Raw genomic sequence first — 72,089 nt, 5'->3', positions numbered from 1 at the left:
CATAGTTTATTATTTTGTTATTTGAAAGTAATTTTATTTTATACATGAGGGAGTGATATTTTAAATATAATATGATAAAGTTTATTGATTATTTTCTTTTAGGGAGGTAAATTACATAGTATATATCAGTATTATAAAAGGCGGTTTTGGGACTCGCCCCGAGGCGGGGCACAGGCAAATCGCATCGGGGCTTACGTGTGAGGCTTACGCCCTAAACGCTTAATTATACGCCCTAAACACGCCTAACGCCCAACACTCGGGGCTCGCCTAACAGTTCTTGTACAAATTGTGTCAAATTCCCCGGTTAAAACTTTTGACCCTCATAATTCTTTAATAAAATGATGCTTAATGGTTTTTCTCATATATAGAAATAAGAAGATTAAGAATAACTCAAATAACAAGTCGTAGAATTGCATACTTACTAATTGAGAACACCGTGAGGGTGAATAGCAATCGATATTTATTTTATAAATAGATACCCGAATTTTACATCTTCACTTATCATTGCCTTCATATTTTTGTCATATGTCTCAAAATTATCATATTTTTACTATTTCTCCATTTGAAAGTAATTTTGCTTTTAATCATGAAGAAGTGATGTTTTAATTTTAATACAAATAGAGTTTATTGATTATTTTCTTCGAGGGAGGTAAATTGCATGTGTGATAGTAATGTATTTTAAAAAAATGTGATTTTTTAATTGTTTGAAGTAAGATGTTAGAGTTGATTTGCATCTGATTATAGTTTTATATCATTGCATTATTTATACTTATAAAATCATGTTAGAAGTTTCATTTTCTATGAGTTTCTTTAAACACTTTTTAATATTTCTTTAAACTATTAATGCATTTTTTTATATATATAATATTTGTGTTATCGTAGCATTTTACTATATTATAAATTAAAAATTACAAGATTCATGGGGCTTACGTCCCATGCTTCGGGGCTTAAGTCTCGCCCTCTAATAAATAAAATGCCTCCGCCTTTTAAAACACTAGTGCATAATTTACTTTGAAAGTAATGCTAAAATTGGAAGGTATATGATTTGAGTATAAAAACGAGAAAAAGGATAATGTCACTTTGATCCCTCAATGTTTGGTAAGTTGTAGTTTTAAACGTGTTATACCTTAGATTATTTTTTGAATTATATTACCTTACCTTAAATATAAAGTAATAGTAAGAATATTAATTTATCGTAATACATGAACAATTAAATGATTTAAAAAAAAAGGTACATTTCAAAGTTAAAGGTTAAACAATTAATATTAAGAGACACGGAAAAAAAACAAAAAACTAAAACTTATCATAATTTCAGGGATTACAAATAATTAATAACTAAAACACTCAAAAAAAAAAAAAACTAAAACCTATCGTAATTTCAGGAATGAACAGCACAAATATCCGCAAAAAGAAGAAAAATTGGAACCATCCAGGTTCAAAGCTCCAAAACTTCAGTAAACGAAGGCCACGTTCCACCCCTTTGTCTTTTCCTCTAATAAACAAAGAATAAATAAATAAATAAATTTCCCTTTTGTAAAGTATAAGATAACTAGAAAACCACTGGCAGCATAACTGTCCAAAGCACACAGTTTGCTAGAGAGACATTGGTTTATCACTCTCCAACAACCTCCTCAAATTTCTCATCTCTCAATACATTCCTATAAATTCAGCTTTTGCCTCAAACCCCAAACATCATATTCAAAATCATCAAATTGACTAGCAATCAAAAGACCACATAACCAATTCATACATCAAAACCAAAGCAGAAAAAAAAAAGAGTTAATTTTAGAAGAAATTAAATCAAAATGAGTTCAAGCAGGAGAGCGTGGATAGTGGCAGCCAGTGTTGGAGCAGTTGAAGCCTTAAAAGATCAAGTTGGATTGTGTAGATGGAATTACCCATTGAGGTCTTTGGCACAACACACAAAGAATAATTTGAGATCTTACTCTCAAGCTAAGAAACTTTCTTCTTCTTCACTTATTGCAAGGAGCGACAAGGCAAAACAATCTGAAGAGTCTTTGAGGACAGTTATGTACTTGAGCTGTTGGGGTCCCAATTGAAGTTTCTTTGCAGAATCTTACTGTAATTTTTGTAGAGCTGGAGAGAAAAAGAGAGAAAAATAATGTAGGGCTATGATTGTAAATAGAATATTGAATGGCATTCCACCTCAAGAGAGCCATGTATTTCGATATCTTTGACAAACTATGACCTATGAAATACTGTTGATATGTTGATGAATACTGAGTACTATTTATTTTATGATCCGAAACATATAAATGGTATATCATTCAGCAAATTGAAGGAGCATTTATTCTCTGATGGTTACCCTTCTCTTGCTGTAACATAAAAGATCAAGTTAAATCAAATTGAGAACTTGAAAAAAAAAAGTTCGATACGATATACTATAGAGTTAAACTTTACAAGTTCTAAATGGGCAAAAAATTAATTAGCCCCGGTCTAGGACACGTCCAAGAAGTATGTATGTCAAGCACAAATCTGTAAAACGTGCTTTCCTTTTGATGGCTCCCTCAAAAAACTCCAGTTTCATTCAATTGGATCAAAATTAGAATTTAGGATTTACTTTATCGCAATGTTAACAGTATCTATGTAGTCGTTTAATTGTATAAGGTAACATTAGTACATTACTTTGCTCTTTTTGAAATTATTCTACCTTGTGCAGAGATTTGCTGTTTCAATTATGTGAATGTCTAATTTCCCACCAACGAATCTACGATCTTTGTTCTTCTCCCATAGACCTGCATTTGTAATTAGACTTTTAGTTACGGATTGGATGAAATACAAATCTAAAATTCATAAACACAAACGGTATATTAATTCCATTTAAGTGAAAAATAAAATATTCCATTTAAGTGCTTTGAGAAACAAGATAAGATTTGTATAGACAACTCTATTATGTTCGACCGTGTGACACTGGAAAGCACGCCAGTCCAAAATATATGTAGTTTCATTTTCAAGATCCTTTCCCATGGTTTGGGCGCAAGTGGGTTTTCTTTTATCTTGCCAATCCCTGTGCATCTTTGTTACATATTGTATTATTTATTAACTTTACACATCACCCCATGTCACTCTATGAATAGATAACCTAAAAGTTATCTAATTACTGCTCCCTCCATCCCATAATAAATATCACTTTAGCAAAAAAATAATTATCATATAATATGTGTTATCTTAGAAAATCAAGACATAAATTGACAAGTTTTTTTCAATTTTAACCTTAGACAAAAAGATAAGTTAAAGTAACATCAAAATGATGATTAAAAAAATCACATAGTAACTTGGTATTGTTGGATTCTCAATGTCAAAAGGTTCACTACTTGTGCATGCTCTAATCAGGAGGAAAAATAATGTGTTTTTATTTATATAGAGGTAATTTGATAAACTTCACATAGTATTATTGGTTTCTTAATATGCACGTTTTTTGCTAAGGTAACACTTATTATGAGACGGAAAAAGTATTATTTAGTATCACAAAATTCACTACACTATTTTCTTTTAGTAACTACTCCCACCGTTTCAATTTATGTGAACCTTTTCCGAATATGAGAGTCAAATTTTATAACTTTGACCTTTGGACATAAATTTTTTAAGTTTATAAAGATAAAATTTATATATTTAGAAACTACATTAAAAGTACTATAAGTTATGATAATTTACAATTAAGATAATTTAGAAAAAGTGTAGGCAAAATGTGGTAAAAAAACACCTAATAGATTTTTCAAATAGTAAAAGGTTCACATAAATTAAAACAGATGGAGTATGTGATTTCAACATAAGATCAAGTGAATTTCTTAGAACCATCCAGGTTCAGAGCGCCTAAACTTTAGTAAGAGCCTATTTGGATGAGCTTAAAATAAGCAGCTTATAAGCTTTTTTTTTTTTTTAATAAAAGTCCACTAGGCTTTTGGCCTAGGGCTAATTTTATAAATTTTATCAAAAAATCCAGAAGTTTGTACAACTCTAGCCAAAAGGCTAATGAAAATACAAAATTTAAACTAATGATCAAATTAAGACTTATAACTTGTCTTAATTTGATATTACAAATTGTTAAAAAATTACTAATAGAATGAAATTTGAAATAATTGCTCCATAAAGAACTTCTGTTTCTATATCTCACATGCTCTATATTTGGCCCTCTATATGCACCAAGGCAGTACATTTTCTAACTAATGACCAGTTCTCAGTAGGATGAGCATCCCGGGGTGCTAATACCACCAACTAAGAAACAACCACTAAATAGAAACTGTATGCCCATGTGTACTCAAGAGGTCTGTTGTGTTCCATGTGCTCAATCATTTGGAGCAGTAATTCCACTTCATGTCATTTGTCAAAAGTGCCTCCAACCAATTGCAATTTATGCTGGTAAAACTTCTCAACATCCTGATTACACTGTGTTTCGCTGCTTGTTGGTATTCCTTCAGTGTGGTTGTTCTGTGGTACCTGTTGAATTAAAATCCTCCATTTATGTTAGTTTGTGTACCTGCAACCATTAGCAAACAGTTAGTGTAAACCAAATCCTTCACATTCTCCTCCCAAAGGATTTGAGTGTGAGGATCTCCCTTTCTCCCACCTTCCCCCTATATTCAGCCTCCTTAACATGATCTAATTCTTATACAGGGCAGCTGTAATTTGTCACTGTTCACAATTCTTTTACAGTGGCTCTCCATGTCATGAAAGGAATTGAATTGTATGTCCCCTGTGTCCAAAGCTAAATTAGCCAAGTGATCTGCTAATTTGTTTCCTTCCCTATAAATATGCTCTATCACCACCACTTTTTCCTCACTTATTCTCCAAATTTCTTCCACCATAGTAATGATTTGCCAAGGAATTTCCCATGTCCTTTGAATAGAGTTCTTCAGCAAAAGTGAATCTGTCTCTATCCTTATTTGATCCCATTGACTGTCTTTTAAATACCTGAGAGCCTGTAAAATGGCTAGGGCCTCTGCCTCGGTGTTGGTGCTTTGAAGATCATCTATTTCTCTGGCCTGTGCTTGTATCACATCTCCCCTTTCATCCCTTACACAAAAGGCCCATGAACTCCTACCCGGGTTTCCTCTTGAGGCTCCATCAGTATTGACTTTTATCCATCCAATATCTGGAGTTCTCCAAGTCACTGGTGTTACTCTTATCTTTGGAGAATATCTCTGTAATGCCTCAACAATCACACTCCAATTATATGGTGCATACCTAAAATTTCTCCTTCTCACCTTCATGAATTGAATCAAAGTATGCATCACCTGGTAAATGAGTTTTGTGATTGACACCTTCCCTTCATGTCTCATAGTGTTTCTCCTCTTCCAGAGTTCCCAAATAATAATAGCAGGGACAGCTTGGTTGATGCATTTGGCATGTAGTCTACTAGGCATATCCCACCATCTGTTAATTATTTGGGTAACTTGCAAATTCTCAGTATTTATTCCCACTGGTCCACAAAAATACTTCCAGATGGCTTGAGCTGTTGGTGAGTGTAAAAAGACATGGGAGGTATCTTCCACTTTTGGATGTTGACAACAATAGCATCTGGAAGGGAATTGGTGTCCCCATTTCTTCAACTTATCATCCAATGGTAGCTTGAACTTCCAAAATCTCCACATAAAAAAAGATATCTTTATTGGTAGTCCTTTGATCCACATCTGCTTATACAAATTACTGGGGTCTTTTCTTTGTCTGAGCAATTGAAATGCAGACCCAACTGTGAATTTCCCCCTCGAATCTAATTTCCAGAAAGCCTTATCTGCTTGGCCATTTTCATTTGGTGGATTAATGTGCTGCACAATATGGTCTGCTAGATCCTCAGGAAGGATTCTTCTTAGCAACTGTTCATCCCATTTCCCCACTTCTGCAGTTTCTTTTACAAGGATGATTGTGGGATCACACTCAAAATCTGGTGGAGTAATATGGTATAGGGCTCCCAGTCCTGTCCAATTATCAGACCAAAAATAAGAATTACCTTGTTGAAGCTTCCACCATATCTCATGTTCCATCTCATCTCGGTATTTAATCATCTTCTTCCACACATAAGTACCTGATCCGCTAGGGGCTATCACAGCATGAAACTTCTTTAAGTACTTATTACTCATGAAAGTTCTCCATAAGGATTGTTTGGTTCTCATGTTCCACCACAGTTTAGCAAAGAGGGCTTTAGATATATCTTGTAGGCTTCTAAACCCCATGCCACCTTCTTCTTATGGGTGACATAAGGTTGTCCAAGTTGCCCAGTGCTTACTTGAATTTCCCACAGAGTTGCTCCAAACGAACTTAGCAAACAATCTATGAATCTGAGCAAGTATAGCACTAGGAGGGTCACAAGCGGATAGTAGGTGTATAGGCATGCACTGTAAAACATGTTTAATCAGTGTTGTCCTTCTTCCAATAGATAACAGCTTACCAGTCCATGAGCTCAGTCTATTCTGAATCTTTTCTATTATCTCCTTGTAGTGAATGTTCCTTCTTCTCCCATAGTAGATTGGTACACCCAAATATGTGAATGGAAAATCCTTTTTAAGAATCTGGGTGACAGAAAATACCAGCTCCTTAATGTTATGAGATGTCAAATGATGCATATAAACAACACTTTTCTGCTTGTTGATCTTCTGACCACTCACCTTCTCATAATTACTCAAAGTCTTCATCACTAATCTCATAGACTGTTCATTAGCAGAGGTGAAAATGATAGTATCATCTGCATATGCCAAATGATTGACATATGGACTCCATTTTGGCATCCCATATTCCTTGTACTCATCCTCAGTATGCAGTGTATTGAGAGCCCTAGACAAACATTCTGCAGCCAAAATGAATAAAGTAGGGGACAGTGGATCTCTTTGCTTTACTCCTCTAGATGATTTGAAGAATCCATGAGGTTGCCCATTAATCAGAATGGAATACCAATTATTTGAGATAACTCTAAACACCAGATCAATAGTAAATTCACCGAACCCCATTCTCCTCAGGACTTTAGTTAGAAATAACCATGATACTCTGTCATAAGCCTTTTCCATGTCAAGCTTAATGACAACATTTGCAGGCTTTCCTCTAATCCTAATATCATGTACAATTTCCTGAGCCAACAGAATGTTTTCTACAATACTCCTGCCTTTAACAAATCCTGATTGCTGAGGTGAAATGATCTCAGGTAGCAGATATATCAGTCTTTCATGAATGATTCTTGAAATAACTTTGCTAGTGATGTTACTCAAGCTGATTGGCCTCATATCAGAAAATGTATTAATTTCTTTCTTCTTTGGTATCAAAACCAAATTGGTACAAGTTACATACCTTGGGAGTTCATGCCCACAGAAGAATGATCTCACCATGGTCACCAAGTCATTTGCAATAATTTCCCAACAAGCTTGGAAAAATCTTCCTGTGAAACCATCAGGACCCCCTGCACTGTCTCCATTTAAACCAAAAACTGCTCTTTTCACCTCTGCTTCATCTGGCATTTCATAGAGTTGTTGATTTTGTTCTTCTGTAACCATTTTAGGAATCTTATCAAGCATAGAGAAATCTGTAGGGATATTTTCCTCTTTGAATTGGTCTGAGAAAAATCTGATTGCTTCCTGTGCAATCTCCTTTTCAGTAGCAGCTTATAAGCTGGAAGCAGCTTATAGGCTAAAAAAAAATAAGTTGAGGTAGGCTAGCTTATTTTTTTTTTGGCTTATAAGCTGTTTTCAACTTATAAGCTGCTTTAGAGCCTGTTTGGATGAGCTTAAAATAAGCAGCTTATAAGCCATAAAAAAAATATTAAAAAAAAAGTTGGTGTAGGCTAACTTATTTTTTTTTGGCTTATAAGCTACTTTAGATAAGCTAAACCAAACGGGCCCAATTATTTTTTTAGGTTTATTTTATGCACAAAGTGGCTTTAAGCTGGTCAGCCAAACACTCAAAAAAACTGAAAACACCTTATAAGCCAATCCAAACGGGCTCTTAGATAAGCTAAGCCAAACAGATTCAATTATTTTTTTAGGCTTATTTTTTACACAAAATAACTTTAAGCTGGCCAACTAAACACTTAAAAAAATTAAAAATAGCTTATAAGCAATTTATAAGTCAATCCAAACTGGCTCGTGCAATTAAACAACTGGAGTAGTAACAAAGAGTGCCGGGTAGTCCAACTCCTGTCTTCTTCTAAGAAAAAAAATCACAAGCAATAAATAATAAAATGTCTTCTTTATTCCAAGGATAACTAGAAAACCATTGACTGTAGAGCCCACAGTAGCCCAAAAACCGCTGGCTCATCACTCAGCTACTCTAAAGCCTCCTTTCAGTGCCTATATATTCAGCCTTAGCCCCAAATTCCAAACATCATCTCCAAAATCATTAAAATATACAGGCAATCAAAAATCAGAGAACCATAAACAAGATTCATATACAAAACCAAAGCAGAAAAAGAGAGTTATCTTTAGAAGAAAATCAAAATGAGTTCAAGCAGGAGAGCATGGATAGTTGCAGCTAGTGTTGGAGCAGTTGAAGCCTTAAAAGATCAAGTTGGATTGTGTAGATGGAATTACCCATTGAGGTCTTTGGCACAACACACAAAGAATAACTTGAGATCTTACTCTCAAGCTAAGAAACTTTCTTCTTCTTCACTGATTGCAAGGAGTGAGAAGGCAAAGCAATCTGAAGAGTCATTGAGGAAAGTTATGTACTTGAGCTGTTGGGGTCCCAATTGATCATTTTTAATTTCTAGATATCTTCATGATCATTTTTGCAGACCTGAATATTTTTCAAGCGGAAAAGCCATAATATAGGAAATGTAGTACAGTATTATGATTTGTAAATATAGGGCCCTTGTATTTCGAAATCTTTCGAAAATTATATGAAACTGCAATATAGTGTTGATATTTCGATGACTTGATGTTCTGACAGATCAGCTACTCCAATAATTTGCATCACTTCCAGCATGGTTGCGACTTGCAAGTAATAATGAATATGCACTGTTTTAAAATCTGAAATACATAGATGAAGTAGCGTCTTTCATAAAGGATAAGTCATCTCTGTTAATTGTCGCCCTGATCTTGATGTAAAATCAAGATGACATTAAATAATAATGACGATCAGCGGAAGAAAAAGAAAAAAGTACAAAATCAAAAATGGGTCAAAACTTTTAAGCACCCATATGTTTTCTTAACAAGAACTTGTTGTACAAAACTTTTGACCTTTCGGCGATTCCTTGTTAACAGCTTTATCATCTAAAACAAAGTAAATCGCGAAGTGAAGACCATAATCGCAAGAACCACGGCTTGCTAAGCAGACAGCTTTGATCAAAATATCACTATTTCATTTTTAAGCCTCCTTAGGCATGACAAATTTTGTGGATTTAACATAAATTTATTACTCTCTCTGTCCATTTTTACTTGTATTGATTTGTAATATTCTTTAAGGAGCCATAAACTAGAATGACAATTTTACTCTATCACTTTCAATTATTATTAAATCATCTAATGATTGAAATTAATTATTTTTATCAATTAAAAATATTTTAGAAGTTTTGCAACCAATAAGAATTTTTTAAACCTTTAACTCAATAATTAATAATAAATATAAAATAATAAATTATCTCTTAATTTTTTAAATTGAACATGTTGAAATAGTCCACTAATTTTAATATACAGATCAGGTAAAAACAGACGGACGAAGTAACATTTTTCCGGGATAAGATAAGATTTTTAATGCTCATACAATTACATTTACGTTCAATCGTGTGACACTGGGATTTGTGGAAAGCACGTCAGTCCAAAATATATGTAGTTTCATTTTCAAGATCCTTTCCCATGGTTTGGGCGCAAGTGGGTTTTTCTTTAATCGCACGTCAGTCCAAAATATATGTAGTTTCATTTTCAAGATCCTTTCCCATGGTTTGGGCGCAAGTGGGTTTTTCTTTAATCTCTCCAATCCGTGTGCATCTTCGTTAAAATTTTCTTTATTTATTTGCTTATTTATTTTGTCCTAATGCACATCAGAACATGTCACTCCAAAAATCAGTGGGCTCCTTCCAATCAATCCTCCACTCTCCAATCAATCCTCCACTCTCCAAGTGTATAGTAGTAATAAATAATTGGAGTGCCAACTTCACCTTCATAATTAACATGGCGAAAAAGTATATGAAAGGGGTAGAAACGTACATTCATAAACGCACACCTCACTCCAAAATTGGAAAACCATGTTCCAAAACCACAAGCAGCACAGCCAAAGCCTCTAGTTTTATTGAGCACTTACCTATATATAACAATAGATGCGATCATCCATCCTAAGTAATTCAACCAACATAAAAACCAAGTCTTTGTAAAAGCATTAGCCTTCTTAAGCAAATTAAACCTTCACAAACTTAGCCTAAAAGTTTAAAGAATCAAGATTGAAAAATGAGTTCAACAAGCAGGGCATGGGTTACAGCAGTGAGCTTGGGAGTAGTAGAGGCACTAAAAGATCAAGGAGTTTGTAGGTGGAACCACACCATCAGAGCCGTACATCAACACGCCAAGAACAATTTACGGTCATATTCACAAGCCAAGAAGCTCTCTTCTCAATCTTCTTCATTGGTTTCTACAAACAAATTAGAATTGAAGGAGAAGGTGGAGAAATCTGAAGAGTCTCTTAGGAAAGTTATGTATTTGAGCTGTTGGGGTCCCAATTGAATTCCAACAATTAAATTTTCTGCTATTTTTATGTACATAAATATAATTCCTTGAGAATTGAGGACATGAAAGGCCAACCGGATGTATGATTGAAGAAGTAACTTCTAGAACTTGAGGCTCAATTGCCTTGTCAATATTAATAGAACTTTTTCTAGTCCACATTTCTTGACTCACTTCTCTGATGAACTATGCGAAATTTGCAGTTTTGACGCTTTCCATCAATTTACCATGTTTAACTTCGTTTCGTATATTTTGGACCTGTTTGGCCACGAGAATGATTTACTTTTTCTCGTTCGGAATAGTTTTTCAATTTATTTTAAAATTATTGTTCGGTCATTGAATTTGTTGGATTTCAAGTTTGAAAAAATGCTCCATGCATGAATCTTCTTCATAAATTTTAAATAAAGTGCTATATTTTCTTTCTTTTTAACAAAAGTATAACCAAACACACAGCTTCATTTTAACTTCATAAATTTTAAATAAAATAAAAAAATATTTAAAATCTATGGCCATTAAATTTTCAATTTTTGACCTTTACAGGCAAATGTACAAATGTAATAATGACTAACGAGGGGCTTGATTTCATTGGTTTGGTACGTAGCCTCTTAGTGTAAGTTTGCTCTTACATCAAAATTAGGGGTGTTCATGGTTCGGTTTGGGTCGGTTATTGATTAAAACCATAACCAAATCAATTTAGTCAGTTTTTAAATGTCTAAAACCATAACCAAACCAAATAAAATAATAACCACCGGTTTGGTTATTGTCGGTTTGATTGGATTTTTCGGTTTATGACTAGTAGCCATGAGACTTATCAGTAAAACATTAAAAAGTTGAAAAAGACATGTGTTTTTTTTTTGTTCAAACGATAACTTTTATTTATCGTTTAAGGTGGAACATCCATCATAGAAATATTTTCACTATTAGTGATAGTGTCATACTCAAATTACCCAAAGTTACTAAACTATTACATATAGAGCTAAAAACTAACTAAGTAGTGGCTGCACCATTTTTGTCATCTTAATACACATACCTGGAAATAAAGTAGAGCATAAGAGCTTTTAGTTGTTGTTACAAACATACATATTAATTAAACATAAAGACTACCTAAAATGAAAATGAAAATATATGAAATAAAAAAACTTTGTGTAATGATCCCAAACTTTGGGGCAATACTTGCATTTTGTCCTTAATTCTCCCATTTTATTAAAAACATTTTGTGTAATGATCCTATACTTCAGATGTTTTTCTATCATTATCTCCTGGGCTAGGGTCTCGACTACAAAGAGTTGTTTTTTTCTGTCTTTTAGGAGGATTACCTACGGAAGAAGTATTAGGGCATTACCATGTGCTTGAGTTATAGCAAATGTTGATGTTACTGAAGTATCTTCTATAGGAACCTCCAAATCTACAACCTCTGTCCTTTTCACATGAAAAATATTAGAAGTTTAGGACCCATTCAGACAAGAAAAAAGAAGAAATAACCTAAAATCAAATGGCTGACAAAGAAAGGCTAAAAATTTAAGTTAAAGACATTAGACTCTAACGTGAGCTTCTGTTAGTAGGTTTACACTTAACACTTAAAAGAGTTAAAAAGACTTAAAGACATGGGCTTGGACATATTCTTAAAAACATGGGCCTTAAACAATCATGTGAAATAAGTAGACCAAAAATCAAATTAATGATTAAAAGGTATAAAATATTTATAATTATTTATGAAAAACTAATATTATACATATAAATAATTATAAAATTTATGTATATAATTTATCGGTTTGGTTCGGTTATTTATTCAGTTATTTTTTAATATAACCATAACCAAACCAAATATTATCGGTTTTTAAAATTTAAAACCAAACCAAACCAAATGTCGGTTTTTTTATTCGGTTTGGTTAAATTTTCGGTTTGGTTTTGGTTTTAACCAAAACTGTGAACAGCCCTAATCAAAATTTGCTACTTAATTTTTTTTTATTGTATATTTATTAATCAATCATTTAAACAATCTTTGTAACCCAGCTCAAAAGATTAATAGAATTTAAATTGTTCTGCTTTTGATATCCTTTTTCTATGTTCATTTATACTCAACGGTATTAATTAAGGAATTTGATACATAATTTACATAGAAGCGAGCTCTAAACATACAGAGGCAGAAGCTTTAAACGTATAGGGCGGAACTAAGATTTGAAGTTTATGAATTCTGAATTTTACTCTTAATTTTTAAATTAATATTTGCATGTATTTAATAAATTTTTAAGAGAAACATTAAGTTTGAACCAAAAATAGTGAGCTCAATCAAGCCCGTAACTAATACTGTAACGCTCTCCTTTTTTTTCAAACAATTTTTTTATCATGTATTAATCAAGTCAAACGCGAGTACATCGGTAATGAGAGATGGAGGAATGGTATTCCACTCCATCGAACCAGACATAGAAGCAGATGCTCTAGCAAGATAATGAGCAACCTAATTCGCTGATTTGTAGCTCTTTGAGAAGAGTTTTACAATCAAACACTAAAGCATCAAAATAAGAGTAATTCACCAAATTTTCTTTTAGAGCTTGCTTCACGAGTAGACTATCAGTTTTCACAATAAGCCTCGTTGTACCGAATCGTTCCTTTAACCAAGTAAGAGCCTCCCACACTCCTATGATCTCAGCTAACAAGGGCCGAGCAACGCGACCAATGAATATAGTTTTTTCTGCAATAAATTATCCTACGTGATCGCGTAGTACCATGCCTATTGCAACCAAACCTGTATGTAACGCTGACTTATAGACAGAGGTGCGTGTAAAAGTTATGTATATGAGCCCATTTGGATTGACTTATAAGTTGTTTTCAGCATTTTTAAGTGTTTGACTGACCAGCTTAAAGTCATTTTGTGCTTAAAATAAGCTCAAAAAAATAATTGGGTCAGTTTGACTTAGCTTATCTAAAGTAGCTTATAAGCTGAAAACAGCTTATAAGCCATAAAAAATAAGTTGGGCTACCCCAGCTTATTTTTTTTTAGCTTATAAATTATTTGCAGCTTATAAGCTGCTTAAAATAAGTCCATCTAAACAGACTCTATGTATGGATAAAAGATTTGGGGCTTACTATGGTACGGGCTTATTGAATTTCAATGATTTATGTTGTACTTGTCTTGTGAATTAGAAAAACAATGCATGTAGGCCTAGAGGCTTCACCACTTGTGCTCTATTTTGTTTCCTTATGAAACCATTGATTTATGAAGAAACCAGCGGTTCTAGTCCTCAGATTTGTTTAACCATTCATTCCCAATAATACACTCCATGCTTTATCACAATCACTTATGCATATGATTATCTAAAAGAAAATATTAAAGCAGCTGAATCTCCATGAAATTTGAATATCAGCACATGAGTAGAGGCTAAATAGTAAGGAGCCGTTTGGACATGATTTGAAACCATAATTTGAAATTATATTTGGACAATCAATTTGGATTTCTTAAGTTGTATTTTTTTTATAGACATAGAAACCTCACAAGTTGTGAAAAATATTAAATATTCTCAATTCTTATAAAATTTTACCAAATGAGCAAGTCATAGTTCATAACAAAATTAATACGCTACTAGAAGGCCTTTTTAAAAAATACAACATCAATTGATCAAACTTTTGTTCACTAATTTTTTTTTTACGTGAATAATAATGTAACTACTCTTTAATATAATTCTCCCACATGATAGACATAAATAAAGGTTGGTAAATGCTTAGTGGGAGTAATTACTAAAAATATCTACCAACTTATGGGGTTTTTTTTTTATAAATATAAACTTATGGGTCAAATTTTATATTTAAAATTTTTGAAACCATGGTTAAACCCCAAATCACGTTTTTTTTGGATGATTTGGGATTTCAAACCATGAGATGAAATGCATGTCCAAACGTTGATTTCACCTCATGGTTTCAAATATAAGTAGGCGTTTGGACATGCGATTTGAAACCAAGGTTTGAAAACATGAGATGAAATCAGTGTTTGGACATGCATTTCATCTCATGGTATCAAATCATGGTTTGAAATCCCAAATCATCCAAAAAGGCATGATTTGGGGTTTCAAATCATGATTTCAAAATTTTTAAATATAAAATCCATAAGTTTATATTTTGTTAAAAAAATCATAAGTTAGTAGATATTTTTAATAATTACTCCCACCAACTATTTATCAACCTTAATTTATGTTTACCATGTGGGAGAATTATATTAAAGAGTAGTTACATACTATTCATGTTAAAATTTCTTTTTTACTAAGCTAAAGTTTGATCAATTGATGTTGTATTTTTTAGAAAGGCCTTCTAGTAGTGTATTAATATTATTATGAACTATGACTTGCTCATTTGGTAAGACTATATAAGAACTGAGAATATTTTGATAGTTTTCACAACTTGTGGGGTTTTTATGTCTATAAGAAAAAGTACAACTTAAGAAATTCAAATTGCATGTCCAAACATAATTTCAAATCATGATTTCAAACCATGTCCAAACGGCTCTTAAGTTTAAATTTTACTTGGCAATTGTGCAATTATTATAACACGAGATCAATGAAATCTTAGGACCCTCCAGATTTAATGGAGGAAATGAGATATCTTGCCCTTTCTAAATTTGAATACAAAAAATGATCTTTTCAGATCTCTTATGTATTTCTTTTTTAAAAAATTACGTGTAAAAAATAAAGATCTCTAAAAAAAATCATAAAATTAAAATAAAATTCGTAGAGAACTAAAAAATCACTTCTTCCTGGTCGATGCTCCTAAACATTGTAGTCCAATTAAAAGAAAAAACAATAAGAGTACAGGTGGCCATAACCGGACCGCTTCTGTCACGACCCGACTAGGGGCCGTGACGAGTACCCAGTACTTGTACCGAGCACCCCTTATCTTGTCTCATATCCTTATTACTAAGTGGGCCGTATGACCTATACCATTTTTTTTTCTTTGTTACTTAACATTAACATTAGTAGCATAGTTATGAACATAGGCGAACAACCTTTACTAACACATTATACATCGACTAGGACTGCTAAAAGTACAAAACATTTAACTTTACACATCTGTCTACGAGCCTCTAGACATAATACACATATACACAAGAAGGGCGGAGCACTGTCACGCCCGAATATATATATACATAAAAGTAGTACCAATAAACAGTGGCTCCGGAACAACTGGAGCACTCTCTATGAACCGCTGGTGGAGCTTCTAAGAACCGGACCCGTCTACCTGCTTACCTGCGCGGCATGAAACGCAGCGTCCACAAGAAGGGACGTCAGTACGAATAGTGTACCGAGCATGTAAGGCATGAAAAATAGTAAAGAGAGGAATATAAATTGCAACCCATAACATAATGAAATCATAGGACATATAGAGCGATAATAGAGCAACATGTACATGTATGTGCCACCCAGGGCAGATGCCATGCATGCTAAGCTGTCTTTAAAAAAAAACATTTCGTGTTCATATATGAATATAAAACATAATGTATTGCCGAGGCGTCGGCAGCCGATCCATTTAGCCATGAATGTGTGTAAATATCCCGCGTCCGGGACGATATCAAGTCAAATACGGCTACATGTACCGTATGTATATCCCAGCGTCTATAGCGCTCTGCCCTGCTCCCTTCTTCCCCGTATACATATACATATATACATATATATCATAGCATGCAAGGGAGCCCAAAGAGAAGCTATAACGTTATCGGAGTGACGTAAGGTCGGTAGCCTCCGATTACATTATGAAATCGTCATGGTCGTCAGGTCTCACCTTGAAGGAACAATAATTATAAGGCGAGACTATCAATAAAGAATAACATCACGAAAGAACATATAACAGGATCATAAGGTATCGTTTCATGTACTATGGAATCCTTAATCATGAAATCATCATTGTCATATTCATTATGTAAACATTTTTTTTCCTGACATCATCCATGTCATTGTAGAACATACTCATCGTCATTGACAAAAAAACTTACTTTGCCATAACCTTTGTTTTGAGAAAATGCGGGCGTTTGGAAAACATTTACGAGCTATTGGGGAGAAGATCATACCTTAGGATCAATAGATTAGTTAAACAACTATTGTTTAGTAGTCGGAATAGTAACTAAAAGTTTCCCTTAATTATAGTACGGAAATAAGCTAAATAGAACAATAGGAGGGAATTTGGGAATAGTGGGCCCACCTCGGGTCGACTGGGGTGGCGTACCCAAATTGCATATAGTAAGTTTCATGGAGTCACTTATGAAGGTTTTGTTATAATCCGGTTTCATTTGGCAAGTTATAGAAGTAGGAGTCATTGTTTCAACAAGATATGAAAAATTTAAGTCAATTCTATTGAATGAAAAAGGGTTAATTTCAATCTCGGATTTCTAGGAATAGGATCATCCCCGAAGTTTGTATTCAACCCTATTACGTCTAAGACATGCCGAAGAAGGAAAGTGAGACTTTACATACCTCTTTCCGCTCCTTTGGCTATCCCGAATTCAACTCGCAAATCCGCCAAAATCTACAAATTGGTCAAGTTTACCAAACATGATTAGTGCCTTTAGAATTGAATTCTTAAAATGATACTTGGCTACCGAAATTTCGGCAGCACTTCCCCTGTAAACTACTCCATCCCACCAAGTTCAACTTGGTCAATTTCAATCAACAACAATCCGGGAATTCGACCCGGCCAAACCAACAACACAATATCAACGACCATACTAAAAATTTCCATATTCATTCCAAGTTACATTGTAACAACTCAATCAATATACTATTTCCTTCAAAACCTTCCAACTCCAATAAGAACATTAACAACATTATAATTCATATACCAACAACACCACACTAATAACATTATCTTCCATACATGCAAGAACATAGCATTCAATTTTAAATACTCCAACCGCAAGTCTCCAACTTCTTCAACTTCACAAGATTATTATGCATTCATCAACAACATAGTATCCGCAACACAATGACAACCAAAACACTAAATAAAATTGGCTCATCTTCTTTCACTACTTAACACATATATACGGCTATACATATAATACACTACACGGCCACCACCCTACATACACAACTACAACCTTTCCAAAATCATTCAACTTCCATTATCCACATAACATTCACAACAACAACAACCAAATACTAAACAAAATAATTACAACATAATTTCTACACACACATATATATCACACGGCCACACACACCCACTTCCATATTCTTCCCAATTTCACTTATTTTTGTACACTACAACATGCAAAATCTTCCATAACATATAAGAAAGATTTAAACCTTACCTTTTTCTTCAATTCTTCACTTGGCTATATGTTGGTAGCTTGAAAGAATATAAGTTTTTCTTGCTCCAAAACCACTTCACCTTGCTAATCACCCTTCAATGGATTTCTTAGGTAGAAGAAAATAATTTTTTTTTAAAGAAAATTTATCCAAGATTTTGTTGGTCTTTCTCCATGGCCGAATGGCTTGGAGTTTTTCTCCTTCTTGTCTTGCTTCTTATCTTCTTGAAATTTCTAGAGGATTTAATGAATAAGATGACTAATTAAGTCATCTTATGGTCTTATAAATTTTGTGCTCATATGGGCTTTGGCCCATTTACTATAGGTGGCCCAAATGGCCCCTTTTTCTTCCAAGCCCATATTTTTTTTTTGTGCACTTCATGAAAAATTATTATTATTTTTTCACATTCCAAATTTGCCCTTCGCCTTCCTCCATATTTCCACGAGTCATGTTGCCAATTTACCTTTTTGCCTCTAGCCTTTCTTAATATTCCCACTTCAAAATTTTCATAAACAACTTGTATGCCAATCAAGATCAAAATTATAGTGTTGCTCTTAACCTTCCGCCATTATCTTAAATTATCCAAATACGCGAAAATGCGGGATGTAACAGGTTCAAACCGGAACCGTTGGACCGGTTAACGGTCTACCAGTGTTTTAATACCGGTCCCATTTTCATTTTTTGGGACCGGTTAATGGTCAATTTTTTTTTTTAAATCTTCTCGTTGCCTGCGTGAACTGGACCGTTGGGCAACGGTCCATTTTGCAAAAATGGCCATTGCCAACAGCTCCAAATGCCCCTTTTGGCCCCCCAAACCCCCCAAACTTTTTTTTTTTAACACTTTAACCCATTCCCCACTCCTATATAAACCCCTCTCCATTTTCAATTTTAATCCACACCAATTCACTCTTCTCTTTCTTTCAATTTCTCTCAATTATAGCTACTTTGCAACAATTAGCTACTTTAAATTTCTCTCAATTAAAAATTATAGAGTTTTATTCTAGTTTCAATTATTAATTTTGAAATTATAAAAAAATTGTTGGTGGAGTTGGTAATTTTGCAACAATCCGAAGTAGCTCCAAAGCTTTGGTGGATTTGCAATTCTAGTCGCCTTCACTTTGGTGAAAATTAGTCCGGCAATTTGGTACCTTCGTTCCAACTCTATCTTTATTTTCCGCTATTTAATTTACGCAATTTAATTTGTTGCAATTTATTTTCTTGTGATTTATTTGAGTGTGATTTAAATTAATTCTATTTAATAATGTCGAAGAGATTGAGACATGGTGACGGTAGTAGTGGTATTGTCAGGGGTGGGTTTAATGAGGAAACATTTGTGAACGAAACGCCTAATTTAGGTATTGATATTGGTGGAAATAATCCACTTCTAGATCATGAGGTAATGCAACAACACTATTCCGGCACTTTTAATGAAATTGATGATGATGAAACACAAGCCCCGAAAATTCCATAGGAGATACAGGTCCTGCCCAATCACATATACAAGACAAACCGTTAAGAACTCGTAGGCCTACTGCTAGAATTTGGAAATTTATGACTAATGATAAGGAAAGACAAACAACCACATGTAATTTACGTAAACAAAAATTTGCTTTTAGGTAACAAACTAGTAAGGATGGTGGAACGAGTTCACTATGTTTGAGGAGAGAAAACGGGTTCAAATGTAGGGGGTATTCAACAAACAATAGACCTACGAACCGGTAGAAATTTTAGCTATGACAAGAAAAAAGAGCGTGTATAAATAGCTAAAATAGTTGCTTTTGATGCTCTACCATTTTCCTTTCCTTCGGGTTTGGGGTTTGTTACTTATATTCAACGTTGTTATAATCCGTTATTTGAGGGTATTCGTAGAAGTACTTGTAGAGCGAATATTATAGATTTATATAAAAAATATAGATTGTATTTGCGCCATGTATTTAATTCTTTAAATTGTAGTGTTTCTCTTACCTCCGATTTGGGTCTTAGTCTTAACAAGTTAGATTTTTTTTGCTATTACATGTCCTTGGGTTGATGATAATTGGGTGATGCAAAAAAGAATTATAGCTTTTTTATATGATGAAGGAAAAGGTCGTCATGACGGAAATTTTTTAGCGGATTCAATGACAACTATTATGAAATTTTTTAACATTTATAGAAAAACATTTTGTATTTCTTTAGATAATGCTTCTAGTAATACAAAAGCGGTTGGTCTTTTAAAAAGGGAATTAAATCCTCCGCTAAAATATTTTTCATGTGAGATATAGTTGTCACATTTTAAGCTTGATTGTTAGAGATAGTCTTGACTATTTTGAAGATTCTATTTAAAAAGTTAGAAATGAGGTTGTTTTTCTTTTTTGTAATGCTAATAAGCAAAAAATGAGAGATTTTAAGAATTCTTGTGTGCAAAATGGCCTTAGACCTAGGAAATTCAAGTAGAAGTTGACACTAGGTGGACTACACTTACATTATGTTACAACAAGCATATGATTATAGGATTCCTATACGACAAATTCACAATCATTTTAATACGGATAGTGATGATTGGTTAAATATTACTGATTGGGAAGATGTTAAGGAATGTATTGAACTATTACAAAAAATTTATAATGCAACTTTTGCTTTTTCTAGACAATTTTATCCCACGGTAATCGAAATTTTAGCCTACTTAGCGGAAGTAGCTAGAGTTTCATATGAGTATAAAGATAAATCCGGTTATCAAGCGGCTATTTTTACTATGACAACAAAATTTAAGAAGTATTTTTTTCCCATCCCAACTTTATTTATATTGGATTCTCTTTTAAATCCTTGTTTTAAAATGTCTTATACTAGAGCATTGGTTGGTCAAATTTATAGCTATTTAGAAATTGACGAGGAAGTTGAACAATCTTTACATGACGCCGAGCTTTCGATTGATTCCGAGTTTAGAAAATATTTTAGTCATTATTCTACTTGGGAAGAAAGTGTTATACCAGTTGCTCCACGCCCTACTACTTCTCAAAGTAGCAAAAATGGCTTAAAGGGTTTGTCGAATTTAAAAGTTTTACATTCACAACCAACTCCTTCTAATAATGCAAACTTTGATTAATATCACCTTTATTTGATGCAACCAAATGTGGATATCAACCAACTAGATGATTTGGACGTCTTAGCATGGTGAAAGAAATACAAGATGAGCCATCTGATACTTTCAAGAATAGCTCGAGATATCCTTACGATTCAAATATCAACCGTGGCTTTGGAAAGTGCATTTAGCCAAGGAAGACAACAATTGGAGACCATAGGACTCATTATCCGGATTTAGCTTGCAAGTACTAGTTTGCATTTGCGATTGGATTAGATTGGAGCGACGCAACCAAAACTCAGAAGCGGTGGAAGGCAAAGAGGAAGAGATTGAAGATTTGATAGCAAGTGGAATAGACCAAATGGAAGACTTTGAAGATATCTCATTGACCGAATATGATATGGCGGATATTAGCCGAATGATTGACACTTTTTTATTTTATTAATCTACTACTTTTTACAACTAATGTATTATTCGTAAGTTAAAAAAACTACAACTTGCAAATAAATGTTATCCATGAATGAATAAAATATATGGCTCATTGAGCTTTCTCCTATTTACTTGTGTTCATATTTTTACTTATATTAAGTTAGGAATATACCTAAAATATACTAAGAATATACTTATAATATACATCTACTTAAATTAAAAAATAGAAAGTTATATACTTGGAAAATAACTAAAATATACTAATAATATACTTATAATATAAATATACTTAAGTTATAAAGTAGGAATCTATAAATTTAGAAAAAAGTTAAGTTATAAATAACTTAAGTTATAATACATATAACTTAAACATATATATATATATATATATATATATATATATATATATATATATATATAAGTATATATAGTATATTCTTAGTATATTTTAGGTATATCTAGTATAACTTAAGCATATAACTTAATATATATATATATATACCTACAATATACTAAGAAATAATATAGTATACATATACAATACAAAAAACAAAAACAAAAAAAAGTTTTTTTTTTTAAGTATAGAATCGGCCGGTTCCGGTTTCCAATTTTGGAATTGGTTAACCGGCAACCAGTGGCCGGTTCTGGTTTTCTGATCGGGTTTTCTAACCGGTTGCCGGTCCGGTCCGGTTCAGACCGGTTAACGGGCTTAGTGGCCATCTCTGCCGTCTTCTAAAATATCAGAAGCAGTGAATAAATCTGTAAAATATGTGTATAGTCTCCTTTTTTTCCAATATATGTGTAGTCTCCTTGTTTCTCAAGGATAAAATCTATATTATATTAAGAGCATGAACTCCTAAACTTAAAAGTCAAATTACTAATATACCTTTCTTAGTAATTTGAAGACCTTTTTCCTTCTAACTTAAATGCCTTACTAATTAAATAATAAATAAATTACCAAATTTAATCGAACGGGTGTAATCAGATTAGTCATCAATAAAAGTACCTATTCTACTTTCAATATGACTTTCAACCGTTGCTTGGGGTGTTAAGTGAAAAACTAACTTACAACCAATTAATTAATACAACAATCAATATTAAAAAAGAATTTGAGAGGGTTCAGATTTGCACACAGAAATCCTCCAAACTAAGTGGATTATTTGCATGATTCGAGGTCTAGCTTTTTTCCAATCTCGAAGAGAAACAAACATATATGGATCATCCTATTTCCTTTTACCATTTTAGATCATCTAAAAAGATATGTAAATGGTGTAAAAATTTAAGACGTTTTCCTCATGTTTACTTTTGCAATAGTATTTATTTATATTTTTTTCCATGTACATTATTTTTTAAGCATTAAAGTAAAAGGAAAAAGTTTCAGACAATCCATAATTCATATTCACGTTTATCTAAATTAAAGTATTTTCATCATGTTTACTTTTGCAGTATTATCGTATGCTTTTGATGAAAATATACATTATCTTTAAAGTTTAGAGTAATAGGAAAGAATTTTAACAATATTATAGTTCTTATTCAGTATTTATTTTGATATTAAATTTTAATATTCAATTTTGATATACACCAGCAAGTCTTCCATCAAATTCAAGTTTTTGGATCATCAAATTAAGTGATCGCTATTTTCATAAATTTATGTAATAACTATTATTTTTAACAATTTTTAATATGAAGTAGGGTACTTTTTAATTTAAACAAGAGGTCACCCAAACTACAAAGACTAATAACTATTACTTTTTGTCCTTTTGAGTTTTGAACACTTTTAATTTTATCAATGGGTTACATCATTTTATTTATGCAGGGCAAGAAAACACTGTATATGATATCTGGATCATGGAATAATATGTTTCATCTAGTGTAGAAAAATTAAACATGGCAAATCATGACAAATACATACACGAAATAGCAGGTAGTCCCAGAAAAGTTATTTGTCATCAGTGTTCGCAATTAACAACATCATCATATAATAAATTTGATAGGAAACAAACAGAAATTAATTGCAATATTAGAAATATTTGATATATATGTCAATATTGCTATAAAGCCAAGTAGATCATCAAGGTAAATAAAAATCACCTACACATAATTATATATATATATAATTATGTGTATATTTGTTTATAAAGTTTCTCCATCACAAATAATTACTGCATTTTGCAGGCGTACACCATGAAATTGATAATCAGGTACTTATTAGGGTTTTGCCCTGATTTTCTTATCATATTTGAGTTTTACTTTTCTCTTAAAGGAAAGTCAAAGTATAACCATAATCATTTTATTTTTCTTTAAAGGAAAATATAATTCTCTTCCATAGTTGGCTATTCCTTGTCTTAGAGGAAAAGTTTTGGACATTATAAATTGAAGACCTCCTTCCCACAACTAGAACAATAGCATCCATAATGTAGTCATTAAAGAGTTTGTTTAGGAGGAGATTTTCTCTCTACAATTTTTATAGTTTTTTATATTAGTTTTTCGATATGTAGGTCACTCGATCAAATTATATTATAATATTATATCCTTTTAGTATATTTTCGTTGTTGTCTAATTTATCGTCATTCAAGACTTGCAATTGTAAGCTTTCGCATGACGCTCTGTTATTTCGATCCCAACAGTATTAGCTATTCTAAGGAAGATATATGTTGATCAAATTTCCTTACTACTTCTATAAAATACTATTTTTATTTGCCAACAACTTCTTGATATGTATGCGACAGTAAATAGAAGAAGGCTACAATTTCTTAACGACAAGATATAAATTTTAAAACGAGAAACATTTTCAATCATAGTCGTTGTTCCTCATCTTCACATTTAAATTATTGTTTCCCAAATATCAAAAAATTTCAATCATAGCCGAACATTACTTTGTTGCATTGAGTTTTATCGTTAACAGATAACAATAATACGCACACACAATAATGCAAATGATAAACTAAGAAGTGAATTTTAACTAAATGAGAAAAGTTGATACCAACTGAGTTGATTGTGTTCCACTATAAACTATTATGGTGACTAGAGTAGAAAACAACACTACTAAGAAAACATCTTTTTCTTCCGGAATAAAAATTTTGATCATTCATTTTCATAGGTTCAGCTGTACCCAAACATTTGATCTCGACAAATAAGTTACCATATGAAAGTTTTGTTCTAATAAATAATGTTATTATTATTTTATAATATTGCATATTACCAAATTTGGTATACACGTGCAATACGCTTAACTAGTAACACTAAAACCATGGGCTTTGGAGCACACGGTAGACGTAAAACCACTGGTTTTTCACTCTCTAGAGTCTTCATCCCGTTAACTCCTTGCTTCATTTCATCACTGCCTATATATTCAGCATTAGCCCCAAACTCCAAACATCATATTCCAAATCATCATATCTACTAGCAATCAAAAGATCAGACGATCAATACATATATCAAAACCAAAGCAGAAAAGAGAGTTAAAAGTTTACAAGAAAATCAAAATGAGTTCAAGCAGGAGAGCGTGGATAGTTGCAGCCAGTGTTGGAGCAGTTGAAGCCTTAAAAGATCAAGTTGGATTGTGTAGATGGAATTACCCATTGAGGTCTTTGGCACAACACACAAAGAATAACATCAGATCTTACTCTCAAGCTAAGAAACTTTCTTCTTCTTCTTCTTCACTTGTTGCAAGGAGCGACAAGGCAAAACAATCTGAAGAGTCTTTGAGGACAGTTATGTACTTGAGCTGTTGGGGTCCAAACTGAAGACCTGAAGAAGGAGATAGAAATGTATTAGGCTATGATTGTAAATAGTAAATACTTAATGGCATGCCATTTCAACGATAAGAATGTTTTCCGAAATCTTTCGAACAATTATATGTGAAAATATAAATATTGCTGATATTCCCATGACATGTTGCATCACTTCCAAGTTACAGCATGCTTGCAAGTAATAATGAATGGTTTTAAAATCTGAAATACACAAATGACCCTGGTGTGAAACCGATGAAGAGCATCTCCAACGATTAAGTGTAGCAAATCAAATAAAGACTATAGGAAGAAAGAGTAAAATCAGAAAATGGGTACGTCTGAAAAAAATTGTTGTTTCTTTTGGACATATAGGTGAAGCACGCATCTGTGTTAAGACAGTACAAAAAAAATTGCCTTTTAATTAAGGTCCCGTTTCATCAGCCTTGCGTTTAGCTGAAACAACGCCTTCTCCTTTTGGATGTTCCCTCTAATGCTCCAATTTCATTAAATTGGATCCTACTCCTTTGATATGATTTTGAATATGTTACGTATCTAACTAGGCGATTTAGCAGATATCAAAATATAGTTAACAGAATTAGACATAATTTTTGCCAATTCTGCCAGGATATCAAAATTGTTCGCATCATATATTTGTAGCTAGCATACCCAACATTGTAATCTCCTTTCCCATTTTTCTTTTCCCTACTCCCTATGTAATAAAATAAATTAAAAAAAAATCATGAAATATAATCTAACGTTAATTTAGTAACTTGAATTATTATGGGAAAGAAACTGATCATGCAAATCAAACCACGAAGGCAAATGAATGAAGTGGCCAAGACTAATAGTAACTATTTTGGATACGCTTACCCATCTGACAAAAGATTGAGGAAAATAAATATATTTCTCTAAGAACATATAAATTTGAATTCTAATTACTAATTCACTTAGCATTTTGTCTAAAGGGATGAACTTTATTTTTAAAGTATTAATCACATGAAATGAGCTGGAATTTTAACCAGAGTCAAGCTGGTCTTGATTTCCAAAACAACCTAATCAATTACTCGAGTTAAAATATGATCACGCCAGGTCAAAATATGATCACGCCAGGTCGGATCGAGCCTGAATAATTTTTAAATACACTCCATTCGTCTCAAATTATTTGTTATTTTAGAAATTCAAGGCATAATTAATTTTTTTCCCATATTACCTTAAAATAATTTTGTCATTAATGAGAGCTGACACATAAAGGTAATAAACATTTAATGAAGAGAAATTATAACTTAAACATAAATAAAGGTAAAGTTAGTCAAATATCTCTTATAATTAATATTTTTTAAAAGACATGTAAAATAAAAAAAATGATAAATAATTCGAGACGGGGAGTATACATATAACAACGTTACGTTTTTCAACCGTGCTTTGAAACAGGTAACTCCAAAATTTATGTGGTTTCATTTTCAAGATTTCTCCCTTGGTTTAGGCTCTAGTGGGTTTTCTTTAATTTAACGGAAAAGGGCCAAAATTACCCCTGAACTTTGAAAAATAGTTCATCCATGCCCTTCGTTATGCTTTAGGGCCAATTATACCCTTACCGTTATACTTTGGGCCAAATATACCCTTGAGTATAACGGCGTGCCACGTGTCAAAATCTCAGTGGCCAACTTATTTTCCCTCTTTTATTTTTCATCCGGATGCCTACTCCTTCAGATCCGACCCAATTAATTTATTACCCAACCCGTAAAATAACCCAAATAAGCCAAACCTAACCCGTATAACATATCTATAGCCTGCCTCTCTCTCTCTCTAAAAAAAAAAAACGCAGATCATCTTCAACCTCTTCAAATGGAAGCTGCAATTGTGATTTAGTGGGTTTTATTGTTACCTTTTTGCTTGGTGATTTAGTGGTTTTTCTGCATACCCTTTTGCTTATTTTGTGATTTGGATTTTGAGTTTTCATATTTTTTGTTTTGGGATGCAGATCGTCTTCAGATGGGTGAAGTAGTTTCCACTATTCCAAGTAGGTTTTTTTTTTTTTTTTTTTTTTTTGTTGTTTCAATATTTTAGTGAAGTGAATAATTACTTGTGTGTTGAAAAACAAAATGATTACTTGTGTCACTCTTCCTCTAGATTTATTTGTTCCCTTTGTTAAATCTTACCAAATTTTCAAACTAAACCAAATATACCTATTCTACTTAAAAAGAAATAAGATGTTCAAATTGACATAGAGTTAGTATAACTGGCAATTTTTCGTATACCAATGACCATAGATCTGTCTTTAAATCTGTTTTTTTATCTGTTTTTAAATCTGTTTTTTAAATCTGTTTTTTTTAAATCTGTTTTTTAAATCTGTTTTTTTTTTATCTATTTTTAAATCTGTTTTTTTATCTGTTTTTAAATCTGTTTTTTAAATCTATTTTTTTAAATCTATTTTTTTTATCTGTTTTTAAATCTGTTTTGTAAATCTGTTTTTTTAAATCTGTTTTGTATCTGTTTTTAAATCTGTTTTGTAAATCTGTTTGTTTTTTTAAATCTGTTTTTAAAATCTATTTTTTTTATCTTTTTTGTAGATCTGTTTTTTTTTTAAATCTGTGTAAATATTGAGCATTATTTTTTTTTAAACCTGATTTTCAGTGAAGTCTTACAATGTCCGAAATTAGTTGTAATTCAACGAAAAAGTGTCACTGTGGTGAAATTGCTCGTTGTTTCAATTCGAAAACACCTTCAAATCCTGGTAGGATATTCTATAAGTCTCCTAAACTTAAGGTAAGTGTTATTATTGAATTATTTGTCCAGAGTCTTATTTTTGTTGTTTCATTAAAGTGTTGATCATTTTTTCGTATTTTATTGGTTTGGACAGGCTGAAAATTGTGGTTTTTGGGAGTGGCAAGATAATTTTCTAGACAATGCTTTATTGGAAATAAGTGATTTGAAGGGTAAATTGGAAGTGGCTACGACGAAGATGAACAATTTAAGAGAGTCGTTGAATGCGGTTAAGCTCGAAAGAGACAACTTGAAGAAAAAGGTGCATAACTTGGAGGCTATAAATAACTCTCAAGTGAGAAAATCAAGGGAATTGGAAGAGAAGATGTTGAAGTTGAAGATGTTTATGATTTCATTGTCCGTATTAGTTGGATTTTTTTGTCGCTAATTTGGAATGAATTATGCTTGGTCTAGTAATAGAAGTGAAAGGCTTGTTTTGGTAGATGACGATGTGTAGGAGTAGAAGTGTTTGTTTAGGAGTTGAAGTCTTGATATGTAAGCTAGTTTGTTGTTGTTATTGTATGTGTAAACTTGCTAATTTAGTGTTGCTAATAAGAAATCCATTTTCTCTTTGTTGGACACATGGGGCTATTAATCTTTCTGTGTAACAAAGGTATAGTCTTGATATGTAAGCTAGTTAGTCCATTTTTTCATTTATATTAGATTCTAAAATGTTTGCAGGTACTTAGAACATATTTGCTGATTGTTGGACTTGATAAAGAGTGAATGGTATTGGTATAGTAAAGTCCATGCTAAAATGATTGGTTTGAAATTCATCATTTCTGCAGCAGTCTCAAAGAGCATTTGATCTTTTCAGAAGTACTGATACTGCCATGTTTCCTTGACTCGAATGTCCCAAACTGGAAAAGAAAATCACCTACTTAGAAAATATCAAAGACAATTCAGTTTTTAGTGAACACTAAGTCCTACGCTTCTTGTCAATTATATAGTTTTATGGTGAAATGAAGGTTGTATTTAGCTGCAAACTTATATGATGTACATTTCAACACAGTTTTGCACATCTCAATTCACTACACTTCATACACATTTCAGTCAAACTAAACATAATCCAATTCGACAAAACAACTGGACATTTCAAACACCATAAATATGCTATAGAAACTGTCAACCACAGCACAAAATAAGCCAATAGTTGTATGGATGCCACACTATAACCCCAAAAACTAATACATCCCAAGTCATAATGTGACATCCATTTAGTTTGACCATTACATAATTAGCAAATTAAGAGTACTGTCTTAAGCAGTAAATACATCACCATAATTCACAAAAAACAATAACATTTCATAAAGCTAAATCAATTGTTAGGTCCGCTTCTTGGATTCAACTTCCCAATCCTCTCTTGAGCTGTAGCCTCCAACTGGCTGGTAGTAACTGCATCATTCCCTTGCCAAGTTAAGCTTGTTAATGAGACTGGTAGTAACTGCAATTTCACCACAGTGACACTTCTTCGTTGAATTACAACTAATTTCGGACATTGTAAGGCTTCACTGAAAATCAGATTTAAAAAAAAAATAATGCTCAATATTTACACAGATTTAAAAAAAAAAACAGATCTACAAAAAAGATAAAAAAAAAATAGATTTAAAAAACAGATTTAAAAAAACAAACAGATTTACAAAACAGATTTAAAAACAGATACAAAACAGATTTACAAAACAAATTTAAAAACAGATACAAAACAGATTTAAAAACAGATAAAAAAACAGATTTAAAAAAAATAGATTTAAAAAACAGATACAAAACAGATTTAAAAACAGATAAAAAAACAGATTTAAAAAAAATTAGATTTAAAAAACAGATTTAAAAAAAACAGATTTAAAAACAGATAAAAAAAATAGATTTAAAAAACAGATTTAAAAAAAACAGATTTAAAAAACAGATTTAAAAACAGATAAAAAAACAGATTTAAAAAACAGATTTAAAGACAGATCTATGGCCATTGGTATACGAAAAATTGCCAGTTATACTAACTCTATGTCAATTTGAACATCTTATTTCTTTTGAAGTAGAATAGGTATATTTGATTTAGTTTGAAAATTTGGTAAGATTTAACAAAGGGAACAAATAAATCTAGAGGAAGAGTGACACAAGTAATCATTTTGTTTTTCAACACACAAGTAATTATTCACTTCACTAAAATATTGAAACAAAAAAAAAAAGGAAATAAAGAAGAGAACCTACTTGGAATAGTGGAAACTACTTCACCCATCTGAAGACGATCTGCATCCCAAAATAAAAAATATGAAAACTCAAAATCCAAATCACAAAATAAGCAAAAGGGTATGCAGAAAAACCACTAAATCACCAAGCAAAAGGGTAACAATAAAACCCACTAAATCATAATTGCAGCTTCCATTTGAAGAGGTTGAAGATGATCTGCGTTTTTTTTTAGAGAGAGAGAGAGAGGCAGGCTATAGATATGTTATACGGGTTAGGTTTGGCTTATTTGGGTTATTTTACGGGTTGAGTAATAAATTAATTGGGTCGGATCTGAAGGAGTAGGCATCCGGATGAAAAATAAAAGAGGGAAAATAAGTTGGCCACTGAGATTTTGACACGTGGCACGCCGTTATGCTCAAGGGTATATTTGGCCCAAAGTATAACGGTAAGGGTATAATTGGTCCTAAAGTATAACGAAGGGCATGAATGAACTATTTTTCAAAGTTCATGAGTAATTTTGGCCCTTTTCCGTTAATTTAAACGCAATCAGTGTGCATCTATCATATTGTTCATGTATTTTGGCATTAGCTAGGCACATCAAAACACATCATTATTCTGCTCGTCTCCAATAATTCAAACACTATTCTAATTCAATATGCTCCTTTAACTAGCCGACTCTCCTCCACTATCAAGTTGTAATACCAACTACACCCTCTAAATTTTCCTCACGAAAAGTCATATGCAAGGGCAGAAACTGAAAATTATCAAATCAAATCATTGAACCAAAATCAAAGGGAAACGACCTTTCAACCGACAAACAACAAGTTATTCCCGCAAATTTCTTATCTTTAACCTCACTCTCTCTTCCTCATCATTATTATTCTTAAATATAAAGCAAAACCCACTTTAAGAAAGCTATCAGATTGGCATTCTTGAATAGATATTTCAAAAAAAAAAAAAAAAAAATGGGTGTTTTTTCTGGTCATTGGCCTTCTCAATCAGAGTTGGATAACATACGGAAGAGAGTGGCTGAATTGTCTGGTAGAGATGCTCAGGAGGTCAGGGTGGTTGTTTCACCTTACAGGATTTGTCCATTGGGCGCTCACATTGATCATCAGGGTGGAACTGTTTCAGCTATGACAATCAATAAGGGTATACTACTTGGTTTTGCTCCCTCTGATGACACCCAGGTTACATTGCAATCTGGACAATTTAAAGGAGAAGTCCGGTTCAGAGTAGATGAAGTTCAGCTTCCTAAGCATATGACCAATACAAATGGTTTAAATGAACAAATGGAGTTATCCAAACCTCTGGAAGAATGTAAATGGGGTAACTATGCTAGAGGAGCATTATACGCCCTGCAAAGCAGAAGAAATCACCTGGAAAAGGGTATCACTGGATTTATCTGTGGTTCTGAAGGTCTTGACAGTTCAGGTCTCAGCTCTTCTGCCGCTGTTGGTATAGCATATCTTTTGGCTTTTGAAAGTGCGAATGGTCTTGTAGTGTGCCCGACAGAAAATATTGAATATGATAGACTGATTGAGAACGTATATTTAGGTCTGAAAAATGGGATATTGGATCAGTCTGCAATATTGTTATCAAGCTATGGCTGTTTGACCTGCATGAATTGCAAGACCATAAATCACAAACTGATACCGTCTCCAAAGGTGCAAAATAATCACGAAGGAGAGTTAGGTAATGCATTCAAGATATTGCTGGCCTTTTCAGGTCTGAAACAGGCATTGACAACAAATCCCGGATATAATAGGCGAGTTGCGGAGTGTCAAGAGGCTGCACAAATTCTGCTGCAAGCTTCGGGGAATGACGAGGAGGAACCTGTTCTATCAAACGTTAAACCAGAAGTTTTTGAAGCCCATAAGAGCAAATTAGAACCCAACCTTGCTAAACGAGCAGAGCATTATTTCTCTGAAAATGAGAGAGTTCAGAAAGGACTTGAGGCTTGGGCTTCCGGAAACCTTAAAGAATTCGGAGAGCTTATTACAGCATCTGGTCTAAGTTCTATTCAAAACTATGAATGTGGTTGTGAACCACTTATACAGCTATATGAGGTTCTTCTAAAGGCTCCTGGTGTACTAGGGGCACGGTTCAGTGGTGCGGGATTCCGAGGTTGCTGTCTTGCATTTGTAGATGCAGATAGAGCAGAAGAAGCCGCAACTTTTGTCAAGGACGAGTACTGTAAGCTCCAGCCTGAGTTGGCAAGCCATCTCAACCAAGGACCGGCTGTATTGATATGCGATGCAGGTGACTCTGCATGCGTGATCAGCAACACTTTGAGTTAGCTAAACGAGTAAACGTATGCAGGTTCATATTTGTAGCTCCACGATATTCCATTTTTTGAATCTATTCTTTTCAGATGATTTGTATTGTTGTACCATGTTGGTTCCCTAGTATTTCATTTTCCACATTGAGTTCTTGTATATTAATTTGGACGCTGGAGAAGGATTCCATCAATAAATTGTATTGGTTTCCAAAAAAAAAAAAAAAAAAAAAGGGCAGAAACTGAAATTTCAGAAAACCATGCTCCAAACCACAGGAAATAAAACCAAAAGCCTCTAATTTTATTTAGCCACTTACCTATATATTCAGAAGCAGCAAATTCCTGCGAATTCAATTCAACCAACACAACATTCAGGTCTTTGCAAAAGCACTAGCCTTCTTAAAGCAAATTAAACCTTCATAAAAAACAGCCACGATTTTTCAGAATCAAGATCATATTAGAAAAAAAATGAGTTCAACAAGCAGGGCATGGGTTACAGCACTGAGCTTGGGAGTGGTAGAAGCACTAAAAGATCAAGGAATATGTAGGTGGAACCACACAATCAGAGCCGTACATCAACACGCCAAGAACAATCTACGGTCATATTCACAGGCCAAGAAACTCTCTTCTCAGTCTTCTTCTTTGGTTTCTGCAAACAAAGAATTGAAGGAGAAAGTGAAGCAATCTGAAGAGTCTTTAAGGAAAGTCATGTACTTGAGCTGTTGGGGTCCCAATTAAATCCTAACAGTTAATATTAGTGTTATTACTGTAACTTTATCTTTAGGCTAAATTGCCTAGTACATAGTATATAAATTAATGGAAAGAAATATTAGTGTAATTCTGATATCTTGAGTCAATTCTTCGATGAATCTGTGTGAATTTTGTTATTGCCATTTTGCTCAACATCATTTAGTTCGTATTGGTTTAACAAATTTGAGGCGGATTTGCAAGTGAATATATCAATGGAACACTCGTTTAAGCTCCCAAATACATAAATTGCCATTCAGCAAATGGATTCTTTCTTGAACGGACACGTCCCTAATTTGGCGCTTTGATGTTACTGTAAAACCAGGAATAAGTTAATCTAAACAGTAAGTTGAGGGGAAACAGACGATATTTGATGATGAGTTAGTGGAGCAAAACTATACCACAATCACATAACCTAAAGGTTAAGGGGATAAAGTGACATTTACAGTAAAAGGTTTTGTGAGTACAAAGTTACTAAGTAAATATATCACTCAAGTCGGAACAAGTAATAACTTTGAAAGCTGGAGCATATGAACTTATTCAGGGAGGTAGATGCTCTGGCTAAGATGGGAGGTGAAATGCAGAACCTTTTTAGGATTAGGCTAGCTAAAAATTAATGTCCCTTTTAGTAATATGCTTAAGATGGTGACTAACTTTTGCGTCAAAAGCATCTTTATACTGTTTACTGTATATTTTTGCTTACTGTCCTAGCAGCAGGACTTAATTTGAACAGTATCATGTATTGGAATCCCCATTTTTGATGTTGAAACGGGTAGCTTATCCAAACTCAATTGATGTAACTCGAAAAGTTTAGGCACTATATCAACCTGTTCTATAATTTTTGCCTTTTTAATTTTAAATATACAGATTTGGATCTTTGCTTTAACCCCCTGCCACAGTGGTGGACTATTAGTGTTAAAAAGATGACTATTTTAAAAATATTAAAGCATTTGAATCTCCATGATAATTGAATATCTAAAACAGAGCAATTCTTTCGATTGCAAATGAATCGGTGTAGAGGTTCAATATCCAAAGTACATAAAATTTACTTGGCAGTTGTGCGATTTCAATAAGAGATACAATATTTTCTTAGAACCATCCAGGTTCAATGCTCCTAAACTTTATACTGCAATTAAACAAATAAAAAAGAGTGCCAGGGGTCCATTTCTTGCTTCTAAGAAATAACAAGAAAATAGATAAAATGTAAATATGTACGGAAAACAATTAACTAAAAAACCATAGGCTGGAGAGCCCACAATAGCCCAAAAACCCCTGGTACTGTTCATCACTCTTTAGCTCCTCTAAAGTCTCTTTCTACAAATCTTTCTTCACTTTTTTCAGGCCCTATATGTTCAGCCTTAGCCCCAAACTCCAAACATCATCTTCAATGCCAACAAATCTACTTACATCAACAGATCACACAAACAATTATATGTGAGACAATGAAATATTGTTGATACTTCGATGACTTGATGCTCTATAATTTGATATGTTACATCACTTCTAATTAAGTTCCAGACGAGTAGTAATGAACATGGTCTTAAAATTTGAAATACACAAGTGACCTTAATGTGAAATCAGGATTGAAGAGCACCTGCAATGACCAAGTATAGTAAATCAAATAAAGAAGAGTATATGAAGAAAAAGTAAAATTGCAAAATGGGTCAAAATACTACGTCTGGAAAAAGTTGTTGCATAGTTTGGACATCTGTATCACTATCTTAACATGACCTTAACAAAAACCTGCCTTTTTATCAGCCTTACGTTTAGCTGAAACAAAGTGTTCTCCTTTGGATTGCTCCCTCTAACTCTTAATTGTTATTCAATTGGATCATACTCCATATATATGATTTTGGATATGATACGTATCTAACTAGGCCATTTAGCAAATCTCAAAACATAGTTAACAAAACTAGATTTGATTTTCGCCAATTTAGCCATATGGAAGAATATCAAAATACATAAAATGAGCTAGGTTTGTTGAGCTTTAATTTAATTTCCAAAACAACCTGATCAATCACTCAAGTTAAAATATGATCAAGCCATGTCAGATCAAGCCTGAATATGTTTAAAAAATATACATACAACGAAGTTAAATTTTTTAACCATGTGAGTTTCACGTGATACTTTGAAGCAAGTAACTCCAACATTTATGTCGTTTCATTTTCAAAATCTTTTCCCATTGTTTATGCTCAAGTGGGCTTTCATTAATCTAGTGAATCCGTGTGCATCCATCTTTATTGTTCATGTATTTTGGCATTTTGCATAACAGCACACATCATCATTCTACTCTCCAATAATAATCCAAACAGTAATTCCAAAATTCTGTGTGCGGCACTACTTCAACCAGCCGACTCTCCGTACAATCAAAAGCATTTATACTTGAAATACCAACTACACCCTCAAAGTTTTCCTCAAAAAAATATATGCAAGGGCAGAAGTGTACATCCACAGCCACACTCGTAAGTCGTAACTGAAACTTTAGTAACTGAAATTTTAGAAAACCATGTCCCAAAACCACAAGAATTCACAGCTAAAAGCCTCTAGTTTTCTTGAGTCACTTACCTATATATTCAGAAGCATCAAGTCCCTTACAAAAGCACTAGCCTTCTTAAGGAAATTTAAACTTCATAAACATAGCCAAGAGTTTCAAGAAATCAAGATTAAATTAGAAAATGAGTTCAACAAGCAGTGCATGGCTTGCAGCAGTAAGCGTGGGAGTGGCAGAGGCACTCAAAGATCAAGGACTTTGTAGGTGGAATTACACCATCAAAGCCATAAATCAGCACACCAAGAACAACTTGAGGTCATACTTACAGGCCAAGAAGTTCTCTTCTCAATCTTCTTCTTTGGTTTCTGCTAACAGTAAAGTGAAGCAATCTGAAGAGTCTCTGAGGAAAGTCATGTACTTGAGCTGTTGGGGTCCTAATTGAATGTTACAGTTAGTGTTGTATTTATGTAATTTTAGCTTGAGGCTAAATTGCCTAGTACATAAATTAATGGACAGAAATATTTATGCAATCCTAGTATATTTTACTTTGCATCATTTCGCTCGTAATTTACAGGTAAATCCGTAAATATATGAATTTGAACACTCGATTAAGCTCCCAAGTACGTACATCGCCATTCAGCAAATGGGATCTTTCTTGAAGAATGGATACGTCCTTAATTTGGGTGCCTTGATGTTACTGTAAAATCAGGAATATATAAAACAAAATGGGAAGTTAAAGGAAAAACCGTTGGAAAGAAAGAAGCAAAACTAAATTGCACGATGAGGTAACAACAGAAGAAATACTCAAGTTGAAATTTCTCACACTATTTGAACTAAGAGAATGACAATAAACACTAGCACAAATGGAAATTCAGGCAACAGCTATACCAACAATAAAATAGCAAAGCAAGCAAAAATAAATCGAATGGAAGAGACACCAAGTTTACATGGTAAAACCCCTTCAAGGTGAAGAGGAAACATCCACGGGACCTCCGGCCAACAAAAGCTCCACTATAATCAACAAGAGTTACAACAATGTTCTCCAAATGGCTACAACAACAAAGCCAAACACGGAGCAACAATACATAAAAGATAGCATCAAAACTAGCGAAGAAAGGAGATAAATTACCCCCAAAAATGAGTTACTGTTCGTACTCAAAAACTGGAGCTACAGACCACAAAATTCGATCCCACCGTTGAAATTCGATCCATATTCTTTGAGTCAAGCTCTTCTTCTTCACAATTTTGAATAATATAATGAAAGCATAAGTTTTTGCCTAATAGCTGATTAAGAGCCTGTTTGGATGGGCTTATGCCTATAAGCTAAAATAAATAAATTCGAATAGTCTAACTTATTTTTTTTTGCTTATAAGCTGAAACAACTTATAAGCTGCTTTAGATAAGCTAAGTCAAATGAACCCAATTATTTTTTTGAACTTATTTTAAGCACAAAATGACTTTAAGCTGACCAGCCAAACACTAAAAAAAATTGAAAACAGCTTATAAATAACTTATAAGCCGATCCAAACGGGCTCTAAAAGTTTGAAACAAGTACGGCTGCTGCTATGCCTTTTTTACCAAATATGGAGATCTTTTTTTACTTTTTAGTTTCCTTTTATTGTCCTCTATAGCTACATCCTAATTAGGAAGAATATTAGACTTTTAATGCTACCTTTTTTATAATCTATATTATATTAAAAGAAGGTAGTCTACCTTGTTATTAAGTCAAGTGGCGTAATTTGATGATTGTGAATATTAGTCACGTCGAATCGAGCCTCAATATGTTTAAAAAATATACATACAACAAAGTTAAATTGTTCAACGGTGTGAGTTTCACGTGATACTTTGAAGCAAGTAACTCTAACATTTATGTGGTTTTATTTTCAAAATAATTTCCCATTGTTATACTCATCAAGTGGGCTTTTCATTAATCTAAGCCAATCCATGTGCATCGATCTTTATTGTTCAAGTAATTTGGCATTAAGCACATCAGCACACAATCATTCTTCTCGTCTCCAATAATAATCCAAACACTAGTCCTAAAGTCTGTGTGCTGCACTACTTCAACCAGCCGACTCTCCGTACAATCTCAAGCAGTAATACTTGAAATACCAACTACACCCTCTAAATTTTCCTCATGAAAAATTATATGTGAGGGCAAAAATGTACATCCACAGCCACACTCGTAACTGAAATTATTAGTGACTGAAATATTAGAAAACCTTGCTCCAAAACCACAAGAATTCAAAACCAAAAGACTCTAGTTTTGTCGAGTCACTTACCTATATATACAGAAGCATCAAATCCCTGAGAATTCAACCAACACAACATCAAAGTTGATGGAATACAGGCATACGCAGCGAAAGCAAATAGTTAGGATCGAACTTGCATGTAATATAGACAACACATAATCAAGATATTAATTAAACATAAAATTGATACTTATCTCTTGAAGCGTGACTACGACCAAGAATCGAATCTTCAACCACGAGCACACACCATCCAGCTGATCGTCATCCTTCAGTTCCACAGTCTTCTGTTATATAAACCGAATAATATTAGAATTTGTGAAATTAGTGTGGGTGAATTTCTATGAAAAAAGAGTAGAAACTGTTATACCCCATTTTAACCGGAGTCAAAATGATTTACAACATTTCGGTAATTCCGGGGTTAATTAAAGTTAGGGAGTCACCACCTAATTATTTATGGTGAATTAGGACACCTAAAGTTCATTAAAGTTGTTTTCTAAAGTTAACTCCGTTTTAAGGTCTGCGAAACCAAAAGATCTAGGTAAGGGTTCAACTAATTTAAAGGGAAGGTGTTAGGCATCCTTTAAAATCCATTAACAATGGTTAACCGACCGGACTTAAATTAATTAAAAGGCTATATCTGAAAAATGGATTTGTTAATATCCGAGTAGTTCAAAATAGCGACTGTTTACCCCGAATTTGGATAATCAATTAAATTTGTGAGTGGGTATAGGATATGTGGTTAAGCCTCAATCTTTTTGGCGGAAAAAAGATATATATGATATGATATGAAGGGAGCAATAATGACCAGAGATTTGCTATAGATTTAGGCGTATACTAATATATGAGTAGTACTCGATTGAACAAACTTAAGAGACCAACAATATTCTTCCCTTTCCTCGATTCGAGCACTTCTCCTATCTAGAAAGCAAATCTCCATACCCGTGTTGATCTCTTTCTACCCTCGGTCACCGGCCTCACCGACCTAACATATATTCGATTTTTACCGTATACAGATAGTCCCCACACTTCCCGGACCGCAGATTTATCGGAGTAACGGGAAGTGGATGAATAAAAAACCGGTGGTTCTGAATGCCCGTTCTTATCTTCTCATTTTGGCGGGAATAGTTGCGTCACGTCTCGTCTGTCGTCAACTACGTGTCTCATCCCGGGGGGTTAGCTCTGACAACCGCCGCAACGCACGTCGCTTCAAGTCGTTTCTCATTAATTATGGGACACGTGGCGCTCCCCGGTTGGCTGGGAATTATAACCGCCCAGATTTCATGCCTATATAACGTCTTTTATCCCCCCATTCGAACATTTTAACCTCTTCAATTCATTCCTCTATTTTCCAGTTCTTCACTTCCTCTCCATTTCACTTCTTCACTTGCCTTTCAACTCACATTTCTTGTCGATTCGCTGCCTATATTACGTAAAAAGGAACGATTCTGCCAACTTCTCTACTTTAACCATTTTTGCTGAGTAGGCTGCCGCTTCTTTCTCTCGTTTTCTGCCATTTTTGAGTTCTCTGTCTGTTCTCTTACTTCACCTTTTAGCTTCTCTTTTGAATTTTGCCAAATCTTTCCTCATAATCTCCAAATGTCTGCTAACACTAAAACCACTTCCCATGATATTCCCTCGGTTTCGTCTCAAGCAACCGAGCCAACTTCTCCACCTAAGGCAATAAGCACTTTCGAGCCCACTGCCTCGGACATTATACCGGCTAAACCTAATTTCAACAAAGATTTTGAGGTCGAAAAACCTTCTCGGGTATCCGATAGAGGGTTTGATGTGAGACGATATCCCTCATCCATTACCGAGGGAAAGCTCGACTTAGTCCGGGATGATTGCAGGTGGGACACCCGTTTGCCCCCGGGCCAAGCGAATTACTCACTACCATCGGGAAGGTTTTTTATACATTTATACTTACCCTTTCACTCTCAAGCTTGACCCCCCGGTCGACCCGGTCATCTTAGACATGTGCCGGACCTATAACGTAACCTTGGCACAGATTGGTCCGATTGTTTGGAGGGTCGTGGCCTGCCTCCGGCTGTTGGCCAATAATACCGGGAAGGAGCTCACGCTGGCCCACTTGATACGCTTATATTCCCCGAGGTTATTTCGGGGTGGCGTGATAAAACTCGCAAAGCGTAGCCGGAATCCATTTTTCTCAAAAATGGACGAAGATAGGGACAGGGGCTGGTTGGAGCGATATGTTCGGGTGCGAACCTCGGACATTATCCCGGACAACTACATGCCTTTTCCGGAAAGGTGGAATAATAATCGTAAGTCTGAATTCTTTTAATAATTGCTTGTGTGTTTTGTCGAACTTTAGTTTATCCACCTTCTCACTACCCTTCTTATCTACGTTAGCCGTGGGTTGGATTTCTCCGGTCGTCCGGGATCTCCACGAATGGGTTGCTGCTCTCCTCAGCCAACATGTCCATGACGATCAGACGTGGGGACACCTGTCACGTGGCCGATGGGTCGCCCAGAACCACGGTAATACTCGGCTTATATCCGTATTCATTGCATCTTCTACCCTTCTGTAACACCTTCGATTTTCAGGTTTACCTAAGGGCTCGGTGGATCCAAGGCCGGAGTCAGCAGTAGAACCAGCAACGTCGACACCCGAGTTCGATTCAGTGGGTGCCTCTCGTATCCTTGCTGCCGCCGCCAAGAGAAAAAGGCCCTCAGACAGAGGGCAGAAACCAAAAAAACGGGCGAGGAGCGTCGTTAGGACTTTAAGGGATGAAGCAGAGCCCGAGCTCCTCGTTCGAAGCATCAGTACGACCCCTTCTGCGGTTGCCATCCCGGAGGAGGGTATCACCGTTTCACCCCTTCCTTCAGCCGGGGAAAGACCCTTGGTTCCGGCATTACACACAGGTGCGGAAGAAATTCTTTACCCGACTCCTCTAAGGTCGATTGAATTCGTCGATATTTCAGGTGAAGCTTCTTCTGAGGAAACCCCCCTTCAAAGGACAAGAAGATCCTGGGGGGGGGGGGGGGGGCAGCTGCTGTCGAAGCTGGTCAAAGAATTGAGTCGGTCCCGGAGACGAAGTCCCCACAGATGTGGGTCCGCTGCCCGACTACGGGACTGCCGCACCTTCGGAGATCCCTGTCTTTGCCGAAGCTGCTGAGGTCCCTCCAAGTTCTCCAACTCCGGCTTCAAGGTCGGATATGTTCTCGGGCACTCCTCCCGCTACCGGCGAAGCTGCTGGATTCGGACATCTCCCGATCCCTCGGGCCACGAGGGCGGCTAGTCGGACCACCGAATCTGGTGCCAGGGACAGCTTGGTGCGCATCTTTCCAGCCCCAAGCGTGGAACCGAGGAGGACAAGATCGGCTACGATCACCGTTCCCGAGGATTGCAGCTTTCTTTCTCGCCCGGTGGGCGTGGCAAGCTACCTGAGGCCCCTTGTCTCAGACTCGGACAAGCGAAAGATGAACGGGGTCCCTTGGCAGTGTCACGACCTGACCCCGTGGGCCATGACTAGTGCCCGAGCTGGACACTCGTATACATACCTGTTAGATATAGTCAACTGAATCTAAGAACAATATGGAAACTTGCAAAAGAACCCCAAAAGTTCATAACACCATCATACGTATATATCCAGATAACCTGTCTCCTGAGGAGTCACAACTGATCAAAACACAATATGATACGCAAGCCGACAAGGCTACCACTACATGTCAATATGATACGCAAGCCGACAAGGCTGCCGCAATATATCAATATCATACGCAAGTCGACAAGGCTGCCAGAACATATCAATATCCATAGCACATCGTATAGACACAGCTGGACAAACTTATACACAACCCACACATATGTCTACAGACCTCTAAGAGTATCGATAGCAAAATATAACGGGACAGGGCCCCGCCGTACCCCTGGATAAAATATATATATATATATATATACATCATAAGATCTGTACCAAAAATCTAGGCTCCGGAACAATGGAGCTCTCCAAGATAGCTGAGTAGAAGTCCTATGCTGAAGGGTCACCAAACCGACTATCTGTACCTGCGGGCATGAAACGCAGCCCCCCAAGAAAGGGGGTCAGTACGAAATATGTACTGAGTATATAAAGCATGAAATACAATAAAGAGGATCATCACTGAAATAGAGATTACAGGAGACAAGTATGTCAATCAGAGATACCATTACACTTGCCTTATGAGATGTAAATCATGCATGTCAATATCATATATTATACCCGGCCCATTATGAGACTCGGTGAATAAATTCTTCATATGCCATCCTTGGTGCCATAATCACATCATCATATCATCATCTCATCATATCATCATATCATATATATATATATATATATATATATATATATACCGTACCCGACCCTCTAGTGAGGGACTCGGTGAACAATGCAGTGAAACTGTGCACGATAACATACCCGGCCCGGGACTCGGTGAAAGACATATTGAGGCATGCACGAGCAGAGTAGTGAGAAACCATATACAAACTAAGTCATATCTGAGACTCAATAGAATAATCAAAACGAACTATCATTTGAAAATCAAGACAATAGTCATATCAAGTACCTTTCGAATGTCCCTATGGGTTATATCAAAATAGAACTTCTGGAATCATATACACGTATCAAGACATAATGAAATAGCTTCTGGAAATCAAGAACATTAGCCATCCTAGTGGCTCTAAGAATAGGAACTCCTTTGGAATCATATACACGTCGTCTGTTTATTTCATAAAGATCATGCCAAAAATAATGAAGGGTTAGCTTTACATACCTGTTATAGGTTAACCGTAACCAAGTTCGCTTCGTCGCCCCTTTAGCCTATTTAATATAAAAGTAACGCTATCGTTAGTAAACTATACTTTCTAGCTTATAAATCTACAACCAATCACTTATAGGAATCATTCTTTAGTTCATACTTTCTTGATTAGGATTTTGGTTAGTTAAGAACTTAACGGAAATCAGGCAGCATTTCCCCTATATAACTCGCCTAACCCGAACTTCCAATTAATCTCCTGTTATCACAGCAATACCAACAACGACAGTAATAGAAATATTCATATCAAATCCTTACAATCCAGCCCATAAACAACTCAAACAACCTAATAACCTTTCTTAATCCTTTTCCAATCCAAATCATTAACATTTAAGATTATAAACCAAACAGACCAACATACGCTTTGTATACGATACGTTATACACTTCTTTCTTCCAAACTTAGAAGCCATATCAACGACAACTCGACAACAACACAAACAACAACATATGAACATAAAACCACACTTTTAATCTTTCAACTCAACAATTTCATATAACAACCACACCTTCTAATATCAACGAATTCATGCAATTTCTTACTTCCAATTTCATCTAATACAATTTTAATCTTTCCATACAACACCATTAATCCAATTATACCATAAAATGAGAAAATCTTACCTTAATTTAATCGGAGCAAATTCTACACCCACTTGCACCAATTGCACTATTTCGTCCTCCTCAATTCAATACCTAATGTTGCTATCACCTCCTTGGACTTGCAAATTACCTTAGAATTGATCTAAACAAGAACAAAAAGTTTTTTTTTTAAAGACCATGGCTGGCCGAGAGCATGGCAGCCATGACTATGCTTTTCTTCCTCTTTCTCTTAGCTAAAACTTGCAAAAATGAAAATGAATTGCTCAAATTGGTCTTTGACATACATATATATATGGTGTCACCCCATTGGACACGTGCCACCCCTAATGACTCATCAATTTTGTTGTTTTGATTTGTATATATATATATTTTTAAACTAAAGAATCGGGTGGGGACCACCTTAACTATATAATTAGCTAACTTAATTAATCTTAATCCCCGCTTAATAATCTAATCATGGTTAGTTAATACCTAATCTCCATTAATATTTCTATACTAATTGAAATTTTATATCAAATCGTGCACTAATTAAAATCGAGGATTAAAAGCACTTTATTTCATATCCCAAAATAATCCCGTCCTTAACTTATGTCGATTAGCTTACGAATAATTCGACGTACCAAATACGGGGTATAACAGGCAGTGCCTCATTAACGAGGGTATGCACGCGGGCAACCGGGTAAGTTTATCAGCCATCCTTGCATAATTTCACCGAGAATTTTAGTCTTATTTGTTCAAGTTTTTAACTTGCTTCATTTGCAGAGTGTGGTGCTCGTCAATGAGGCTTTCGTCCATGCCCAGCAAGAGGTGGACGAACTCAAGGGCCAGCTGGACGCTTAAAGCCAAGAGACAGAGAAATTTTTGCACCTTCTGCGGGTGAAGGAGGATGAGTTGAACCAGGCAGTTACCCTTTCCAACCTCCGACCCGAGCTCGATGCAACAAAGGCCGAAAATCGTCAATTAAAGGGTGAGCTGGCCGAGATGGCTGAATATAACCGGAGTCTCGAAGCGGACAAGATCGTCCTTAGCCGAGACAACACTCATTTATCCTCAAGGCTTGGTGAGTTTGAAACCACTGTCGCTCAACTCCGGGAGGAGCTGGACTCTGTCAAGTCCGATTCTACGAGCATGGCCGAGAGGCATCGGCAGCTCGAATCCGAGAATGCCCGGTACAAAGAGCGCATGAGGGTGCTCGAGAAAAAGACGGAGAAGAAGGCCCATATATGTGATGATCTAAGAGCCGAGCTCGAATAGACAGCTGATGCTAATGACACTCTCAAGGCCGAGCTCGAGTCGGCCACCCAAATGTAAAATGTCCTCGGAGAGGCTCGGGATGTTCTGGCGGCAAAGTTAGCCCAGGCCGAGGTCGATTTGGAAGAGGCTCTGAAGAGCGTGGAGGCCGCCGAGGCTTATGCTACCATTGCTGCTGAATATGAAAAATGAAAGTCTCGGTGGATCACTCTTGAGAAAGCCGAGCATGGATTTACGGATCTTTCGGCCCTGATTCTCGAGGCTAAGGGTGTCCTCGGGGCTGACTCCGACGACTCTGAGCGGATAGTGTCCGAACCCTCCGGATCCAGCCATACCGGATAGATTAGGGCCTGTACTTAGCCTTTTTATTTTTTGCCTTTGTAGGAGTCTCCGATGTAAAATCCTTCGTATAAATAGAACATGTATTTTCCTTGATTCTTTTACTTTGTTTGAATGTCTGTTATGACTTCCGCCCGAATTGCCGGTCCTTTTTAAGGGGTCATTATTTGTGACTGTGCCTGAATGTCTGCTTTTCTCTTCGTTCGGTACATTTTGTCCGAGAATTTTATGAAGTTTTTGGCCGTGGGACTTATCTTATGCTTTGTGAATTCGGATGTCTCTGACTCACGACAACCATTTTTAGGGTCGGTATTTTTCGGCTACCTGAATCTCAGCCTTAGCTAAATTTTGATGTAAAAGTCCCCGTTCGTAGGATTAATGATTTTGGCTCGGATCACTATGACCTTGCTGCCTTTGTCGAATTTCGACCGTAGTGCCCGGTATCGGGTTTATGAATGAAGTAGTGCCGAAATACGGCGGTAATCATCGGGGTAAAGTGCTTTAACAGGAAGACATCTAAGATATCGTTATCCAAACTTTCGATAATTTTTGCATTGCAGGTATTTATATACATGAGAATGAACTTTTTCCTCCTGCCTTTGCCGTAGCAAATACTAAATGGACACGATTCATTCTGATCGTTTGGTCCTTACATCGGAACCTAATGCAGAAGGTCCGGTTCTTGGTTTTGTCGTAGCAAATATTACGTGGACACGATTCATTCTGATCATTTGGTCTTTACATCGAAACCTAATATTTTAGGTCCGGTTTTGTTTTGTTGAGCTCCTCCGATTTTCGCTAATCGGGGTAAACTCTGAAGTGCGTATTATAGTCCCCTAGAGCTTATCTAAGCTGCAAGATCAGGTGAGTGCTATTAAGTCCTCACTCGTAGGGTGTGACTTCGAGTATCCGGACGTTTGTCCTTTATCTTCGTCAAGTAACACGTTGTACTTGTTGCCTCATTAAAAATCTTGTCGGAAAACCCATTTTGGGACAAACCCGTACTAAGGAAAAGAGTGCAACACGTGTTTTCAGATCTAGATTCTTTCTTTATTCGGTACCCGACTTCCTAAAAAAAAGCGATCAATAGAAAAACACGGGGAGTCCATACCTTAGCAATAGTATCTTTTCAGATGAGCCACAGTCCAGTTATTGCGCAACCGTTGCCCGTCTATGGATTCTAGCTGGTACGACCCTTTACCCGTTACCTCGGTTATCTTGTACGATCCTTCCCAGTTCGGACCCAGTTTTCCTTCGTTGGGATTCTTGGTGTTCAAGGTAACTTTTCGAAGCACCAAGTCCCCAACTTGAAAATGGCGAAAATTGGCTCTCCGATTGTAGTACCTTTCCATTCTCTGTTTCTGGGCTGCAATACGGACCAACGCGTTTTCGCGAAGTTCATCCGTGAGGCCGAGTTTTACGGCCATGGCCTCCTCGTTTGACTCCTCGGTTGTATATCTGAACCGGAGAGTCGGTTCACTAACTTCTAATGGAATAAGTGCTTCAGCCGCGTAGACCAACGAGAAAGGAGTTTCCCCCGTGCTTGATTTTGATGTGGTTTTGTAAGCCCACAACACCTCCGGTAATATTTCCCTCCAATGATGCTTTGATGCTTCAAGTCTTTTCCTCAGATTTTGGATTATTGTCTTGTTCGTGGATTCCGCCTGTCCGTTTGCATACGGGTGATATGGAGTTGATACAATTTTCTTGATCTTCAATCCTTCGAGAAAATTGTTGACTTTGCCGCCCACGAACTGAGGACCATTATCACAAGTTATCTCGGCAGGGATGCCGAAACGACAGATGATGTGATCCCATATGAAGTCAATGACTTCCTTTTCTCTAATTTTTTCAAAGGCCTGCGCTTCAACCCATTTGGAGAAATAATCAGTCATAAAAAAAATAAAACGGGCTTTACCTGGTGCCCATGATAATGGATCGACAATGTCCATTCCCCACCTCATGAAAGGCCAAGGTGACACCACCGAATGCAACAACTCCCCGGGCTGATGAATCATCGGAGCATGTCTCTGACACCTGTCACATTTCCGGACGAAATTCTTTGAGTCTTCCTCCATCCGGTTCCAATAATAACCGACCCTGATAATCTTTCGGACCAGAGCATCAGCACCGGAGTGATTGCCGCAGGTTCCTTCGTGCACTTCTCTCATCACATACTCTGTTTCTCCGGGACCCAAACACTTGGCCAGGGGTCCAAAGAAAGATCGTTGATACAATTGGCCGTCTACCAAGCAGAAAAGCGCAGCTTTGGTCCTTAATGACCGTGATTCTTTTGGGTCATTCGGGAGCTTCCCATTACGCAAGTAGTCGATGTACTTGTTGCGCCAATTCCAAGTTAAACCCATTGTGTTTATTTCGGCATGTCCGTTTTCTATCGACGTGTTCAACAAGTGCACCATAGTCCCGAGGTTGATTTCTTCCCCTTCGATCGAAGATCCCAAATTCGCCAATGCATCGTCTTCACTGTTCTGCTCCCTCGGTGTATGTTGTACGGTCCATTCTTTAAACCGGTGTAGTATCACTTGGACTTTTTCCAGATACCTCTGCATCCGTTCGTCCTTAACCTCGAAGACGTTGTTCATCTGGTTTACGACCAAGAGCGAATCACACTTTGCCTCGATTATTTCGGCCCCCATACTCCGGGCTAACTCCAAACCTGCAATCATAGCCTCATACTCGGCTTCATTGTTAGTCAATTTAACAGTTCTAACGGATTGTCGAACGGTATCCCCGGCCGGGGTTCTAAGGACGATTCCTAGCCCGGAACCTTTGAGGTTCGAGGCTCCGTCCGTATGTAGCGACCAAATACCCGAGGCTTTCCCTGAGGTTAGCAGAAGTTCATTCTCAACCTCTGGGACTTGATGGCCGTTCGAGGTTTGTATTTGATATCATATCCGCTAATTTCTACAGCCCATTTAGTTAGTCTACCCGATAATTCCGGTTTATGCATGATGTTTTTTAGGGGGTAAGTAGTCACTACAGATATCGGATGGCATTGAAAGTAGGGCTTGAGTTTTGTAGAAGCACTTACCAATGCCAATGCCAATGCCAATTTTTCCAAGTGGGGATAATGCGTCTCCGCATCCCCCACAATTATACTTACATAATAAATAGGAAATTGCGTACCTGATTCTTCTCGGACCAAAACGCCACTTACCGCTATCTCGGAGACAGCGAGGTAGGGAAAAAGCCGCTAGTCTGCTTTTGGTGTGTGCAGCAGTGGTGGGCTGGACAAGTATCTTTTTAATTCTTTTAAAGCCCTTTGACACTTCGGTGTCCACACGAAGTCGTTCTTCTTTCTCAGTAAGGAGAAGAAGCGGTGACTCTAGTCCGAGGACCTGGATATGAAATGACTTAGCGCCGCTATCCTTCCGGTGAGCCTCTGCACTCCCTTGATGTTATTCACTACCTCGATATCCTCGATGGCCTTGATTTTGTCCGGGTTGATTTCAATACCCCGGTTTGACACCATGAAACCCAAAAATTTGCCGGACCGGACCCCGAAGGCATATTTTTCTTGGTTGAGCTTTATGTTATACTTGCGGAGTACATCGAAGGTTTCCTACAAATGTTTTAAATAGTCCTTTGTTTCCAGGGACTTGACCACCATGTCGTTAATATAAACTTCTATTGTTTTCCTTTTTTGTTCTTCGAGCATCCCATTAACTAGGTGTTGGTATGTTGCTCCGGCATTTTGTTAATCCAAAAGGCATGACATTATAGAAGTAAGTCCCATATCGGGTAATGAAGGATGTTTTCTCTTGATCCTTCGGATGCATCCGAATCTGGTTATACCCGGAGTAGGCATCGAGAAAACTCAACATCTTATGCCCGGCCGTCGCATCGATCATTCTATCGATGTGAGGCAACGGAAATGAATCCTTCGGGCATGCTTTGTTTAGGTCCTTCTAATCAACACACATTTTAAATTTATTACCTTTCTTCGGCACCACTACTACGTTAGCTAGCCAGTCCTGGTACTTTACCTCCCGGATAGAGCCTATGTTCAAATGCTTTGTTACCTCATCTTTACGAAGGTGTGTTTTGCTTCTGCCATGGGCCTTCTTTTCTGCTTTACGAGAGGAAACGTCCTGTCCAAACTGAGCTTGTGAGTTGTCACTTCCGGTGGTATACCTGTCATATCTATATGGGAACATGCAAAGCAATCGCCATTAGCTCGAAGAAATTCAATTAACTTGTTCCTGAGCTCCGGGGTTAACCCCGTGCCCAGGTATACCTTTCTGTCCGGTAAATATTCGAACAAGATGAACTGATCCAGCTCCTGTATTGTTGACTTAGTTGCATCCGAGTCATCTGGCATGACGAATGATCTGGGTACACCAAAATCATCCTCTTCATACCCCGGATCTAGCCCCGACTGCTTTGATTGCTATTTGGTGTCCTTTTTCCCGGTTGTATCTTCTTCCTTTTGATCCGTTTTTTGGGTCGAGGTGCCGCTTCTTCGACCGCGAACATCTCCCTTGCAGCGGGTTGTTCACCTCAGATGGTTTTTATCCCTTCCAGAGTCGAGAATTTTAGCAGCTGATGCAATGTCGACGGCACGGCCCTCATGCTATGTATCCAGGGTCTGCCCAGCAATGCATTATACTTCATGTCCCTTTATATTACATAGAACACCATTTGCTGGATAGTGCCATCAATGTTCACCGGCAATGAGATCTCCTCCTTTGTGGTTTCGCTCGCCATGTTGAACCCGCTGAGTACTCGGGCTACCGGTACGATCTGATCGAGCAGCCCTAGCTGTTCGACCACTCTCCACCGGATGATGTTGGCCAAGCTACCTGGGTCAATCAAAATACGTTTAATCTGAGTTTTAAAGATAAGAATAGAGATTACTAATGTGTCATTGTGCGGTTGAATGACGCCTTCTGCGTCCTCGTTGCTGAAAGAGATGGAACCCTCGGGTATGTAATCCCGGCCGCGCTTTTCACGCACAGTAGAGACCTTGGTTCGTTTCATCACCGGCCATCGTGGGGTATCGGTGCCCCCAATTATCATGTTGATTACATGCTGGGGTTCTACTGGTTCGGCCCTTTTATGGGTCTCTCTTTCCTTGTAGTGTCCTTTGGCACGCTCACTCAGCAATTCTCGGAGGTGGCCATTCTTCAATAACTGGGCTACCTCCTCTCTTAGCTGGCGGCATTCCTCGGTTCTGTGTCTATGGGTTCCATGATATTCACACATCATGTTCAGGTCCCGTTGTCCCGGATCCGACCTCAGAGGCCTCGGCCATCTTACATCCGGTATACGACCAATTGTCGAGAGGAGGTCCGAGGTGTTGACATTAAAGTTATACTTCGATATCCTCGGCGAATCTTTGCTGCCGGTAGAGCTTCCGGCATCACTCCTGAATGAGATACCTCGACTGTTCGAGGGACGCTCAACCAGCTTATCACCCCGACCGGAGAAATGGCTCGGGCCAACCCTGGATTTCTCCGACCTAAAACTTGGCTTCTTCGAATGAGAATATGGCCGATATCGTTCCTTCGACGATCTGGCCTCCGGTTCATAATTTTTCCTTGGTCTCTCAAAACTTTTGTTCATATTTATTGGCCCCGGGGGAAGCTTGAGTAGGTCATCTTTCACCCGAATCTTCGACTCGTATCGGTTATGGACATCAGCCCACGTCACAGCCTCGTACTCGAGCAAGTTCTCCTTTAATTTGAATGAAGCCATCGAGCTCCGAGGGTTGAGCCCCTTTGTGAAAGCTTGTGCGGCCCATTCCTCGGAAACCGGAGGGAGCTCCATTCGTTCCCTTTGGAATCGGTTGTCAAATTCCCGTAGCAACTCATCGTCTCTTTGGGCTATACGGGAAATATCTGCCTTACGGGCCTGCACCTTCTTGGCACCGGCGTGAGATTTTATGAAGGCATCGGCGAGCATTTCGAAAGAAGTGATCGAATGCTCGGGCAGATGGTCGTACCACGTTAACGCCCCTTTTGACAGAGTTTCCCCGAACCTTTTTAGCAATACCGATTCAATTTCGTCTTCCTCCATATCATTGCCTTTATAGCGCAGGTGTATGAGGTCACGTGTTCGTGTGGGTCTGTTGTGCCGTCATACTTCTGGATACCCGGCATTTTAAACCTCTTTGGTATTAATTTCGGAGCTGCACTCGGAGGAAAAGGCCTTTGGATGTACCTCTTCGAATCCGGCCCTTTCAGTAAAGGCGGAGCCCCTGGGATTTGGTCCACCCGAGAGTTGTATGTTTCTACCCTCTTTTCTGTCGAGTCTACCCGCTTTGTCAAAGTTTCGAGCATTTTCAGAACCTCGGTGGAGGATCCAGCTCTGGACCCATTGCTCTCAACCATCCGCGCCTCATCTCTTCTGGGTTCAGCAGCACCCTTCGCCTCCTCCGAGGTCGTTTTATCCTTTCCGTTTTGCAATCGGGCTATTGTGATTCCCTGTTCGGCAATCGCCGCTCTCTGTTCCTGCAACATTTCAAAAATTAAACGTAAGTCAATATTATCATTCGGGGTATCCGGTTGTTTCCGGCCCTGTGTCCGGGACAAAGTAATTGAATTGTGTGTATTCAAAGGGTCAGTGGCTGGCTGGGCGGCATTCTCCTGGTCCACGGTGTTTTGATGGTTGAGGCCCTCCCTCGAATCAACGGGGTTAGGGTCAGCAGTGTTTGACGTGGCCCGCTGCCTTCATTTTCGGCCACGATCTCGTTGTTGTTGACGTGACCAGATTGCCCACTGTTAGCCATTTAGTCCATTTTTTCAGAGACGAACAACAGATGTTTTTTTATTTTGATGGGTAAGATAGAGATCAAGATAAAAGACCACTACTATCCTAGCCCCACGGTGGGCGCCAAACTGTTTACCTCGAATTTGGATAATTAATTAAATTTGTGAGTGGGTATAGGATATGTGGTTAAGCCTCAATCTTTTTGGCGGAAAAAAGATATATATGATATGATATGAAGGGAGCAATAATGACCAGAGATCCGCTATAGATTTAGGCGTATACTAATATATGAGTAGTACTCGATTGAACAAACTTAAGAGATGAACACAACAAATTCGGATCAAAACACGGTATTGAGAGAGATTTGTATATATTTTTGCTATTACAAGAGTTCTTGAGATGATGAAGCCAACCCCTCAAAAGTGGGCAATGACCCTTATATATAGTGTTGCCTTATGGGCTTCATACAATATGAGAGACTAAAAAATAAAGCAAAAACTCTAAAATGAATTAGGTTGGGTTAGGTTGGCCGTACGGTCAGACACCCGTACGATTGGCAGTTGAGCATGGCAGGACGTTACCGACGCGTGGCAGTCACACAACGGATCTCCCGGACCAACGGCCACGATCAAACGGACTAACGGCCACAATCAACCGGAGGAACGACCATGAGCAAACGACTATGGGAAAATCGGACCAAGAATATTCTTCCCTTTCCTCGATTCGAGCAATCCTCCGATCTAGAAATCAAATCTCCATACCCGTGTTGATCGCCTTCTACCCTCGGTCACCGGCCTCACCGGCCTAACATATATTCGATTTTTACCGTATACAGCGACCAAACATTATTAAGAAATGGGTGAAATGACACTAGACATTGAAACGTAAAGAATAGTGAATCTGACCAAATCCAATTTCATGTCAAAAACTTAAAGAAAGACACATTTTAGGTAAAAGAATTAGAATGCAATTAGGCTTGAGGAAAGTTTCACACTTTCAGCTTACGGCTCCTTTTTGGCATAGGAAACACTGTATATGTTTTGATAAACCCTGGGCTAATAGAAGTGAAGCTTTTAAACATAGGTCATTTTAGAATAACCCATTCCTACCCAAATTAGACATAGCTTAAAATCCTTTATCTGATATTATATTACACACGATGGAGTGAATGAATAACTTATGAACTAGGAGTGATGATCCTATGTGACAAATGACTTAATTAATAACTAGATATTTTCCTTGTTGTCTGGACCAAAGATCTTAACTTCAAAATGCTTCAAATTTCAAGCCAATCACAAACACAAAAATTTAACAAACCAGTATCCATGGAAGCAGCTAAAAGGTTAGCAAGTATAATATTATGGATAGGTAACTAAAGGAAGAGTATAGCCAAATGTTTATCATTTCCTTTCTCGGATCTTCAGTTCTGTTCGGATGAATTTCGAGGAAGAGTGAGAGATATGAGTGATATAGCGGATGCGCATTCAGGTCTTGCGGTGACATTGAGTCCCAAAATGGAACTCTTTGGCTCCGATGTTCATGCAACAAAGAGAAGGACGAAAATAAAGGAGTTAGTAAAGGGACCAAATCATTAATAGGCATGGAAATGAAACAACAAAGCTTGAAAGTCGCTTGGTAGCAGTATTGTACTAAACTAAAATTCAGGTGCAATCTTCTCGACATATTTTGGCTTAAAAAAGAATTCTAGATTAAAGAGATGAATCTGAAATTTCAGTTAGTACAAATGCATTTATACGTGAGTTTGTATTTAACTTAAAATTACCACAACATTATATCACACGACTTTCTAGATAAAATGAACACTGATGTTTGCTTCTGTCAAATAGCAACTGAAACCATGTCTTCACCGAGCCAAATTCCAAAAATACAACATTTATTCCTACACTAAGAAGAATACTTGTACGGATATACATCATATTAAAGAAGCAAAAAATGGGATATTTTTTCTTCTCCATCAAATACATATTAGACCATCGTGTTCATACGCAAACACCTAATGCAATGTTAATCAAATGTATAAAGCTCAAACTGCCATAAATCATATTGAGCTACGCTGCTCTTGTGAAAGAATCACATGCAAAATTAATATCAGTGAGCAACTCAGTAAAGCCAACTCAAAAAGACACATAATGCTAACTCACTAGGCAAAAATTGAATTCACAAACTATAAGCAAATGATTAACATGAAACTTTTTGTGTCTATGAACCAAAAGAGTAGACCATACAAATGCTAACTCCTGCTAACAGAAAGGTTAGGCCTTGATTTTTACTGCAAACAACTTTAAGCTTATTTGGTCATTCCGAACTAATGAAAGGTTTTACTTCAAGTCATGAGAACTATAGTGTGATATCCAGAACCTCATTCAAGCAATTAATTTGGGCTCTCAGCCATTTCGAAATTTAAAAAAGAAGAAGAGCATCCAACAGCTAGAACATGATGATAAATACAAAACTTTAAATCGTGGCTTTTGAAGATTGCAAGGAAATCACATTATGGTATGTATCAATTCAACCTATAAAGAGTCTATAACATAAATACTCTGTTTCAGTTAATGGAGATTCTAATCTTTCAAATAGACCTAGAGACTGATTCTTTAGTTGCACTAAAATATGACTTCTAGTACGACATTGATATTTAAATTTCGGTAAGAATACACTTGCTATTCCATTCAAAAACACTATCAAACTATATAAATTCAAAACAATAACTAATCATCTGATTTGGTCACAAAAAAAGAACCGAACATAACAGAACCTCAAGAGATGATTTTTTCCAAAATGGATATAGAATTTTAAACTAGAGAAAAATAAGAATAGGATTAAATTTTACCTCTTGTTGGTGCAATGAACGGGGCGTCGGCGTCGAATCAACTCTCGTTAAGAACAAATCGGAACTCGACAGAAATGAGCTCCCGACTCACAGCCACAGCTAAAGCCCACTAGGCGGAGGAACTGACCCTGGAAAAGAAGCGTAAGTAAATTAATTGATGGAAAAGTGGGACAAAATTGCATGTCAACAGATGCCCTTCTTCGACCGGAGACGATGTAAGAGTTTTCGGGCGAAGAAGTTGACGTAGTAGCCAATTTTGTTCCGACCAACAAATATGAACTTGGAAGAACTCGAGAAAATATGGGTTAGGAGAATTGGTGAAAAATATTATGGGGGCAGAAGGGATGGTTGGAAACATTATGGGATGGAAGGAATGTTGAAAAATTACGGTCGAACCGCAGTTTCGAGTTGCCTACATATCTCGGGTTCCATGAAAATCAAGTTGTATGTAGCTTGAAAGAATCGGGTCGATACCTACGCTACGCTTTTTTCCCCAGTGTTGAATTATGGTGAGACTAGATATAGAAAGGGATACAAGATTGTGAAAAGAGTTGATTAAGTAGAGTTTTAGCGGTGGATATGAAAGGAAAATTTGGATAACCCACATATCACATTTTGTGGACGTAGGCGGAGTTGAGTTCGAGAGTAGACCCGTGACCTTTGCTTGTGAGTTTGATATTCCTCTTCAGCATATTTGCCCCAGTTCACTGCATAAGATAAAGATCCACGTCGTGCTGTGCCTCTGTACGCAGATTGTATTTTCTGTTAAAACTGAAATTCACGTCAAAATCATTAATAAAGTCTGGGGTAAAGTTGAAAGTGTAAACTTATGATAATAAGTATGAGTATGAGAATGAGGATGAAGCCGTGTGGCTTATAATGAGGTCGTGTGGCCAAATGTTGTCTATGGTTGTCTTCAGGGACTTGAATGAATGTGTGATGTTTATGCTGAGGATGTAATAATATCTCCAGTTGTATTTGGAACTTTTAATGATAGTAATAAGGCCTCCGGCTGTCTTCCGGGACTCGATGATAAATGATGTCTGTGAAATTTAAGGTAAAGTCATTAGAGTAGGTAAAGTGAATGCTAAAGTAATTGATAAAGTAGAGAGTAAAATAAGTGTGTAGCCGTTTGGCTTATGCAGATGAGGCTGTGTAGCCATGTGATGTCTCCGGTTGTCTTCGGAGACTTGATGAAGACTCCTGTAAAGTTCAGGGTAAAGTCGTTAAAGTAGGTAAAGTGGATGATAAGAGTGTAGCCATTTGGCTTATGCACATGAGGCTGTATAGCCAAATGATGCCCCCGGTTGTCTTCGGAGACTTATGATAATTCCTGTAAAGTTCAGGATAAATTCGTTAAAGTTGGTAAAGTAAATGATAAAGTAATTGGTAGATTAAAGTGATAGTGTAGCCGTTTGGCTAATGCAGAAGAGGCTGAATAGCCAAATGATGCCTCCGGTTGTCTTCAGAGACTTAATGATAATTCCTGTAAAGTTCAGGATAAAGTCGTTAATGTTGGTAAAGTAAATGATAAGAATGTAGCCGTTTGGCTTATGCACATGAGGCTGTATAGCCAAATGACGTCTCCGGTTGTCTTTGGAGACTTAATGTTGATTCCTGTAAAGTTCAAGGTAAAGTGGTTAAAGTAGGTAAAGTGAATGATAAAGTAATTGATAAAGTAGAGAGTAAAGTAAGCGCATAGCCGTTTGGCTGATGATGTTGATGATATCGTGACAGGCCAAATTAATGACACGCAATCCTGATTTAATTCGCCTTCAGTCTCGACAACCTACAAAAACAGGTGTATTTGTTAATAAAGTCATAAAGTTATTGTGGTAAAATAAAATTAAAGATAAAATTAGAAATAAAGTCGTTTGGCTTTTTGAGGCGAGGCCGTAATGAGCCTAATGATGCTTTTCGGCCATGATTGATGGACTTGACTGTTGGTCTCGTGGTCTTTTAATTCCTGCACTCAAAGAAAAATTCTTAGTTTGGGAGGAGGGAAGTTTATTCGTGTTGACTCGAAGCTTGATGTTGTTAGCGCTCCATTCGCCTTGTTTGTTTGGATCTTGTGATCTCCGTTCAGGCCTCAGTAGATGAATAGTAGTGAAAACAATTGAAAGAAAATGTTTCATTTGAAAGATATATATATATATATATATATATGTAAGTATATGTATATAAGGAAAGATATATGTGTAACTATATGTAAGTTGTAAATAATTTCTGCCAACTTTTAGATTGTGACACTTCTGAAACAATTGAAACGTCATTTGTCTATAATACTTCCTGTCTGGTAGCCTTAATCTTGTCGATGTCCAACCATTCTCTCGTCTATATCTTTTCAAAATCTGCCCCAGTTTTGACTTCAGGAGGGTACACTAAACTTAGGTTGTGGTGTGACCGAACCTTATATAGGTTGCCTACGTATCCTGCCAAGGGAATCAGGTCAGAACGTAGTTCGTAAGGTACATAAAAATGGTTTGAAATTTTCTAATAAAGGGACCGAACCCGACATGGGTTGCCTACGTATCCACCAAGGGAATCAGGTCAGCGTAGTTCTGTTATGTAAATGACTAAAGGTTTGTTGGATTTCTACCTAAATATGACTGACCCGTATATTAATAGTCTACGAATCCCACCGAGGGAATCAGGCCATGCGTAGTTCTCCTTACATAAGGATTTTTGGATTTTCTTTTACAATGCAACCGAACGCTATGTGGGCTGCCTACGTATCCCACCACGGGAATCAGGTCAGTGTAGTTCGTAACTACATTAAAGGGAAGGTTACAAACTAGGCAGTCTAATCTAATGTCGTCCTTTGCTTTCTTCTTGAATTGATAGCCTTCATGCTTGTGTCGTTATCTATTGGCTATTTCAATTTCCTCCAAGTGAAATCTTGTCTTGTCCTTTAATTTCTTTGTTACTCTCTCGAAATGTATGTTGTCTTCCCATTCCTCATAATCGTGTTCGGCACATAAACTTTATTCATTCGTGTCACAATCGTAAAATTGGTAGATTTGATAATTTATATATTAAGTAAAATAGAAATTAACAGATAATAGACAGTTAAGGAAAATCAGAAATGCATTCATAGATTTTGCAATTAAGCTTCCAAAAGATGAGGCAAAGCAGCAAAAGTTTTGGGGCACGATTTAAGCCTCAATTTTTAAAATCGTGCTATTTCAAAAGTTCACTACATGTTCAATCTATCAAGACTCCCGGCGAACCAGGGACGGAGTACAAGTTCAATTCTTCAAATTCTGTCTTGGTTTGGCACCCCAGATGGTCGGTGTCTTGGTGTTGTAAGTAGTTTCAGAAGCAACCTTCCTCGGTGCTTGTCTTTGGACTGTTTCCACGGGAGCAACAAAGGTTGATGACATGCCCTTTTTCATTTTTTCGACTGGCATAATGGTTCCTTTCAAATCCCCATCTTCCTGAATAGTTATCATGTTCACGTTGGCATTTTTGTGAGTAGGTAAAGGGTTGTTGTCCACATTGGGTCGAGCTCCAGTAAGTTGGATTGCTCCTTCCTTAATCAAGGCTTCAATTTTGTTTTTGAGACCGTAGAAATCCTCGGTGTCGTGCCCAACAACTCCAGAATGATATGCACAACGCTTGGAGCCATCAAACCATCTTGGAATAGGATCGAAATTTTTTCCTTCAATTGGTTGTATCACGCCTGCTGCCTTTAGTATTTCAAATAATTGAGCCAAGGGTTTAGCGAATCGAGTGTAATTATGGGTATTTTTTATTTCAGGGTTTGAACGGGCTTTAGGTGTAGCAGGTGGTCAATTTTGGTAAGTTGGAGCTTGAACAGATTGATATGGACGTGGCTTTTGATAGGGAGGTGCTCGGGGTTGGTAATAGTTTGATTGGGCGTTGTAGACAGGGTAAGGAGTTAGTGGAGCTTGGTAGGGTTCAGCGTATTGATAAGGGTAGAAAGGTTGTTGTGGATGGTTAAAGTATGTAATGGCTTGGCTCGGCTAATGCCCTTGGATATTCATGATTGCAGCTACATTTTCTTTCTTCTTTTTAGTCCCGCTGATAGAACCAGATTGAATAGCTTTGCTTACAGCTTGCAAAGCAGTAAGATCTTGATTTTTTCCCGATTTGATTCCTTCTTCTAAGGCTTCTCTCATTCTGACAACTTCTGTGAATTTTTGTCCCATCATGCCTATCATTTTCTCATAGTATATACCAGCCTGGCATTCAATGAAGGTAGCAGTCATTTCTCTGTCACTCATCGGGGGTTGAACCCTGGCTGCTTCTGACCTCCAACGCAGTGCATACTCACGGAACGACTCAGTTAACTTCTTAGTTACCTTAGTCATGTAGGCTCTATCTGGTGTGATAACGGTGTTGAAACTGAATCGGTCCATGAAGTCTTGTTCCATATCGCTCCAACCACGCCATTTACGGACGTCTTGTTGTGTATACCAAGTAAGAGCCTCACCAGATAAGCTTTTTATGAATAGCTTCATCCTTATATTCTGATTTCTACCTACTCCCACCAGTTTGTCACAATAGGCCCTTAAATGCGTATGAGGGTCGCCTGCCCTATTAAATGTATCAAATTTCGGCGGCTTATAGGCTACGGGTAAATCAACGTCAAGCTGAACACACAGATCCTCATATTCTACACTCTTGCTTCCTCTAGCAACTTGAAGGTTTCTCATTGCCTCTTTGAGACTGTGGATCTCTTTTAACAATATATCATCTGCCCTTGCTTTTGCTTCCTTTTCCATTTCCTCGTATTGATCCACCTCGGGTTGGAACCTGATCGTTACTGGGTTAGTAAAGGCTTGTGTTTCTGCTGCATATACCGGAGGAATATATTGCGCATTAGGAGTGACAAAATGTGCCCCTTGTATATGTTGGGTTGGATAAGTTTGGACGGTGGGGGTGTTTTGGACCGGAGGCGGTGTGTTATAAGTGGTATTGGTGGGTAGTTGGTTTGGTGGGTTTAGAGGAGTAGTTGTAGGTGGCGGATTAGTGTTGGTGAATAAAGGAACATAAGAAGTGTGAACTAGCGATTGACTTGATGGGTTGACGGGTGGTCGATTAGGAGTAGCGTAGGTAGGTGATTGACTTTGTGGAGGAGTATAGACGGATGACGGATTTGGTGGATTTGCGAGGGTGATTGGAGGAAAGTTATTGTTGGTAGGTGCATTATTTCGTGGAGGAAAATGTTCAGGAACTGGAGATTCAAGTGATGGAAAACGAGGTGGATTTGGTGCGACAATTCTAGGTTCAGGAGGTGGACTTTGGAGTGTGATGGACAAATTGGTCAAGTCCCTAACCCGATTCAGTTCTCCACATAGATCCTCAATCTCTTAAGTCAGGCGGGCGATATGTTCATCGTGTTGAATATTAGTTCTACGTTCGGAAGTCTCGGGGGGATCACTAGAGATCACGTTGTTTTCCAAACCAGTTGAAATAGATGCGGGTGGATTAGACATAGTAGTTTTCCATCCTTGGATAGCCCAACTACGGCGAGGTAATGCTGACGTCTTTGATCTTGTGAAGTAAGGATGGTCGGCCAGTTAAAATGTCAACACGAATCAACTCTCTTGGGAATAATAAAAATAAAAAGAAAAATAATAAGTTAAAAGAAACATAAAATGCAAATGATATTAGTCTCATATTAACATATCTAAGTAAAGTCATGATCACGTTGTCACACCCCGACTTTACTAGGGTGTGATGGGCACTCGACCCCACATTCGGAGCCGAGCGAACCCGCTGACTCTTATTACACATATAATCTTTTGAACCAATTAAGAAATAAATACATAGTAAGTTCTCCAATCTCTTTTTTTTTCTTTTTCTTTTCATAAGTAAAGTCTATAATCATGTGGGACCCGTGACATGAGACATAATAACATATCGACTGGCGAAGCCGTCTACAAAGCTGACACTCTATACCCACGACTCTGTCTGCAAAGTCTCTAACCTCGAACATAGCGTCATAGTACATATACTCTGACTTGGCAGCACTCCAGGACAAGTGGAGCCTACCAACTCCGCTGGAACATCTTCTATGCTAACTTCGCTTCCTTTGGGTGTACCTGCGCGGCATGAACGTAGCCCCCGAAGAAGAGGGGTCAGTACGAGCAATGTACTGAGTATATAAGGCAAGAATAGTAACATAGTAAGAAATATGCGTGTGAATAATAACTGCATGGAAACATAAAACATGTCATAGAATAAAAGAGTAACCTGTACATATGAGTGCCGCTGAGGGCGGATACCATGCATACTTATCTGGTCATGTCATGTCATATCTTATCATATCATCTCATATCATATCATATCATGTCATGTCATGTCGTGTCATAGCATATCTTGTCATAGCATGTCATGTCATATCATGTCGTGTCATATCATATCATGTCATGTGATATCATGTCGTGTCATATCATATCATGTTATGTCATAGCACCGAACAATGTCGGCTCGCCCACATAGCGCCGAAATACGTCGGCTCGCCCATATATCCCGCGTCCGGGATGATAAGCCAGCTGACCAGGTGGCAATGAAACATGTTTGCCTTCCCATCCCCCATGTATCCCTTCCCCCACCCCATGTGCATATACATATGTCATATAAGCATGCAGGAGAGCCCAAAAAAAAATCATGTATCCATCGGAGTGACGTAAGGTCGGTGACCTCCGATTACATTATGGAATAACCATGATCGCTTTGTCTCACCTTGAAGGAACTAGTATCATAAGGCGAGACTATCAATGAAGAGTGTCATTATGAGGAAATATAAAATAGGGTCATGAGGCATCGTTTCATATACTTGGAGCCTTTAAAACAGTGAATATCCATAATAGAGTTGAGAAATCAAGAAATAACTTAACATTTTCATATTGTCATATTCATGGTAGGAACATATCGTCAACATATCTGTCATAGACATTTTCTCATATTTGACGTCAGCGTTGTCATTTTAATACATATCCATCATTTTTGTCATAAAAGCTTACAATACCATAAACCTTTGTTTTGGAAAAATACGAACATTTTGAAAAACGTTGACGGGTTATCGGGAAAGTAATCATACCTTAGAATCATAGACAACTAACTTTTAAAAACAAGTAAGATATGGAGACAATTTTAAATTCACAATATCGGGATCATGCCTTTGAAAGAAAAAGGGACGAGCCTTAACATACCTGTTCCACGTCCTATTAGCTACGCTTATGTGTCCGAGCTTGTAAGTCTACATTTAAGATAATTCACACTAATGTTAGCCTTTTCATCGTACACTTGTGCCATAATTCAAATTATACTATTTTATATTCTGCCGAAAATCGGGCAGCATCTCCCCTGTTTATATGCCTAGCCCAAATTTTTAATTCAGCAGCCAACAACAACAACAACAATACCAACATCAAATATAATGTTTCCAACTCCAAAATATCTCATAAAACAGCCCACACGCTGTTTTCCAACTTTCATAACTAATTAACTCAGTATACAATTATTTAATCGCGTATTCTTCGTAAATAAACCGGTATTAGCACAAATAGAAAGAGATTCATACCTTTCTCCCTTTAATATTGCTTAATCTCCACTTTTCCATACTAAATTTAGGCCACCACACACTGTTATATGATTCTGCACCAATAATTATACGCTACCCGGACTGAAATTTGGAATTTTATACCTGGTTTGGGAAAAATTTGGTTTGGGGAGTTGGGGAGAACTCTCCAGATTTTTGGAGAGTTTTGGGGTGTGTTTTTCGTGTGTTGATCTAAAAATGAGGGGGGTTTCCCCCTTTTTATGATGTTTAGAAGCTGCCAGAAGCAGCTGGAAAAATGCTCTGCGCGTTCGCGCTGCCTTCTGGCGCGATCGCGTAGAGTTAAATAATTTCCTCCTGCGCGTTCGCTCCCCCTTTGGGCGCGTTCGCGCAGGGTTAAAATTTTTGACTGGATGTTCGTTCAGTAAAACGGTCATAACTCTTGATCCCAATATCGTATGAGGGCCCACGACCTATGGTTAGAAATCTCTTTCAATTATCTACAACTTTTATTTCAAGTGGTTTTCCCAAATTCCAAACTTATAATTCCGTTTTTGCCCTTTCAAGTCAGATCATCCGAAAACGTTTCCTTAAATCGTCCTTTTGGAGGGCTTATGCCCATTTTTGGCTTATGGGTCCTTCTTAGGACTTGCTCAACTTTCCATATACTACTTGTATGTATCTTCATATGTCCTTTATAAAACTTTGACATGTGGGCCCCACTTAGCTTGCAGCAACGAGGGCGTTTCGTCAATTAACATATGAACTAATTTACACCATATGGTCTCCAAATGTCATATATATGCCATTATTACCTTCTTATAACACAACCTTCATTCTGAAATTGATTTTCAGATTTTTGTTCAGCGCGTTCGCGCCACGTTGGGGGCGCGTTCGCGCTGTATTGGCCCTTTGGCCCATTCTAAGCCTTCTACAGATTTTGGTAACGCAAAATTTTTTCGGGGTGTAACACACGTAGAGTCAAATAAGTCATGTAGCAAACAATTCGTCAAATAAAGGCAAACAAGTTGTCAAACAAATATATCAAACAATAATAACGCGTCCTAATATGCATGTGACCTCTTTGTGCCAGAGGTAGGCCTAACATTTGTTTGAAGGGTAAAATGTGCCATAATACGTCATCCCGTTGCTCTTGGCTAATTAAACAAATTCTATTTCCCGAAATAAAGTACAAAAGTAATGTACTATTTATTACATATCAAATGAATACAACATAAAATGTTTCCTAATCTAAGTAAAGTAAATACAATTTCTTATGTCTAAATTTCTAGCTCCATTTTGTGATGTCCTTGGTTCTCGTCAATTGTTGATCACAGATTTACTCCAATGTAGGATCCATACCTGTCATAGAAACGTTAGTCATTCACTCCCTCCTAAAATTTAATTAGTTAGAGCAAATGATCAATATTTAGGCACAATTATCCTTCAAACATGCACATAAAGTATGATTAGTGTCACTTGGGGTCGTGAACCCACTTGGACGCTTGGGTAAAGTTATCTAATGGGCTTAATACACCAAGGGTATTAAAACTCCTAGGTCATGAAATGTATGCTCCTAATAAAGGGTGTTGGTTTAGCTCTACTCTAGGTTGACTAAGAGTTGGCTTCCTATGACACAAGGCTCTCCCAAGTGGACAACTTGGGAGTGGAAAGTCCGTGGCTGTCGACTGCACCGCCGATCGACTAAATCCACAAGATCGATCCAACTAGAGGGTGATTTAATAGTGCACGGCCGCGAACCGCGAAACCGCTTTAAGCGTGTCAATTCGTGTGAATTTTCCAGGAGTGGAGGAAAGTGAAACGGAATGACAATTTATCAAAGCAAGTAACACGTAAACAATTTATATCAAACAAAACAATATATCACGCAAGCAATTTATAGCATGTGAAACAGTTTAAAGTAAGTAAAGTAATTAAGTTAGCACATAAAGCCTAATTAAAAAAAACTAAGTCTGTTATGGTTAGAACCTAAGTGATTCCCCAGCAGAGTCGCCAAGCTGTTATACCCCATTTTAACCGGAGTCAAAATGGTTTACAACATTTCGGTAATTCCGGGGTTAATTAAAGTTAGGGAGTCGCCACCTAATTATTTATGGTGAATTAAGACACCTAAAGTTCATTAAAGTTATTTTCTAAAGTTAACTCCGTTTTAAGGTCTACGAAACCAAAAGATCTAGGTAAGGGTTCAACTAATTTAAAGGGAAAGTGTTAGGCATCCTTTAAAATCCATTAACAATGGTTAACCGACCGGACTTAAATTAATTAAAAGGATATATCTAAAAAATGGATTTGTTAATATCCGAGTAGTTCAAAATAGCGACCAAACATTATTAAGAAATGGGTGAAATGACACTAGACATTGAAACGTAAAGAATAGTGAATCTGACCAAATCCAATTTCATATCAAAAACTTAAAGAAAGACACATTTTAGGTAAAATAATTAGAATGCAATTAGGCTTGAGGAAAGTTTCACACTTTCAGCTTACGGCTCCTTTTTGGCATAGGAAACAATGTATATTTTTTGATAAACCCTAGGCTAACAGAAGTGAAGCTTTTAAACATAGGTCATTTTAGAATCACCCATTCCTACCCAGATTAGACATAGCTTAAAATCCTTTATCTGATATTATATTTCACACGATGGAATGAATGCATAACTTATGAACTAGGAGTGATGATCCTATGTGACAAATGACTTAATTAATAACTAGATATTTTCCTAGTTGTCTAGATCAAAGATCTTAACTTCAAAATGCTTCAAATTTCAAGCCAATCACAAACACAAAAATTTAACAAACCAATATCCATGGCAGCAACTAAAAGGTTAGCAAGTATAATATTATGGATAGGTAACTAAAGGAAGAGTATAGCCAAATGTTTATCATTTCCTTTCTCGGATCTTCAGTTCTGTTCGGATGAATTTCGAGGAAGAGTGAGAGATATGAGTGATATAGCGGATGCGCATTCAGGTCTTGCGGTGACGTTAAGTCCCAAAATAGAACTCTTCGGCTCCGATGTTCATGCAACAAAGAGAAGGAAGAAAATGAAGGAGTTAGTAAAGGGACCAAATCATTAATAGGCATAGAAATGAAACAACAAAGCTTGAAAGTCGCCTGGTAGCAGTATTGTACTAAACTAAAAATCAGGTGCAATCTTCTCGACATATTTTGGCTTAAAAAAGAATTCTAGATTAAAGAGATGAATCTGAAATTTCAGTTAGTACTAATGCATTTATACGTGAGTTTGTATTTAACTTAAAATTACCACAACATTAGATCACACGACTTTCTAGATAAAATGAACACTGATGTTTGCTTCTGCCAAACAACAACTGAAACCATGTTTTCACCGAGCCAAATTCCAAAAATACAACATTTATTCCTACACTAAGTAGAATACTTGTACGGATATACATCATTTTAAAGAAGCAAAAAATGGGATTTTCTTTCTTCTCCACCAAATACATATTAGACCATCTTGTTCATACGCAAACACCTAATGCAATGATAATCAAATGTATAAAGCTCAAACTGCCATAAATCATATTGAGCTACGCTGCTCTTATGAAAGAATCACATGCAAAATTAATATCAGTGAGCAACTCAGTAAAGCCAACTCAAAAAGACACATAATGCTAACTCACTAGGTCAGGTCTTGATTTTTACTACAAACAACTTTACGCTTATCTGGTCATTCTGAACTAATGAAAGGTTTTACTTCAAGTCATGAGAACTATCGTGTGATATCCAGAACCTCATTCAAGCAATTAATTTGGGCTCTCAGCCATTTCGAAATTGAAAAAAAAAAAAAGCATCCAACAGCTAGAACATGATGATAAATACAAAACTTTAAATCGTGGCTTTTGAAGATTGAGAGGAAATCACATTATTGTATATATCAATTCAACCTATAAAGAGTCTATAACATAAACATTCTGTTTCAGTTAATGGAGATTCTAATCTTTCAAATAGACCTAGAGACTGATTCTTTAGTTGCACTAAAATATGACTTCTAGTACGACATTGATATTTAGATTTCGGTAAGAATACACTTGTTATTCCATTCAAAAACACTATCAAACTATATAAATTCAAAACAATAACTAATCATTTGATTTTGTCCCAAAAAAAGAACCGAACATAACAGAACCTCAAGAGATGATTTTTTCCAAAATGGATACAGAATTTTAAACTAGAGAAAAATAAGAATAAGATTAAATTTTACCTCTTGTTGGTGCAATGAACGGGGCGTCGGCGTCGAATCTACTCTCGTTAAGAACAAATCGGAACTCGACAGAATGAGCTCCCGACTCACAGCCACAGCTAAAGCCCACTGGGCGGAGCAACTGACCCTGGAAACGAAAGTTTCTCGAGCGTAAAAATATGCAGAGGTAGTATTTGGTATGGTGATATTCCCAGATGTTCCCCCTGTTACATCCTGTATTTTTGGACTAGAAAATTGAATCGTCCAATATGAGCAAAATTACCCGAGCTCGGAGAATTCGATAATATTCAAGCATGAAAATCAAGAACTCGGTGTATACAAGGAATGAAGTCCCAAAATGATTTAAGATGAAAAAGTGTGACGACGGTGACTGGAAATAATATTTTATGTGTGGCAAATGAGGCTATGGACTAGAGCCATGTCATATGAGCATAATAATGAGTATATGAAGTATGTTAAAAGTGGTTCATGTTTAAGTGAATTGAGATCAAGAAATTAATTACGTGTGTAATAACGAAAAATTTTAGTACAAGACAACAAAATAAACAACATCTATGGATATGTGATGAGTGGAAAAACCTCATCCATGTGGCAAAGGGACAACACATGAACGTGACAATTTATGGGATGAGTTGGTGGCAGATTTGCTTTGGGTAAGGATGTTAATATAAATCTATATATTGAATAGCATGGGTCCCACAAGAAAATGATCGCCATTAATAAATAATATTGGATAAAGACCAATATTTGGTCCAAGGAGCAGCACGTGGATCTCCAATCTTCATGATAAATAGGCTACTAATTAACTTAGGTGGCTAGTAGAAGAGTTAGGGAGGGACACTTGTCATCCTCATTATAACTAGGCTTAAGAGGTGGTATTTTAATCAATTAAATATTGGAATAACTTATGGAAAAGAGCAAAACAATTTGCTTCAGCATTGTTGCTGTATACGTATATTGCATTAAAGGAAAAAAAACGAACCAGCCAACAAAAGAAAAGGGTCTCTCACCTTGTTTTCTCAATTCAACAACGTTTTCATCTCCCTTTTTGACAGAAATTACATACTTTCCAACAAAAATAATGGTACTACGTTCTACTATGGAGGCAACAACGTATTAGTGTGTAAATATGCACACATCAACATTATTCCATGAACGTGCACAACTATGTTGTTCAATTTTATTTCGGATTTCACGCACCGCTTCGGTCTCATTGTTCCGTTTCATCGTGTTGTTGAATCCGGGATTTCTTCGAAGGGAAGTAAGATTGAAGAAGAGTGGTTCTTGGCATATAAGGTAAGAGTTATTCTCTCCTAGGTATATTTAAATTCATCCCGGTCATAGCTAAATTGTGAGATGCGAACTACGAAATTAAATGCGAGAAATCGGATAAGTTATGGAGTTAATATTGAAATTTTGGGCTATTTTGAGAGTGATCTAAAGGTGGATTTAATTCTAGTTTGGTATGAAATTGTTGATATTGTTGTTGTTGGTATTATTGTGATAATCGAAGATTAATTGGAAGTTCGGGTTAGGCGAGTTATATAGAAGAAATGCTTCCCGATTTCCGTTAAGTTCTTAACTAATCAAAATACTAATCAAGAAGTATGAACTAAGAAGTGATTCCCATAAGTGATTGGCTATAAATTTATAAGTTTGGGAAGTCGTAGTTTATTAACAATAGTGTTAATCTCATATTAAATAGGCTAAAGGGGCGACGAAGCAAGCTTGGTTACGGTTGATCTGCGACAGGTATGTAAAGCTAACCCTTCCTTCTTTTGGGCATGATCTTTATGAAACAAACAGATGACGTGTATATGACTCCAAAGAAGCTCCTATTCTTAGAGACACTAGGATGGTTAATGTTCTTGATTCCCAGAACTCATTTTATTATGTCTCGATACGTGTCTATGATTCCAGGCGTCTTATTTTGATATAATCCATTGTTACATTCGAAGGATACTTGATATGATTAATGTCTTGGTTTACAAATGATAGTTCATTTTGATTATTCTATCGAGTCTCAGATATGACTTAGTTTGCATATGGTTGCTCACTACTCTGTTCGTGCATGCCTCAATATATCTTTCACCGAGTTCCGGACCGGGTATGTTCTCGTGCACAGTTTCACTGCATTGTTCACTGAGTCCCTCACTAGAGGGCCGGGTACGGTATATATATATATATATATGATGATATAATGATGTGATGATATGATGATGTGATTATGGCGCCAAGGATGATATGTGATGACTTTATTCACCGAGTCCCATAATGGGCCGGGTATGATATATGATATTGATATGCATGATTTACATTTCATAAGACAAGTGTATTGGTATTTTGAATGTCATACTTGTCTCCTGTGATCTCTATTTCAGTCATGATCCTCTTTATTGTATTTCATGCTTTATATACTCAGTACATATCTCGTACTGACCCCCTTTCTTCGGGGGGCTGCGTTTCATGCCCGCAGGTACAGATACTCGATTTGGTGATCCTCCAGCTTAGGGTTTCCACTCAGCTGTCTTGGAGAGCTCCATTGTTCCGGAGCCTAGACTTTTGGTACAGATCTTTGATGTATATATATATACATTTATCCAGGGGTACGGCGGGGCCTTATCCCGTCATATTTCACTATCGATACTCTGATAGGTCTGTAGACATGTGTGTGGGTTGTGTATAAGTTTTGTTCAGCTGTGTCTATATGGTTTACGTACGGTATTGACATGTTGTGACAGCCTTGTCGGCTTGCATATGGTATTGATATGTAGTGGCAGCCTTGTCGGCTTGCGTATCATATTGACGTGTAGTGACAGCCTTGTCGGCTTGCGCATCATATTATGTATTGATTAGTTGTGACTCCTCAGGAGATAGGTTATCTGGATACCTATATATGATGACATTATGAACCTTTGAGGTTCTTTTGCAAGTTTTCATATCGTTCTTAAGAATCAGTTTGTCTATGTTTAACAGGTACGTATACGAGTGTCCAACTCGGGCACTAGTCATGGCCCACGGGGTTGGGTCGTGACAAAAGTGGTATCAGAGCAGTTCATCATCGGAGTGTCTACAGACCGTATCTAGTAGAGTCTTGTTTATCGGTGTGTTGTGCACCACATCTATAAACAGGAAGCTATAGGACATTTAGGATGTTACCCTTCTTTCATATCTAAGATTGTGCGATAGAGCCAAGAGATAGGAAATGATATCCCTTATACACTGACCTTTAATTTCAGCAGGAGAGTGGTGTCGATAAGAGAAGGTAAATAATGTTACTGGGAGTTACAGAGGCTAATATTTCATTGAGGTTACGTTATCAGAATTTGTATATACAGAATGGAAAACGTGCCATCATCAAGGTAAGTTATTGTAAGTATAGTAAGAAAATGGATTGAATGTATATATTGTTGATAAGTTTAGTTATAAGGTGCGTACAGAAGAAGCTGAAGGAATCAGTAACGGTAAGCAGAAAATATGTCAGATATAGTGTGAATGTTGCAGGTATGATTGAAACCTGCGGTTAAAGATTGAAAGGGAAAATAAACAGAAAAGTGTAACAGGTACAGTTTGAGTTGGACATACGAGGTAAGTTCATCATTTTTATACTGTTATTGATATGGGGAGCCCTGTGCGGCTATGATACGATATAATATATATGTATATATGTTGACCCTGTGAGGCATTGTTGGTATTTCCTGCGTGCAGGTTTTGAGATAGTAAGAAATACAGAGGAAACTGTGCCAAAATATTCTTAGAAATAAAAAAGGAGAATGAGATATAAATTCGTAATATTCTTGAAAGGTCGATATCAATATGGTAAAAAGGAAATGCTAGGACAATTTGGAAGGGCTTGTGATAATAAAAGATGATTTAGAAAAGGCTGGCAAATCTTAATAGAGTGTTATATTGAGGTATCAACTGAATTGACCAGCAGGGATAAATTACGACGAGTTTATAGTTAAAAGGAGTAATAGTATAATTAAGACAAGAGTACAGAGGAGGAAGAATTATGACGAATATGAATGTATTGATAAGACAGCCTGTGAGGTATTAAGGCTAAGATTGATCAGAAAGGATAAAAGGTTAAGTACGCCTACTCCACAGAGTGTAATTAAACCATAGTAAGAATCGTGAATATGGTTAAGAAGTGTTACATCGTAGGATTGATTACGAACAGAATATAATGTAAATATAATAAGGATTGTTATGAAGACGAGTAAAGTCTAGCGAGGAAATGACTAAAAGATATGACGGGATCTATGTGACTACAGTATAAAGGCGAGCTATAGAACGAATAAGAAAGACTTATAAAGTTCTTCTATAGGGAAAGTTCAGAATAAAGATTATGTGATAACGGAGATGATAGCAAGCACAAGAGAAGGAGTTAATTGAAAGAAGGAAATAAGAAGAAAGCAAGATAACAGTACAGTAATAGGTTATGACATGTATAGCCGAGAACACGAGTAATATAAGTGACGGAACTATGAAAGATCAAACTATAGAAAGATGAGCAACGAGGTAGAATGAGTGCCAGAAAATGACTGGGATGATAAGAACAAATAGGGATGAACAGAATACGTTTTGAAAATGAGAAAGGGATTATGCAGAAGTAATGTCTTCCGAAGGATATAGCGGTAGCATAAGATTCCTCGTGCACAGAATAAAGATGGACATAGACTGGAGAAATGGTAAGGGAATTCTAAAGGAAGCACCCAAGATAGACGTAATTAATTGAGTACGAGTATAGAACGAAAGAGAAATATATAGCTACGAACTTAAAGGCGTAGTACAACGACATGGTGATAAGATAAGACTACCATTAAGATGAACTTGATATGATTTTGAGTAAGTTAGAAGTCAGTACTGGGTACACAACAATGGTAAAAGAGCATAAGGCATAAAGGAGTACTGCGTGTATATGACTTCACCTCGTAAACAGTGGAATCCTTGAGGGACAAAGACTGTAGGCTTGAGGAACAAATGATGTATTGTAAATTTGTTAAAGAAAACAGATGATATAGGTTGGGATAAAGATAATGTTACAAGAGAACTTTGGACACTTATCATCAGAATATAAGTGCTACCTAATTGAGAATTTGAAACGACTACAAGTGCTAATTAATTGTTGATTGGAGTAAGTGGAATGTGGCCTTGGATGAGTTGCTACATTGGTTGCATTACTCGATTACAGACTATCAGATGAGATTTTGTACTATATATAGAAAGGTTCTCGTCGCTTCGTAGTTTTCTTAAGGTTTCATACATGGATAATCAAAGTTACAAATTATAAAGAAAAGACATGGATATGGTACAGTATACCAAGTGAATTGGAAAAAGGATCAGATGAATTTGAGATTAGAAATGGGGACATAGAGCCGAATATAAATAGATAATGGTATAAGTACACCCTAAAGGGGGTAAGCGGGTGAGAGAAATGCAGGTGTAAGATGGAAACAATTGACACTGAAGTATATTTGATATAGATGCTTAAATTTCAATTGAGATCCCTCGCTGAAACAAGTTTGTAAGATCTGAAAGCCAACAATAAATGGATAAAAGTCAAGATGGTATTTGATAGTGCTAAGAATCATTTGTAAAGAACTTGGATGATATGACCTTAGAAAATGGGTGCTTATAAAAAGAAAGAATACGACAAGAGAATGGTAACGAGTAACTTAAGAGATATTATGAAGGATAGCAATGCTACACTGGATTAGAGGCTAAGATGTTGGCAATAGAGTTGTTTGCTAATGATATTGCGACTTACAAGTAGCAAAGGAGAAGGGATAGAAAATCTCCTATAGTAGGATATAAGAAAATCAAATGGTGAATAAAGGAAGGGAAA

General features: G+C 36.7%; 7 protein-coding genes and 2 long non-coding RNA genes across 9 annotated transcripts; 8 read left to right on the top strand and 1 right to left on the bottom strand.

Annotated features, from left to right (window-relative positions):
• Nucleotides 1-1,598: 1,598 nt before the first annotated feature.
• LOC132618404 (uncharacterized) lies at nt 1,599-2,238 on the top strand. The gene has a single exon (XM_060333467.1). It carries the CDS (start codon nt 1,806-1,808, stop codon nt 2,058-2,060), a length of 255 nt encoding a protein of 84 aa, XP_060189450.1. The 5' UTR covers nt 1,599-1,805; the 3' UTR covers nt 2,061-2,238.
• A 6,076-nt stretch (nt 2,239-8,314) lies between these two features.
• Nucleotides 8,315-8,873, top strand: LOC132618843 (uncharacterized). The gene has a single exon (XM_060333845.1). The coding sequence runs from the start codon at nt 8,439-8,441 to the stop codon at nt 8,691-8,693; it is 255 nt and encodes an 84-aa protein (XP_060189828.1). The 5' UTR covers nt 8,315-8,438; the 3' UTR covers nt 8,694-8,873.
• Nucleotides 8,874-10,070: 1,197 nt separating this feature from the next.
• LOC132617031 (uncharacterized) lies at nt 10,071-10,814 on the top strand. The gene has a single exon (XM_060331897.1). It carries the CDS (start codon nt 10,383-10,385, stop codon nt 10,653-10,655), a length of 273 nt encoding a protein of 90 aa, XP_060187880.1. The 5' UTR covers nt 10,071-10,382; the 3' UTR covers nt 10,656-10,814.
• A 13,981-nt stretch (nt 10,815-24,795) lies between these two features.
• On the top strand, nt 24,796-25,324 carry LOC132618607 (uncharacterized). The gene has a single exon (XM_060333640.1). It carries the CDS (start codon nt 24,917-24,919, stop codon nt 25,175-25,177), a length of 261 nt encoding a protein of 86 aa, XP_060189623.1. The 5' UTR covers nt 24,796-24,916; the 3' UTR covers nt 25,178-25,324.
• Nucleotides 25,325-26,376: 1,052 nt separating this feature from the next.
• Nucleotides 26,377-28,486, top strand: LOC132618608 (uncharacterized). The gene is made up of 3 exons (XR_009574209.1): nt 26,377-27,182; nt 27,797-27,928; nt 28,023-28,486. It is a non-coding gene; the product is annotated as an uncharacterized LOC132618608 (long non-coding RNA).
• Nucleotides 28,487-29,018: 532 nt separating this feature from the next.
• LOC132618068 (uncharacterized) lies at nt 29,019-30,654 on the bottom strand. The gene is made up of 3 exons (XR_009573937.1): nt 30,283-30,654; nt 30,131-30,169; nt 29,019-29,436 (listed from the first exon to the last, which is right to left on the bottom strand). It is a non-coding gene; the product is annotated as an uncharacterized LOC132618068 (long non-coding RNA).
• Nucleotides 30,655-30,815: 161 nt separating this feature from the next.
• Nucleotides 30,816-32,504, top strand: LOC132618066 (galacturonokinase-like). The gene has a single exon (XM_060333120.1). It carries the CDS (start codon nt 31,075-31,077, stop codon nt 32,407-32,409), a length of 1,335 nt encoding a protein of 444 aa, XP_060189103.1. The 5' UTR covers nt 30,816-31,074; the 3' UTR covers nt 32,410-32,504.
• Nucleotides 32,505-32,651: 147 nt separating this feature from the next.
• On the top strand, nt 32,652-33,256 carry LOC132618067 (uncharacterized). The gene has a single exon (XM_060333122.1). It carries the CDS (start codon nt 32,856-32,858, stop codon nt 33,123-33,125), a length of 270 nt encoding a protein of 89 aa, XP_060189105.1. The 5' UTR covers nt 32,652-32,855; the 3' UTR covers nt 33,126-33,256.
• A 2,446-nt stretch (nt 33,257-35,702) lies between these two features.
• On the top strand, nt 35,703-36,155 carry LOC132617217 (uncharacterized). Its single transcript, XM_060332176.1, has one exon. It carries the CDS (start codon nt 35,810-35,812, stop codon nt 36,065-36,067), a length of 258 nt encoding a protein of 85 aa, XP_060188159.1. The 5' UTR covers nt 35,703-35,809; the 3' UTR covers nt 36,068-36,155.
• The last annotated feature ends 35,934 nt before the right edge of the window (nt 36,156-72,089 follow it).

This window comes from Lycium barbarum, chromosome 11, assembly GCF_019175385.1.
Source record: "Lycium barbarum isolate Lr01 chromosome 11, ASM1917538v2, whole genome shotgun sequence".
Taxonomy (NCBI): Eukaryota; Viridiplantae; Streptophyta; class Magnoliopsida; order Solanales; family Solanaceae; genus Lycium; species Lycium barbarum.
This window is presented reverse-complemented; position numbering and strand designations above follow the sequence as displayed.

Excerpts from the sequence above, each read along its gene's own strand:
- LOC132618843 (XM_060333845.1), top strand. The coding sequence starts at position 8,439 with ATGAGTTCAAGCAGGAGAGCATGGATAGTTGCAGCTAGTGTTGGAGCA.
- LOC132618066 (XM_060333120.1), top strand. The coding sequence starts at position 31,075 with ATGGGTGTTTTTTCTGGTCATTGGCCTTCTCAATCAGAGTTGGATAAC.
- LOC132618607 (XM_060333640.1), top strand. The coding sequence starts at position 24,917 with ATGAGTTCAAGCAGGAGAGCGTGGATAGTTGCAGCCAGTGTTGGAGCA.
- LOC132618404 (XM_060333467.1), top strand. The coding sequence starts at position 1,806 with ATGAGTTCAAGCAGGAGAGCGTGGATAGTGGCAGCCAGTGTTGGAGCA.
- LOC132618067 (XM_060333122.1), top strand. The coding sequence starts at position 32,856 with ATGAGTTCAACAAGCAGGGCATGGGTTACAGCACTGAGCTTGGGAGTG.
- LOC132617031 (XM_060331897.1), top strand. The coding sequence starts at position 10,383 with ATGAGTTCAACAAGCAGGGCATGGGTTACAGCAGTGAGCTTGGGAGTA.
- LOC132617217 (XM_060332176.1), top strand. The coding sequence starts at position 35,810 with ATGAGTTCAACAAGCAGTGCATGGCTTGCAGCAGTAAGCGTGGGAGTG.